The sequence below is a fragment of the Coffea arabica genome, chromosome 5c, assembly GCF_036785885.1.
Source record: "Coffea arabica cultivar ET-39 chromosome 5c, Coffea Arabica ET-39 HiFi, whole genome shotgun sequence".
Lineage (NCBI taxonomy): Eukaryota > Viridiplantae > Streptophyta > Magnoliopsida > Gentianales > Rubiaceae > Coffea > Coffea arabica.
Genome location: NC_092319.1, coordinates 12,723,642 through 12,795,730, shown reverse-complemented (window position 1 = coordinate 12,795,730; position 72,089 = coordinate 12,723,642).

The window sequence follows — 72,089 nt, the reverse complement described above, 5'->3', positions numbered from 1 at the left end:
ATCATATTAAACCAGAAAAAATCCCAATAAAATAAAAACTTCACCAAAACTCTTCAAATCAAGAAATAAATCACATTTTCACACACTCATGCCACTTCTAAGCATCATATAACCATCATTAAAGGTAGTAGGGTGTTTCAAGCTTCACTTACCAAGAAACAAGAGAGAGGAAGATGTGGAGCACCTTAGTCCTTCAAACAAATCTCACCAAACTACTTACTAACACTAGAAGGAAAGTTTTTATGGAGTGAAATCAACTCTAGGCTTTGGTTTGTGGTAGATTGGACCAAGTGGAAGCTTGCAAAATGGAGAAGTTCCCTTCCTTCTTGAGCTAAGGAGAGCCGGCCAACAAGAGAAGAAAATGATGATTTTTGGTGAATTTTTGGATATTTACTTAGTTGGGTCAAAAGTCAAAAAAATGTCAAAAGGTGAATAGTGATTCATAAAAGGTATCCAATAAGAAAGTGACATGTGTCACCCTATTAAATGCAATCTTATCATTCTTTTCTCTCTCACATCAATCACTTCACACACACTACTTATCACTTAACACCCGATAAATTTTACACAGTATCCGAAACTTAACCTTATTGGCCGAATTTTTCCGAACTTATCGCACTAGTGGGTCCCACGTCCACTATTTACTCTTAATTTTCAAAAATCTCTCCAATGCTAGAAAAATCATCTTAAAACTATAACTGCTCATAAAATCCTCTCAAAAAAATATTTCTAAGCCAGAAAATGCAAAATTATGCAATTAAAGGGGAAATAACCCTAGGAAAAAATATTAGGGTTTTACGGGCTCTCACACTTCTGCTTTAAGCTTTGGGTTGATAGCCTTTAGTTTTTAGTCAAAAGTTGAGGATTTTTTATAGATTCACTCAGACATGTAGCCGTAACACGACGTGTGCGTAGCAATGTCTGGGGAATCGCTCGAGCAACCGACAAGGAACCTTGGGAGTGATGACCTTTGGTTTCCAAGTCTGAAAGCTCGGGAACCTGAGCTTATCAAGTCTAGATGCATTAGTGAACCCAATCCTCATGCATCCATAATAGTTCACCTAGGACAGAGTCTGCCTCACCCTATTAGGGACATCATTCACGAGGGGAGGGATCCAACCCTCAATTACTTTTATTGCTTTACCTCTTTGTATTGCTTTGCTACAAATTTGTTATATGTATTTATCTGATTGAACTAACTTTTCTTGGTTTTTTGTCTCCATTGCATTCATAAGCCCTAGAAAAATAAGAATCCTGGCATGGTACTCTCTAGGAGCCTACCTTATTTGATGTGACACGTTTAAATTCAATACTTCACATTTTCAGCATAAATACATGTCATTTTAGGCTCACCCCGGCATACAAAAGGGGTCCCTTTAGGTCACGTTTTCATTTGTATACTACATGTTTACGCGCTTTAATAAACTGGCATCATGCATCCACCTTAGAAGGGAATCTCGTGTTAGGAACAAACGGCCCTATGTCTCGGATATATAATCCAATGAGACTTGCACGTTTATATTTCCTGTACTGTCCGATGGGGTAGTGCACGAGGTAAGGTAGGATCCGATCTTTTCAAAGACGACAAAGCAATTTTTGCACATTGGAATATGGGCATCTAACAATCATTTTTTGGCCATTTTAAACAAAATTGGTAAGAAATTCCCTTGTGTAAAGGACATTAACTTGAAAAAATTCACAAATGATTCCTCACTGTTGAGACGATAAATGTAGAGGCCAAATCTTGATTTTAGGAGGCTCATAGACTAATGCATTGCAATGATTTTTTTGAAACTACCAATAGGTAGATAATTCAATCGATTTTTGAATAAACCATCAATTTCATCCAATCCATTTTGTCAATTCATTCAATTTTAGAACAATCTAATCATTTTCGAATAAATCATCAAATCCATTTCATTCATTTGGCCAATTTATCCATTTTTAGGGCAATCGAGTCGATTTTGAAGAGATCATCAATTTCATTCAATTCATTTGACCAGTTTATTCTTTTTAGGGTGATCTAGTCAATTTTGAATAAACCATCAATTTCATTTGATCAATTTATCCCTTTTAGGGTAATCCGATCAATTTTGGATAAGTCAATTTTCATTCAATGCATTTGACTATTTTACCCTTTTGAAGGTAATTTAGTCAATTTTGAATAAATCATCAATTTCATCCTATCCTTTTTACCCGCTTATTCCCCTTTAGGGTTTAAGTCTAAGGTTCACTGAATAAATTAGGCGAGACATTGCAATCCTTTCAAGAGTAGGTTTTTTTACACATCATTTTATGTGTTGACCAAAGCAAGCAATCCATTCGGACTTTGTCCTCATTTTTAAGACAAATGTCTCTTCTCACTCCAATTGGTCAAACTTTTTCAAATTATTTTTCACTCAATCAGTTGATCGGATTCATCAGGTATTGTATGGTGCCTACCCTAGAGGATTGCATTTTCATGCTAGACCTACCCTTGGCATAAAAAGGTTCCCCCATAGGACATGCATACCGATTTTGAAGTCTTGCCTACTAACTCGGGGTATTTTTCTTTTGTTTTCCCCCTCCCCTGCATTCATAAAAATGTTTCAATAAGGTAAAGAATATTTTTCTATATCTGATAACAATTCTGATCTAATAAAGTGTGAAAATTACAAGTATTATTTGATTTTTGGGCAAATCCTACAATGAAAACATGAAAGATCCATCGGAAAGCTCTGGGCTAAAGTTTCTGCAAGATTTTATAATTGTTTTTCAAAGGAAAATTCTGTTTATTTGACTTGTTAATACATTTTTTCCAAAAAGAAAAGGAGACAAAAAGTATATGTGTGGAGCTCTTTAGAAGTTTTCTCTTCTCATTTGTATTATAATTGAACGCGAAATTTTGTTTTAAATTTTTTCAGCAATAAAATTTTTAGACAATTATTGTTTTGTATATATTCATGTACATTTTATTCCTTTGCTCATTGGAGATTTCATGATGAATTTTAAGAAATAAAACTAAATTGAGATTTCCTCAACCTCCAGCCTAAAAATTCACAAGTGTATGTTTTCTAAAATCCTTACGTACACTAGAGTGGTGATCCGAGCTATACAATAAGAGCTCTCAGAGTAAAAAAAAGGTGAACGGTCACTCAAAAGGCCCAATGAGATACCTTTTCTCCTTCGCTTAACCCCAAAATAAAACCAGTCACATTGACTGATAAAGTGCAAATTGGGGCAATCTTTGCTTGAAAAATGTCCACTGTGTCTAATTATATTCAATTCACATCTAAGTGAAAGCAAAAATATGCATTATTCTTGTTTGTTTTGAAAATTTAGGAATGATACTTTGAGCGTTCGTTTCTCTACCCATACAGATTTTATCATTTGCTCTCCCATTTGAGCTTTTGAAAGAATAATTTCATTTCAAATAAGAGCCTTAATGATCACTACCCTACATTGAAAAATTTTTAGATATCAAAAAGGGAGTGGATTTTCAATGACCATTTCATTACTTTGGTTGTCATGAGGTGTAAAAATGATACTTCGGCCATCATTTCTACAACCTAAATACTATTTATCCCTTACATCCTCATTTGAGTTAAAATGGGTGGTTCTTTTCAAAAGCACTTACGATTGCACCCCACATTGGGAAGGAGATTGGAGAATTTTCTAAAAGGGGGAAAAAGCAAAAATGCTAGAATTAAAAGAAAAGAGGGAATCACAAATTGGAGAAATTTGATTCTACCTGGGCTTCAGTTTTGAAAAAGAAGAAAAGAAAAGAGAGAAAGAGAACAGAAGAAGAAAGAGTGTTCGGCAAATCACCTATGCTTCACAGATATGGATGAACGGGAGTCATTCTCAGTTAATTAATTCAGGTACATGCAAGAAATTTCGCATTAATGAAAGTTTCCTTTCAGAGTTAATGTAAGGAACGGAATGAAAAGTCAGGCCTTCTTCTTTTTCAATCAAACATTCTATCCCTAGTTATTCCTTTTGAACCTTCAGAACAAAATATTTCGTTTAGCAACCCCTGAGGATCGCAAACCCCACACTGGAGCAAGTTTGAGTTGAAAAGAAAAGAAAAGTCTCAAGAGTTGAAAAGTGATAAAGCAACAAAATCAAAAGACAAAAGAAGAAAAGAAAACCTTGGTTAAGTATAAACTGGGACAAATTTTGAAAATTTCAAAGGAATGGCAAAAAGCCAAAAAGAAAAAGAGAGAAGAAAATGAAAGAGAAAAGAGCCTCAGTTGAGAATAAATTGGGGCGGGTTTTGATTTAACCCTAAAAATAGAGTTGACACAACAAAGCGATCTCAGATCATTTAAATCACTTTCGAAATCCGCTCTCAAGCCTTAACTTTTTTAAGCACCCCACCAAACCCTATTACAAAAGCCGAAAGTCCTGACTTCTGTTCTTTGCAATATCTCTATCAAGAAACTTTCTAATTAATTGGCAAGTGATGCTCATATATTGATGCCAGGAAATTTTAGATGTATTTCTGAATTGATTAGGTGTGAGGTTGATACTACTCATCATGTGAAAACCCGCAAGGACACCTTTGAAAAGAAAAGGCAAAAAATAAATGCAAAATGAAAAATGCAAAAAGATTTGATGCTGAAAGTCCCTGTTGAGTGATAATAAGAGTCAAACAAAGTTCAAGGTCTTGGAGTCCAAAATTAGGGCAATTTTTGGAAAGAAATGCGATCTTCGGTACAATGTCCTTGAAAATCTTATCTCTTTAACTATCGTCTTCAAGCCGCATTACAAGCTCATAAAGTCCATCGTTGACTTATCCTTCATGACAATTCAAAGTGAGGATTATGCTTCTGAGGAATCCCTCAATCATTTGGGATCATAAGGCTATAATCTGTTTTTACATGTTCAACTATCGTTTCTACCCATATGTTGCAAGTTTAAAACTTATATGTTAACTAAGTTTTCTTAAGAAATAAAGGTGACAAACTCTTTGCTTTCACTAAGATGTGATATTGAATGAATTACATACAATTTTGGGCACAAGAACAAGACAAATCTTGACTTCTCACTTTCCTTAACCACCTCAAAATCAGAAATAAGATCACTTGATTGGTCTTGAAAGACGAGCTAACAAGAAATGGCGACCCATTACTCTAAGCATCGATGCTAAGGTGAGAAAAATCTTCTGTAATTTGGTATTATTTTGAGAGATTCCTTATGAAATTTTCTATTAGGAAACATAGTTTCTTACATTGTTCAAATAAATGGAGAGTCATCCAAATAAATTTTTGCAATAAAATGGGCCCACACTGGGGCAAATTTTCATTTGAGAGATTTTGCAAAATGGGTCCATACTGGGGCAAAATTTTGTTTAGGAGATCTCACAAAAGAAGCCCACACTGAGGCAAATTTTTATAACACATTTGAGGATTTCGTCCAAGAGTCAAATAATATACTTTCAAGTTAATCACGCTGCTCTCTTCATGAGTAATAGTTGCATTAATTTTCAAAAAATAAGGAATTTAAGTGCATGATGTACTTTGTTAAACCCCCTGTGCAGGTATTTATGGTTGAAATCGACGAAAAAGCATTTGGTGATATGGAAGGCCGATACCGAAGAAAGAGAAGAAAAAAGGAAAAGGGCCCTACACTGGGGCATATTATTCTCTTGAATAAAAAAAAAATCTCCAAAAAGATCAAAAATCAAAATCTCAAAAAACAAAAAACAAAAATCTCAAAAAAAAATTCAAAAAATCAAAAAAACAAAAAAAACAAAAAATAAAAAAAAAAATCAAATTTAATTTCTTGTGGGCGAAGTTTCAGCGTATGCCACGCACCCTTCTATCCCCCCTTTCTTGACAATCACACTTAATTTCTTGATCAATTGGATGGCAGGATTGGATCTTATCTCACTGACCATTCATAAAGATCACGTTGGGTCTGGATTTTGTGCCGCCAACACAACAAAAATCACGTTGGGCCTGGACATTGTGCCACCAACATCCCGTTGGGTCTGGATTTTGTGCAACCAAGGCAGGCTTGGGTGTTATCCCACTGATCAATTATCATGGCAGGCTCGGGTTTAATCCCACTGAACGATTCTCAAGGCAGGTTCGGGTGTTATCCCACTGACCGATTTTCATGGCAGGCTCGGGTTTAATCCCACCGACCAATTCATCATACTGAGACAAATTATTTTTGGAAAGTTTCTCGAAAGTCAAAAAAAATCAAGAAAAAAAAATCAAAAAATCAAAAATCAAAAAATCAAAAATCAAATCAAGTTTCATCACGGCAGGCTCGGGTTTAATCCTACTGACCGATTGTCAGAGCATTTTTCATTTGCACTGCCACTAGCTGTGGGTCAGTCCCACTAGTGAGCATTTTTATTTGCACCGTCACTAGCCGTGGGTCAATCCCACTAGTGAGCATTTCATTTACACTGCCACTAGCCGTGGGTCAGTCCCACTAGTGAGCATTTCATTTTGCATCGCCACTAGCCGTGGGTCAGTCCCACTAGTGCGCGTTTTGTTTTACATCGCCACAAGCTGTAGGTCAGTCCCACTAGCGTGCATTTCATCTTTATTGCCGCTAAACATGGGTCAGTCCCACTAGTGTGCATTCCATTTAAATTTCCTGTTCGGGTTAGTCCCAATTTTAAATTTTTGTTTTGGGTCAGTCCCGATTTTAAATTTCCTGTTTTGGGTCAGTCCCGACTTTCAATTTCTGTTCGGGTTAGTCCCGATTTTAAATTTCCTGTTTCGGGTCAGTCCTGATTTTAAATTTTCTGTCCGGGTCAGTCCCGTTTAAATTTCCTATTTCGGGCTAGTCCCGATTTTAAATTTCCTATTTCGGGTCAGTCCCGATTTTAAATTTCCTGTTCGGGTCAGTCATGATTTTAAATTTCCTGTTTTGGGTCAGTTTCGATTTTAAATTTCCTGTCCGGGTCAGTCCCGTTTAAATTTCCTGTTTCGGGTCAGTCCCCATTTCTAAAGCATCAGTCGTGCGAGTAGTTTGCAGTCGAATAACACATGTATGTATTTGGTGTCTACGTCTTTATCTCAAGTTTCTTCGAAACTCAGACAAAGAGGGGCAAACTGTAGACACCAAAATTTTTATTTTCAAACTTTATTTGATTTTAGCTTTATTTGTTTCAATTTTAGGTTATTTTATTTTATTTTATTATTTATTTTGCCTTCATTTCAGGAAAAAAGGAAAAAAGAAGAAAAGAGAAAAAGAAAAAAGAAGAAAGAAGAAAAAGAAAATTAGTAAAAAAATGGCAAGTGGGAGGCATGCATTGGGACAAGTGTCCCTTTGTATTTTGGACAATACAACACCTAAGGGATTAGGTGTCTTGACACTTAGGGGCTTAAGGAATTTTGAAAAGAAAAAACAAGAATGAGGATGACCGGCTAGTGGGAAAAAGGAAAAAGAGGGAGCAAAAGAAAAGGAAAAAAAAACCAAAGGAAAAAAAAAGAACCAGAACAGGGGCGGCGGAGCAGGGAAATAGGATACGACGGCTGGGGAGCTGAGGAAAACCAGAGGGAGGAAAAAATAGGTGGCGGACGGTGGGTGTAGCTGAAAAAGGAAAACAGAGTAGGAGGAAAAGGATCAGAGTTTTCGTTTGGGGAGCTAGGCGGCTGAGAAAGAGAAAACAGAAACAGAAGAGAAAAATGAGGGCGGAAGAGGGGCTAGTGAAAAGGGGAAGAAGAAAAAAACAGAGGAAGAAAATAGATGGGAGTTATGGCGGCTAGGGTTTCGATCGGCAACAAAAGCAACGAAAGAAAAGAAAACAAAAAGAAAAGGAGGGCTTCGGTGAACTGGGGAAGAAAGGAAAAGAACAATTGACGGGGAGAGGTTCGGGGGCTGAGCAAAACAGAGGATAAGGAAAGGAGACGGCGGACAAGCAAAAGGGAAGCCGTCGGGTTTGAGGCGGAGCAAAGTGGTGATGGCCGTACCAAGGCCGTCGATGTCACAAGCCCAGATGGGGAACCTATTCAGGGAGGAAGCCGCGGCGGCAGAGAAGAGCGGAGGAGCAAGGCTATAAAAAGCTTCAGAGCAAAGGAAAGACCAAGCATTGTCTAATCAGCAAGGAGTTGCTGTCGCCGCTGCTGCTACCGGAATTCACCACCGCCACCGCAACTTGCCATTGCCGCCTGCGAATTTCACCAAGAAAGCATTGTAAGCTGTCTTCCCTCTTTGAATTTCAGTTCCATTTTAGTATAAACATTGGAAAATCTCAAAACATGTCTGTCGTGCAATTATGTTGATTGCTCACAATTTTGGATTGTATGTGCCTTATATGCTGAATTGGACCGAAATCTCTTGTTGATTGAACAATTTTGGGCCAACCGAGACCTCATTTGAGTAGGGAATTGCTGAAATTTTCATGCCCATTTAGTGTTTGATAAAATGCCTAAACAAAGTCTTGAATAAAAAAAATGTGATTTCATGCATCTTTCTGTATACGTGTGAGGTGGATTCTGGCTAGCTTGTGTTTGTTAGTTGGAGTGAGGAAAAGAAACAAGGATTTTTGGAGTCGGTTCTTGCTGTTTTTTGCATTAGATAATGGTTTAGTAGGTATTTGATGAGCAAAATTGCTGATATGGTTTGCTGTGGAACTATGTTTCTTAAAGACAATTAAAGACAGCAAAAATTTGCTGGTTTGTATTTCCATTGGCTGATGTATTTCCCCCATTGCTCCTTTGATTACTTGCATGTCCACATTGCGGTCCTTCTTCTTTTCCTTGTTTGCATTCTACTAGCGACTTCCTAAGTCTCTTAAGTCTATTAAGGGCTTTATTCTCTTTTGCTGCATGAAACCGCGAGTTCCATGTTAGTTGGGACCATTTTTCATTTTTGCTGCATCACGGTTTACAGCTCATGAAATCCGCAGCTTATAAAGCTGTTACAGAGCAATTCAAAAGCTCCACACTCATTTGCATTTGTTAGCATTGAAGCTTGCCATTTGGTTTGTAATTGCTTCATCATATTAGTTTCCATTTCTCCAAGTATATGAAGAAAATGTTGCTGTTTGTTATTATTTTGCTCACCTGCTGTTTTCATTATGCTGGTTCCATAAGCTGCTAAGAGGTTTGCATTTCTGTGATTGCATTCTGTTGCTTGTTGGGATGTTAAAATTCTGTGTTGTTACTTGTGACAGCCCTACCTCCCCCTAAGGCGAACCAAAGGGTTTAGCGGACTGCCTACCCGGCCCTCGCCGGGACTCAGTGGTTCCTTAATCAAATCCAGAATAAATCACAAGAATAAATAGGGCAGCAATCCAAATTTAAAGCGAAACTTATATACATTGCTATCTCAAAAGGAAGTACAACCATCAAATGTACAAAGGTTCTCACTTCACCATACAACCAGCCCGTGCCAAGCACTAGGGCGAGAACCATTACAAAAGAAACAAAAGACCTAGACTAGGCTAGTCTATGCTCTCATCCTGCTCACCGTCCCCTGTTAAGGAAAACAAAACTAAAGGGGTGAGCTAAAAGCTCAGTGAGGTTCCGAACAGCTAATCAAACAATCAATTCAACACATTAAACATGTAGTATCAATAATTCAAGAAACATTTACAATGGAAAGCAATAGTAACATTCATTAAAAGGATACGGGCTCACATGGAGCTATTCGTTCTTTCGTTCGTTCCCCTGACATTTCCCCTTATTCCTCCAATTATTTGAAATTTCCTTTTTGAGAAATAAAACCCTCGTGCCTTCGTTCGTTCATTCATCTCTTTCCGGACATTGACCGGACTCCACCCATCCGGACGTAGCCGGACTACTCGAGTATACCAAATTCACCCAGGGTCACCATATCGCCCGACCGAGTCCGCTTCTGGCTCGAGTCGATCGGTAACGAAGGGCAGGACCCAATTCAGCCAAAAGGCTTACATCATGCGCAACTAATGTTTCCATCATTAAATCATTGAAAATTTCACGTTTCATTAAGGTCGAGCGCGATAAAGTACACGCTCGCCTAGAAAACTCGTTTTAGAAATCCTTGAAAGCACTTAACACATTATCAAACAACAACAACAAGTCATGAAGTCAGGGAGAATATAACAAACAAGGAACACTCACCTAGTTATGCAAAATAACGTGCAAAATATCCTTCCGGATATTACCCTTAGTCACCAATGAAACCTAAGGTTGAACAAGAGAACATATTACAGTTTATCGAGCAAAACATTTAAGGGAAACAAAGAAACCCGACTAATTAGGAGTAAAACGTGTAAAGATGACTTTCAAGTAAGAAGAGGGTTGTTTGAGCCCAAGGATGAAAAATCATGTTTTAAAATGGAAAGCCGGTCATGGTATTGGCCAAATAGAAATCTAGCCCTCGAGCGAAAATTTGGGCAGCACGCCCTTTGTGTTTACCTAATTTTCCAGCCATTTTAGCTTCATTATTTTTCCTCAGCCAATCCCAAAGTCATACATATCATAAATTCAAGTCAATAGCCATTCCATAGGCTCATAACATCATAAGAACAAGAATCAAAGTAATAACAAGTGCGGAAATACAATCTAGCAAAAGACAGATTTGACGTGTGGATGCGGAAATAACATATCCGAGGCTACGCTTATCGGATTGAGGCACAAATTATACCATTTCGAAGGTAAGACACAGGGCTACAATGTTCATGAAGATCACTTAGTCCAGTTTCCAATGCAACCTAGCCAAATCCTCAATTTACAGAACCAAAATCTCACTCGTCGGCTATTTAACCGCTTTGCACTGGAATGGTCATATCTTAGGTTACCAAGGTCCATTTAGGGTGTCCTTGTAGGCGTTGGAAAGCTTAAACAGAGTACTAAAACTTTTATGTTTTAGGAAAAAGCTAAAACAGCATGGATCCTAGTGAACAAACATGATAAACTGGATGAACTGACGAAAACGGAACACTGGAAATTTCCTAAAATAGTGAGGGTATTTTGGTCTTTTCACGGGCTACGTTGCTCCGATTGAGCTGAAATTTTGTAGGCACCTCTAAAATATCATTCCCTACAACTTTCATGTTTTAAGCCAAGGCCAATTCGGCCTCTAACATAGGGAAATAAAAACGGGCAGAATAGGATGAAAATTTCCAGAAATCTGAAATCTTTTGGTTTTGTAGACACCAAATTTTTGGTGTAATTTCATTCACTTTTTATTTTTTAGTTTTTTATTTGTCGTATTAATTTTATTCGTTTCTTAGTTTTTAGTTTATGGTTTTATTTTTAAGTTTTAGCATAGAATTTCTCGAAAAGGAAAGAAAAAGCATTCAAAAATATGTTTTAATTGTTTTGATTCAAATTCACTGTTTTCTTGAAAAAATGGAAAATGAGGAAAATGGAAAATGAAAAAGGAAAAATGAAAATTTGCATTTTTATTGTTTCTAGTTTATTTACTTTTCATCCAATGATTAATTATTTTTTTTCTTTGTTATTTATTTTTATTTTTATCATTTTAGTCTTATTTTTAAAAAAAAAAAAAAAAAAAAGAGAGTGTCGCGCATGCAAGCTGCATATTTCGCAGCTTGCCAGAAAGGGGCTTCGGGCAGCCCTTGGCAGCAAATATGAAAGAAAGGACAAGGGTTTTAGGGATTTAAAAGTTCCATATAAATAGAAGAGGAAGGAGGTAGCCGCTAGAGAGGAGGGACGGCGAAAAAACTGATTGAATCTTAAGGGAGTGGAGAGATAGAAAACAACAGAAAGGGGGAGGAGGGGATCAAAGACGAAAAGGAAAAAATCTAGAGCAAGATAGGAGAGAGGGAGAGGAACGGCAAAAGGAAAAAAACCAGAGAGAAGTGACGACCGAGAGCAGGGAGGGTTGGTGGTAATAATTGTTGAGAGAAAAGAGGAAGCTGGGAGAGTGGGTCGGAGATAGGAGAAAACGAGAGTATGAGAAAGGAAATCAGCAAAGGAAGGTGAAAGCGAAAAGCAAAAGGAGAATTTTGAGAGGTCCTGGCGGCTGGAATTTGAGAGAGAATCAGAAAAGGGAGGTTTGCGGCAAGGAACGAAGCAGAAGAAGAAAGTGATAGGGGCTGGGGTTGTAACGGGGTTTGAGAACAGAAAAGGAGCAGCGGCTAGGGTCGAAAGGAGGAAGACAACCAGAAAAGGAATAGATCTTCGGCTAGCATCCTTTGCATCAGAGCCGGAATTTGTCGCAACCTCAGTCGGTGGATTTGCTTGCCTGACCATTCGACTTAGCAACCTAAGTGCTCTCAGGTAACCACAGTTTCTCCCTTTTGATAGTCTTAACACTATTTTCCTTTTCATGAGAGTTCAAGTTCACAAGGCATGAATATTGTGTTATTTGCTGCTGTCCGTGTTTTATGATCACGATTGAGATTTTATGGTTTAGATCTTCATGAACATTAGTTAGGTGCTGGTCTTTTCAATCATCTGATGCGTTTTCATTAGTCTCTGATGGGTTTTAACCTGTTTTGTTTTACCTTCCGTGGTGATAAAGTGACAAAAAGGATTGGTTTTTGTTGGAGTTCATACATGTAAATGGTTGTTGTATTTGTTCAGTGTTGGAAATTTAAAAACAGCTAGAAATGTTGTAATGAACATTTTTGTGGATTGCATGATACTGCCGCAGAAAATCCTTGTACATATGTTCAAAATCTTGGTTGTTTTATGGTCCGGGTTTAGCATGTTTTGTTGAATTTTCTGGTTTGATATTTGGAGCCGAGGTTAAGGACCTTTTTTGTTTCTTTCCCTGTTTTCTTGTTTGGCTCCTCTCTGTTGGGATTCTTAAGGGTAGACAACCATGCTTGGGCCGGGTTAGATTTGGTGATTTGGGTTTTAGGTGAGTTTGATTGATAAATTTTGGAGCTTTATGCAATCTTTTGGTATGAAATCTACGTGGGTAAGAGCTGCAAGTTTGCAGCAAAAATTTGCAGAAGGCCTGCGTTTGTTCATGTTTATTTGCACGATGTCTTCCTGTGTTTTTATTGGATTGGATGTCCAAGTTATGTTTTGTGTTGTTTAGTGTAAAGGTTTGGATGTTAGACCAAGGAAGCTTTGGTTAAAGCATGTGATTAAATCTGAAGTTGGTGTTTGCCAATGAATAAAAAATGCAGCAGTCTTGTTTCATTGTTTCCCTCTCTTGTTCCAAGTTGCATGTTGAAATCTGGTTTAAGAGCAAGGAATGGAATGTTTTGATGTTGAGTTTGGGTGTTTGGGTCTAAAAATGCTTAAGCTGTGATTGAATGTTTGCTGGCCAAATAAAAATCAGGTTGCTAAGCCATCTTTGCATGAATGTTTTGTCCAGATATTTGCATCAGTTCATCCTACGTTCCTTGCTGGTTTTGAGGTTGAAATTATATTGTTTTGTTGTTCAGTTACAAATCATGATTTTGGCTGAAAAATCTTCGAGCAAAGTTTTTTTTTGGGTCCGAAATCTGAGTTTGAAACTCAATCTATAACAAGTTTTCACTTTGGTGGCAAAATCTGGTTCCTTGGTTGCATTGCAGAAATATAAGCTTCGTACATTTGCATGGGTTGCATGAAAAAGTTCCTAAAACTTGTGCTTTGACCCCTCAATTTGTGTTTAACACTACAAAGGCCCAATTACATTCCAATTGCTTGCAATCAAGTCCTAGAATAATTGCACTTTGACCTCCCAAGCCTCCCTTTGTTGCTTAGTGGCCCAATTATGTGCAGATTCCTTGCAATTAAGTCCTAGAATAATTGTCTTTTGGCCCCTCAAGTCTCCCCTTGCTCCACTATGACCCAACCAATTGAATGATTTCCTCAATTTGGTCCTTGGCATTTCTAATTTTCCAACTTTTCATTGTTTGTTTGTTTCAATTGCACTTAAGTCATGATTTTAGGGGCTTTATGATCAAGTGAGCTTTGTTTTGCGCATTTCTTTTAATTTTTCTTAATTAAATTGGTACCTTGACTATTTCTTTTATTTTTGAGGATAAATAAGTGACTTCACCCCCACTATAGCTCCATTTCAAGGGAGGTATAATTTCTTTATCTTTTTTTGTCTCTCCTATGTGAACCAACGTGCTACGTGAGAAATACATGTCTACTTTGCTTTCCTAGCCTTTCTTTAATTTCTTTTATTTATGTCATTTACTTTTGCTTTTTATTTAAGTTATTCTTTATGGGGTATGTGTACACCTCTTGGCTTGTAATAGATAGGGCTTGGAGGAGCATTCGATGAAAACCTGTTGAAGACATGTGCCTAGCTAGCAAATGTAATAGTTAGGGCCTTAATTGCTTTGTGAGACTTGCATGCTTAAGTGCTACGTGTTAACTTGCTTTATTAGGCCCTTGCATCTAGTCGAGCATGCTAAATGTTATGTGCTACGTGTTTATAAGTGATTCGCATGTCTGGTTTCAATGATAGTTTTCTTAATTTCTTGCTACACTTGCTACCAAAACCCCCTATATAACCTTATATACAACATATACTAACTATACAACAAGTTTAGGCAGAATTTAATCAAACTCTAACTTACATATTTCATCCAAAAATCACCACAACAACTTGCATCACTTGTAATCAAACCCAAAACATGGACTATTTAACATCTTAAACAAGAATAAAAGGATCAAAGCCATAGATCAGATTTTATACCTCAAAAAGAATGCTTGCAAGAGTGATCCTCCACTATTTCTTGAAGTTTTTGGTTCCCTTAGCTTCCCAAGCTTCCAAACTTACAATCAATCGGTTTAGAATTCGATTTTAGCACTTGGTTGGTGTAAATCAAGAAGGAATTTGTTTTCTCTTGCTCTCCCTTTCTCTCTCTCTTGCTTGGCCAAGACCAGAAAAAATGAAGAAGAAAGATGGCTGAAGTGAAGGATAAAAAGGCAAGAAAAAAAAATTAATTAAGGAGCCATGAGGTGGTGACACTTGGCGCCACCAAAGCCTTGCAAATTTTTCTCTCTCTCCCTTACATTTTTGGCCACAAATTTCGGTCAAAGGCAGCTGGAAATGAAGGGATATTTTGCTCAAATATCAATAAGCTCATGTGGTAAGAAAGTGGTGGTCCAGTGGTGTGTTCAATCGGTAGTGTGCGGTACACGTCGGTTCACACCGTTTTTCTTTAAAACACCCGTACTAGGGTTTTTACTTCATATTCACTAACCTTATATCATTGCTCCTAATCACATATTATTTCTCACTTAAAAATCACTTTTAATCACCAAATTTGATCCTTGCTCCGTACCGAAAAATCATCCGGCGAAAATCGCGAAAACCCTAATTTGCTCCAATTTTGAAAACGAAGAGTGAAACCCTACTTTCTAGGTTCATTTACACTTATTGGAGAATGATTGGGTAGTAGGGCTATAATAAAGGAATAATTTCTAAATAAAAAGGCATTTTTGAGAAAAATATAAGAAATTTAGGAGTCCTCACACTCTCTCCCCCTTAAAAGAATTTCGACCTCGAAATCATACCTTCCGTCGCCTCGGAGGACCCCAGAACTTGTTGCTGATCTAAGGCATAAACTTGTGTCGATACTTTTGTTCGATTTCCTCTTTCATGTGGTTGTTTCAGTTTGGTTCCTTCCACTTGTTGAGTACTACCCTCTCGTGGCTGTTTCTTCGGGCAATTGCTAAGTTGATGATTGCTACTCCCACAAATCAAACATTTTCCCCTTTTCCGCCAGCAATCATTCTCAGTGTGATTTGCCTTTCCACAGTATCCACAGGCCAATCGAGGAGCTACTGTTGGATCTTCTCGAGAAATGTCCTTTGATCCGATCTGACTTCCTTTCATAGACCTTTCATCTAATACTCTTAATGTCCAAGGTGGGCGAGGTGAATGGTTCACTTTTTGCACTTTGGAGAGCATGGTCTTTTCTCTGGATTCCTCAGGTGTGCTGTTGGATGTATCTCTTTTTCGCGTTTGACAGGCTTTTACTTGGGCTTTCACATTCTCAATTCTTTGGGTCTTCTCAAGAGCCTCTGTAAACGTATTAACTTGAACTGCCGCTAATGCCTCCTGGATTTCCAAATTTAGTCCTTGTATAAATCGTCTTATTCTCCGTCGCTCCGTAACCACCAATTCGGAAGAGAATTTAGACAGTCTAGTAAATTTGGTCTCATATTCGGCCACACTTAGGGTTCCCTGACGCAACCCAATAAATTCGTCCTCTCTCCTTTCTTGGACTAAAGGTGGGAGATACTTTTCGTTAAATTCCCTTACAAAGTTCGCCCATGTCCATACCGTCTGTTCTCTTTCCCACTTGGCTTTAATTACATTCCACCACGCGCGGGCTGGTCCTTCGAATTGAAATACAGCAAAATTTACTTGTCTTTGCTCCGTGTAATTCAAAGCCGCGAAGATATTAATCATTGCCTCCAACCACTGCTCAGCTATATCCGGATCAGGCCCTCCTTGAAATTTCGGAGGTAGAAACTTTTGGAATCTCTCAAGAGCCTTATCCTCTCTGATCTCAGGATTTCGGAGTTGATTCACTGGCATTTGACCCTGTTGATCTACCAGTCGTGCCAGGATATTTGTCATTTGTTGCATCGCCATTGCCATTTGATCTCCAGCCTCAACCCTCGGTCCCTGTTCTTGCTCGGCCACTGTTTCTCTTTCTTCTCTCGGTTCTTGAGCTTGCCTAGCTCTACGGCCACGACTAGTTCCACGTCCACGACTACGTCTCCCGTCCATATATATGTTTTCCCTCTCTCTTTTCTTTTCTTTTCCCCAAAAAGGTAATTTAGTAAATAAACACAGTAAATTGACTACAGTAACAAATTCCAGCATTCCAAATACACCAATAAACATATACGCACATAACATGCCATATCAAGAAGACGAATAAGCAAATACACAATACATATCAAGTTGGATAGATAACCATGTACACACATGTATACTAACGTCATGTAGTAACAATATACAGGTAAATCAAAAGGAAAAGGCGAAGTCGTCCCAGTATCAACCCGTCCAGTCCCTCACATCACTTACTATCCAAACTAGATGTCCCTCACGTCACTTACTAACGTCTTGTGCTCATTCTAGTCAGACAAAGCCTGTTCATGTTCCCAAAATGCAAGTCTCAAGTAACTCTGGAGTACTCAGGCACAAGAATCCGAAATAAGATAATCCACATCTCGAGCTGCAGTCCCAAGAGTAAACTATCTACAATCGGAATTCCTACCTGACATACCTATCTATGATCCTCAGATACCATGAGAAAGATTTAAGGCCTATAACATTCGCAATTCATAGCTTCACTTAGTCCCTCATACTTATTCACCACTTAGTCCAGGGTCACTCCGCGCCGAGACCACGCGAAGCAGCTGTAGGTTTTATCTCTCAATCGCTTAACTCTCAAGTCAAATCAAATCAAATCAAATCCCACAGTCCGGCATCCTAAACTTCAAGCCCAGGATACACTACAGGAATCTGAAGCCTAAGCTCTGATACCACCTGTGACAGCCCTACCTCCCCCTAAGGCGAACCAAAGGGTTTAGCGGACTGCCTACCCGGCTCTCGCCGGGACTCAGTCGTTCCTTAATCAAATCCAGAATAAATCACAAGAATAAATAGGGCAGCAATCCAAATTTAAAGCGAAACTTATATACATTGCTATCTCAAAAGGAAGTACAGCCATCAAATGTACAAAGGTTCTCACTTCACCATACAACCAGCCCGTGCCAAGCACTAGGGCGAGAACCATTACAAAAGAAACAAAAGACCTAGACTAGGCTAGTCTATGCTCTCATCCTGCTCACCGTCCCCTGTTAAGGAAAACAAAACTAAAGGGGTGAGCTAAAAGCTCAGTGAGGTTCCGAACAGCTAATCAAACAATCAATTCAACACATTAAACATGTAGTATCAATAATTCAAGAAACATTTACAATGGAAAGCAATAGTAACATTCATTAAAAGGATACGGGCTCACATGGAGCTATTCGTTCTTTCGTTCGTTCCCCTGACATTTCCCCTTATTCCTCCAATTATTTGAAATTTCCTTTTTGAGAAATAAAACCCTCGTGCCTTCGTTCGTTCATTCATCTCTTTCCGGACATTGACCGGACTCCACCCATCCGGACGTTGACCGGACTCCACCCATCCGGACGTAGCCGGACTACTCGAGTATACCAAATTCACCCAGGGTCACCATATCGCCCGACCGAGTCCGCTTCTGGCTCGAGTCGATCGGTAACGAAGGGCAGGGCCCAATTCAGCCAAAAGGCTTACATCATGCGCAACTAATGTTTCCATCATTAAATCATTGAAAATTTCACGTTTCATTAAGGTCGAGCGCGATAAAGTACACGCTCGCCTAGAAAACTCGTTTTAGAAATCCTTGAAAGCACTTAACACATTATCAAACAACAACAACAAGTCATGAAGTCAGGGAGAATATAACAAACAAGGAACACTCACCTAGTTATGCAAAATAACGTGCAAAATATCCTTCCGGATATTGCCCTTAGTCACCAATGAAACCTAAGGTTGAACAAGAGAACATATTACAGTTTATCGAGCAAAACATTTAAGGGAAACAAAGAAACCCGACTAATTAGGAGTAAAACGTGTAAAGATGACTTTCAAGTAAGAAGAGGGTTGTTTGAGCCCAAGGATGAAAAATCATGTTTTAAAATGGAAAGCCGGTCATGGTATTGGCCAAATAGAAATCTAGCCCTCGAGCGAAAATTTGGGCAGCACGCCCTTTGTGTTTACCTAATTTTCCAGACATTTTGGCTTCATTATTTTTCCTCAGCCAATCCCAAAGTCATACATATCATAAATTCAAGTCAATAGCCATTCCATAGGCTCATAACATCATAAGAACAAGAATCAAAGTAATAACAAGTGCGGAAATACAATCTAGCAAAAGACAGATTTGACGTGTGGATGCGGAAATAACATGTCCGAGGCTACGCTTATCGTATTGAGGCACAAATTATACCATTTCGAAGGTAAGACACAGGGCTACAATGTTCATGAAGATCACTTAGTCCAGTTTCCAATGCAACCTAGCCAAATCCTCAATTTACAGAACCAAAATCTCACTCGTCGGCTATTTAACCGCTCTGCACTGGAATGGTCATATCTTAGGTTACCAAGGTCCATTTAGGGTGTCCTTGTAGGCGTTGGAAAGCTTAAACAGAGTACTAAAACTTTTATGTTTTGGGAAAAAGCTAAAACAGCATGGATCCTAGTGAACAAACATGATAAACTGGATGAACTGACGAAAACGGAACACTGGAAATTTCCTAAAATAGTGAGGGTAGTTTGGTCTTTTCACGGGCTACGTTGCTCCGATTGAGCTGATATTTTGCAGGCACCTCTAAAATATCATTCCCTACAACTTTCATGTTTTAAGCCAAGGCCAATTCGGCCTCTAATATAGGGCAATAAAAACGGACAGAATAGGATGAAAATTTCCAGAAATCTGAAATCTTTTGGTTTCAATGATAGTTTTCTTAATTTCTTGCTACACTTGCTACCAAAACCCCCTATATAACCTTATATACAACATATACTAACTATACAACAAGTTTAGGCAGAAATTAATCAAACTCTAACTTACATATTTCATCCAAAAATCACCACAACAACTTGCATCACTTGTAATCAAACCCAAAACATGGACTATTTAACATCTTAAACAAGAATAAAAGGATCAAAGCCATAGATCAGATTTTATACCTCAAAAAGAAGGCTTGCAAGAGTGATCCTCCACTATTTCTTGAAGTTTTTGGTTCCCTTAGCTTCCCAAGCTTCCAAACTTACAATCAATCGGTTTAGAATTCGATTTTAGCACTTGGTTGGTGTAAATCAAGAAGGAATTTGTTTTCTCTTGCTCTCCCTTTCTCTCTCTCTTGCTTGGCCAAGACCAGAAAAAATGAAGAAGAAAGATGGCTGAAGTGAAGGATAAAAAGGCAAGAAAAAAAAATTAATTAAGGAGCCATGAGGTGGTGACACTTGGCGCCACCAAAGCCATGCAAATTTTTCTCTCTCTCCCTTACATTTTTGGCCACAAATTTCGGTCAAAGGCAGCTGGAAATGAAGGGATATTTTGCTCAAATATCAATAAGCTCATGTGGTAAGAAAGTGGTGGTCCAGTGGTGTGTTCAATCGGTAGTGTGCGGTACACGTCGGTTCACACCGTTTTTCTTTAAAACACCCGTACTAGGGTTTTTACTTCATATTCACTAACCTTATATCATTGCTCCTAATCACATATTATTTCTCACTTAAAAATCACTTTTAATCACCAAATTTGATCCTTGCTCCGTACCGAAAAATCATCCGGCGAAAATCGCGAAAACCCTAATTTGCTCCAATTTTGAAAACGAAGAGTGAAACCCTACTTTCTAGGTTCATTTACACTTATTGGAGAATGATTGGGTAGTAGGGCTATAATAAAGGAATAATTTCTAAATAAAAAGGCATTTTTGAGAAAAATATAAGAAATTTGCGAGTCCTCACACTCTCTCCCCCTTAAAAGAATTTCGACCTCGAAATTCATACCTTCCGTCGCCTCGGAGGACCCCAGAACTTGTTGCTGATCTAAGGCATAAACTTGTGTCGATACTTTTGTTCGATTTCCTCTTTCATGTGGTTGTTTCAGTTTGGTTCCTTCCACTTGTTGAGTACTACCCTCTCGTGGCTGTTTCTTCGGGCAATTGCTAAGTTGATGATTGCTACTCCCACAAATCAAACATTTTCCCCTTTTCCGCCAGCAATCATTCTCAGTGTGATTTGCCTTTCCACAGTATCCACAGGCCAATCGAGGAGCTACTGTTGGATCTTCTCGAGAAATGTCCTTTGATCCGATCTGACTTCCTTTCATAGACCTTTCATAGACCTTTCATCTAATACTCTTAATGTCCAAGGTGGGCGAGGTGAATGGTTCACTTTTTGCACTTTGGAGAGCATGGTCTTTTCTCTGGATTCCTCAGGTGTGCTGTTGGATGTATCTCTTTTTCGCGTTTGACAGGCTTTTACTTGGGCTTTCACATTCTCAATTCTTTGGGTCTTCTCAAGAGCCTCTGTAAACGTATTAACTTGAACTGCCGCTAATGCCTCCTGGATTTCCAAATTTAGTCCTTGTATAAATCGTCTTATTCTCCGTCGCTCCGTAACCACCAATTCGGAAGAGAATTTAGACAGTCTAGTAAATTTGGTCTCATATTCGGCCACACTTAGGGTTCCCTGACGCAACCCAATAAATTCGTCCTCTCTCCTTTCTTGGACTAAAGGTGGGAGATACTTTTCGTTAAATTCCCTTACAAAGTTCGCCCATGTCCATACCGTCTGTTCTCTTTCCCACTTGGCTTTAATTACATTCCACCACGCGCGGGCTGGTCCTTCGAATTGAAATACAGCAAAATTTACTTGTCTTTGCTCCGTGTAATTCAAAGCCGCGAAGATATTAATCATTGCCTCCAACCACTGCTCAGCTATATCCGGATCAGGCCCTCCTTGAAATTTCGGAGGTAGAAACTTTTGGAATCTCTCAAGAGCCTTATCCTCTCTGATCTCAGGATTTCGGAGTTGATTCACTGGCATTTGACCCTGTTGATCTACCAGTCGTGCCAGGATATTTGTCATTTGTTGCATCGCCATTGCCATTTGATCTCCAGCCTCAACCCTCGGTCCCTGTTCTTGCTCGGCCACTGTTTCTCTTTCTTCTCTCGGTTCTTGAGCTTGCCTAGCTCTACGGCCACGACTAGTTCCACGTCCACGACTACGTCTCCCGTCCATATATATGTTTTCCCTCTCTCTTTTCTTTTCTTTTCCCCAAAAAGGTAATTTAGTAAATAAACACAGTAAATTGACTACAGTAACAAATTCCAGCATTCCAAATACACCAATAAACATATACGCACATAACATGCCATATCAAGAAGACGAATAAGCAAATACACAATACATATCAAGTTGGATAGATAACCATGTACACACATGTATACTAACGTCATGTAGTAACAATATACAGGTAAATCAAAAGGAAAAGGCGAAGTCGTCCCAGTATCAACCCGTCCAGTCCCTCACATCACTTACTATCCAAACTAGATGTCCCTCACGTCACTTACTAACGTCTTGTGCTCATTCTAGTCAGACAAAGCCTGTTCATGTTCCCAAAATGCAAGTCTCAAGTAACTCTGGAGTACTCAGGCACAAGAATCCGAAATAAGATAATCCACATCTCGAGCTGCAGTCCCAAGAGTAAACTATCTACAATCGGAATTCCTACCTGACATACCTATCTATGATCCTCAGATACCATGAGAAAGATTTAAGGCCTATAACATTCGCAATTCATAGCTTCACTTAGTCCCTCATACTTATTCACCACTTAGTCCAGGGTCACTCCGCGCCGAGACCACGCGAAGCAGCTGTAGGTTTTATCTCTCAATCGCTTAACTCTCAAGTCAAATCAAATCAAATCAAATCCCACAGTCCGGCATCCTAAACTTCAAGCCCAGGATACACTACAGGAATCTGAAGCCTAAGCTCTGATACCACCTGTGACAGCCCTACCTCCCCCTAAGGCGAACCAAAGGGTTTAGCGGACTGCCTACCCGGCTCTCGCCGGGACTCAGTCGTTCCTTAATCAAATCCAGAATAAATCACAAGAATAAATAGGGCAGCAATCCAAATTTAAAGCGAAACTTATATACATTGCTATCTCAAAAGGAAGTACAGCCATCAAATGTACAAAGGTTCTCACTTCACCATACAACCAGCCCGTGCCAAGCACTAGGGCGAGAACCATTGCAAAAGAAACAAAAGACCTAGACTAGGCTAGTCTATGCTCTCATCCTGCTCACCGTCCCCTGTTAAGGAAAACAAAACTAAAGGGGTGAGCTAAAAGCTCAGTGAGGTTCCGAACAGCTAATCAAACAATCAATTCAACACATTAAACATGTAGTATCAATAATTCAAGAAACATTTACAATGGAAAGCAATAGTAACATTCATTAAAAGGATACGGGCTCACATGGAGCTATTCGTTCTTTCGTTCGTTCCCCTGACATTTCCCCTTATTCCTCCAATTATTTGAAATTTCCTTTTTGAGAAATAAAACCCTCGTGCCTTCGTTCGTTCATTCATCTCTTTCCGGACATTGACCGGACTCCACCCATCCGGACGTTGACCGGACTCCACCCATCCGGACGTAGCCGGACTACTCGAGTATACCAAATTCACCCAGGGTCACCATATCGCCCGACCGAGTCCGCTTCTGGCTCGAGTCGATCGGTAACGAAGGGCAGGGCCCAATTCAGCCAAAAGGCTTACATCATGCGCAACTAATGTTTCCATCATTAAATCATTGAAAATTTCACGTTTCATTAAGGTCGAGCGCGATAAAGTACACGCTCGCCTAGAAAACTCGTTTTAGAAATCCTTGAAAGCACTTAACACATTATCAAACAACAACAACAAGTCATGAAGTCAGGGAGAATATAACAAACAAGGAACACTCACCTAGTTATGCAAAATAACGTGCAAAATATCCTTCCGGATATTGCCCTTAGTCACCAATGAAACCTAAGGTTGAACAAGAGAACATATTACAGTTTATCGAGCAAAACATTTAAGGGAAACAAAGAAACCCGACTAATTAGGAGTAAAACGTGTAAAGATGACTTTCAAGTAAGAAGAGGGTTGTTTGAGCCCAAGGATGAAAAATCATGTTTTAAAATGGAAAGCCGGTCATGGTATTGGCCAAATAGAAATCTAGCCCTCGAGCGAAAATTTGGGCAGCACGCCCTTTGTGTTTACCTAATTTTCCAGACATTTTGGCTTCATTATTTTTCCTCAGCCAATCCCAAAGTCATACATATCATAAATTCAAGTCAATAGCCATTCCATAGGCTCATAACATCATAAGAACAAGAATCAAAGTAATAACAAGTGCGGAAATACAATCTAGCAAAAGACAGATTTGACGTGTGGATGCGGAAATAACATGTCCGAGGCTACGCTTATCGTATTGAGGCACAAATTATACCATTTCGAAGGTAAGACACAGGGCTACAATGTTCATGAAGATCACTTAGTCCAGTTTCCAATGCAACCTAGCCAAATCCTCAATTTACAGAACCAAAATCTCACTCGTCGGCTATTTAACCGCTCTGCACTGGAATGGTCATATCTTAGGTTACCAAGGTCCATTTAGGGTGTCCTTGTAGGCGTTGGAAAGCTTAAACAGAGTACTAAAACTTTTATGTTTTGGGAAAAAGCTAAAACAGCATGGATCCTAGTGAACAAACATGATAAACTGGATGAACTGACGAAAACGGAACACTGGAAATTTCCTAAAATAGTGAGGGTAGTTTGGTCTTTTCACGGGCTACGTTGCTCCGATTGAGCTGATATTTTGCAGGCACCTCTAAAATATCATTCCCTACAACTTTCATGTTTTAAGCCAAGGCCAATTCGGCCTCTAATATAGGGCAATAAAAACGGACAGAATAGGATGAAAATTTCCAGAAATCTGAAATCTTTTGGTTTCAATGATAGTTTTCTTAATTTCTTGCTACACTTGCTACCAAAACCCCCTATATAACCTTATATACAACATATACTAACTATACAACAAGTTTAGGCAGAAATTAATCAAACTCTAACTTACATATTTCATCCAAAAATCACCACAACAACTTGCATCACTTGTAATCAAACCCAAAACATGGACTATTTAACATCTTAAACAAGAATAAAAGGATCAAAGCCATAGATCAGATTTTATACCTCAAAAAGAAGGCTTGCAAGAGTGATCCTCCACTATTTCTTGAAGTTTTTGGTTCCCTTAGCTTCCCAAGCTTCCAAACTTACAATCAATCGGTTTAGAATTCGATTTTAGCACTTGGTTGGTGTAAATCAAGAAGGAATTTGTTTTCTCTTGCTCTCCCTTTCTCTCTCTCTTGCTTGGCCAAGACCAGAAAAAATGAAGAAGAAAGATGGCTGAAGTGAAGGATAAAAAGGCAAGAAAAAAAAATTAATTAAGGAGCCATGAGGTGGTGACACTTGGCGCCACCAAAGCCATGCAAATTTTTCTCTCTCTCCCTTACATTTTTGGCCACAAATTTCGGTCAAAGGCAGCTGGAAATGAAGGGATATTTTGCTCAAATATCAATAAGCTCATGTGGTAAGAAAGTGGTGGTCCAGTGGTGTGTTCAATCGGTAGTGTGCGGTACACGTCGGTTCACACCGTTTTTCTTTAAAACACCCGTACTAGGGTTTTTACTTCATATTCACTAACCTTATATCATTGCTCCTAATCACATATTATTTCTCACTTAAAAATCACTTTTAATCACCAAATTTGATCCTTGCTCCGTACCGAAAAATCATCCGGCGAAAATCGCGAAAACCCTAATTTGCTCCAATTTTGAAAACGAAGAGTGAAACCCTACTTTCTAGGTTCATTTACACTTATTGGAGAATGATTGGGTAGTAGGGCTATAATAAAGGAATAATTTCTAAATAAAAAGGCATTTTTGAGAAAAATATAAGAAATTTGCGAGTCCTCACACTCTCTCCCCCTTAAAAGAATTTCGACCTCGAAATTCATACCTTCCGTCGCCTCGGAGGACCCCAGAACTTGTTGCTGATCTAAGGCATAAACTTGTGTCGATACTTTTGTTCGATTTCCTCTTTCATGTGGTTGTTTCAGTTTGGTTCCTTCCACTTGTTGAGTACTACCCTCTCGTGGCTGTTTCTTCGGGCAATTGCTAAGTTGATGATTGCTACTCCCACAAATCAAACATTTTCCCCTTTTCCGCCAGCAATCATTCTCAGTGTGATTTGCCTTTCCACAGTATCCACAGGCCAATCGAGGAGCTACTGTTGGATCTTCTCGAGAAATGTCCTTTGATCCGATCTGACTTCCTTTCATAGACCTTTCATAGACCTTTCATCTAATACTCTTAATGTCCAAGGTGGGCGAGGTGAATGGTTCACTTTTTGCACTTTGGAGAGCATGGTCTTTTCTCTGGATTCCTCAGGTGTGCTGTTGGATGTATCTCTTTTTCGCGTTTGACAGGCTTTTACTTGGGCTTTCACATTCTCAATTCTTTGGGTCTTCTCAAGAGCCTCTGTAAACGTATTAACTTGAACTGCCGCTAATGCCTCCTGGATTTCCAAATTTAGTCCTTGTATAAATCGTCTTATTCTCCGTCGCTCCGTAACCACCAATTCGGAAGAGAATTTAGACAGTCTAGTAAATTTGGTCTCATATTCGGCCACACTTAGGGTTCCCTGACGCAACCCAATAAATTCGTCCTCTCTCCTTTCTTGGACTAAAGGTGGGAGATACTTTTCGTTAAATTCCCTTACAAAGTTCGCCCATGTCCATACCGTCTGTTCTCTTTCCCACTTGGCTTTAATTACATTCCACCACGCGCGGGCTGGTCCTTCGAATTGAAATACAGCAAAATTTACTTGTCTTTGCTCCGTGTAATTCAAAGCCGCGAAGATATTAATCATTGCCTCCAACCACTGCTCAGCTATATCCGGATCAGGCCCTCCTTGAAATTTCGGAGGTAGAAACTTTTGGAATCTCTCAAGAGCCTTATCCTCTCTGATCTCAGGATTTCGGAGTTGATTCACTGGCATTTGACCCTGTTGATCTACCAGTCGTGCCAGGATATTTGTCATTTGTTGCATCGCCATTGCCATTTGATCTCCAGCCTCAACCCTCGGTCCCTGTTCTTGCTCGGCCACTGTTTCTCTTTCTTCTCTCGGTTCTTGAGCTTGCCTAGCTCTACGGCCACGACTAGTTCCACGTCCACGACTACGTCTCCCGTCCATATATATGTTTTCCCTCTCTCTTTTCTTTTCTTTTCCCCAAAAAGGTAATTTAGTAAATAAACACAGTAAATTGACTACAGTAACAAATTCCAGCATTCCAAATACACCAATAAACATATACGCACATAACATGCCATATCAAGAAGACGAATAAGCAAATACACAATACATATCAAGTTGGATAGATAACCATGTACACACATGTATACTAACGTCATGTAGTAACAATATACAGGTAAATCAAAAGGAAAAGGCGAAGTCGTCCCAGTATCAACCCGTCCAGTCCCTCACATCACTTACTATCCAAACTAGATGTCCCTCACGTCACTTACTAACGTCTTGTGCTCATTCTAGTCAGACAAAGCCTGTTCATGTTCCCAAAATGCAAGTCTCAAGTAACTCTGGAGTACTCAGGCACAAGAATCCGAAATAAGATAATCCACATCTCGAGCTGCAGTCCCAAGAGTAAACTATCTACAATCGGAATTCCTACCTGACATACCTATCTATGATCCTCAGATACCATGAGAAAGATTTAAGGCCTATAACATTCGCAATTCATAGCTTCACTTAGTCCCTCATACTTATTCACCACTTAGTCCAGGGTCACTCCGCGCCGAGACCACGCGAAGCAGCTGTAGGTTTTATCTCTCAATCGCTTAACTCTCAAGTCAAATCAAATCAAATCAAATCCCACAGTCCGGCATCCTAAACTTCAAGCCCAGGATACACTACAGGAATCTGAAGCCTAAGCTCTGATACCACCTGTGACAGCCCTACCTCCCCCTAAGGCGAACCAAAGGGTTTAGCGGACTGCCTACCCGGCTCTCGCCGGGACTCAGTCGTTCCTTAATCAAATCCAGAATAAATCACAAGAATAAATAGGGCAGCAATCCAAATTTAAAGCGAAACTTATATACATTGCTATCTCAAAAGGAAGTACAGCCATCAAATGTACAAAGGTTCTCACTTCACCATACAACCAGCCCGTGCCAAGCACTAGGGCGAGAACCATTGCAAAAGAAACAAAAGACCTAGACTAGGCTAGTCTATGCTCTCATCCTGCTCACCGTCCCCTGTTAAGGAAAACAAAACTAAAGGGGTGAGCTAAAAGCTCAGTGAGGTTCCGAACAGCTAATCAAACAATCAATTCAACACATTAAACATGTAGTATCAATAATTCAAGAAACATTTACAATGGAAAGCAATAGTAACATTCATTAAAAGGATACGGGCTCACATGGAGCTATTCGTTCTTTCGTTCGTTCCCCTGACATTTCCCCTTATTCCTCCAATTATTTGAAATTTCCTTTTTGAGAAATAAAACCCTCGTGCCTTCGTTCGTTCATTCATCTCTTTCCGGACATTGACCGGACTCCACCCATCCGGACGTTGACCGGACTCCACCCATCCGGACGTAGCCGGACTACTCGAGTATACCAAATTCACCCAGGGTCACCATATCGCCCGACCGAGTCCGCTTCTGGCTCGAGTCGATCGGTAACGAAGGGCAGGGCCCAATTCAGCCAAAAGGCTTACATCATGCGCAACTAATGTTTCCATCATTAAATCATTGAAAATTTCACGTTTCATTAAGGTCGAGCGCGATAAAGTACACGCTCGCCTAGAAAACTCGTTTTAGAAATCCTTGAAAGCACTTAACACATTATCAAACAACAACAACAAGTCATGAAGTCAGGGAGAATATAACAAACAAGGAACACTCACCTAGTTATGCAAAATAACGTGCAAAATATCCTTCCGGATATTGCCCTTAGTCACCAATGAAACCTAAGGTTGAACAAGAGAACATATTACAGTTTATCGAGCAAAACATTTAAGGGAAACAAAGAAACCCGACTAATTAGGAGTAAAACGTGTAAAGATGACTTTCAAGTAAGAAGAGGGTTGTTTGAGCCCAAGGATGAAAAATCATGTTTTAAAATGGAAAGCCGGTCATGGTATTGGCCAAATAGAAATCTAGCCCTCGAGCGAAAATTTGGGCAGCACGCCCTTTGTGTTTACCTAATTTTCCAGACATTTTGGCTTCATTATTTTTCCTCAGCCAATCCCAAAGTCATACATATCATAAATTCAAGTCAATAGCCATTCCATAGGCTCATAACATCATAAGAACAAGAATCAAAGTAATAACAAGTGCGGAAATACAATCTAGCAAAAGACAGATTTGACGTGTGGATGCGGAAATAACATGTCCGAGGCTACGCTTATCGTATTGAGGCACAAATTATACCATTTCGAAGGTAAGACACAGGGCTACAATGTTCATGAAGATCACTTAGTCCAGTTTCCAATGCAACCTAGCCAAATCCTCAATTTACAGAACCAAAATCTCACTCGTCGGCTATTTAACCGCTCTGCACTGGAATGGTCATATCTTAGGTTACCAAGGTCCATTTAGGGTGTCCTTGTAGGCGTTGGAAAGCTTAAACAGAGTACTAAAACTTTTATGTTTTGGGAAAAAGCTAAAACAGCATGGATCCTAGTGAACAAACATGATAAACTGGATGAACTGACGAAAACGGAACACTGGAAATTTCCTAAAATAGTGAGGGTAGTTTGGTCTTTTCACGGGCTACGTTGCTCCGATTGAGCTGATATTTTGCAGGCACCTCTAAAATATCATTCCCTACAACTTTCATGTTTTAAGCCAAGGCCAATTCGGCCTCTAATATAGGGCAATAAAAACGGACAGAATAGGATGAAAATTTCCAGAAATCTGAAATCTTTTGGTTTCAATGATAGTTTTCTTAATTTCTTGCTACACTTGCTACCAAAACCCCCTATATAACCTTATATACAACATATACTAACTATACAACAAGTTTAGGCAGAAATTAATCAAACTCTAACTTACATATTTCATCCAAAAATCACCACAACAACTTGCATCACTTGTAATCAAACCCAAAACATGGACTATTTAACATCTTAAACAAGAATAAAAGGATCAAAGCCATAGATCAGATTTTATACCTCAAAAAGAAGGCTTGCAAGAGTGATCCTCCACTATTTCTTGAAGTTTTTGGTTCCCTTAGCTTCCCAAGCTTCCAAACTTACAATCAATCGGTTTAGAATTCGATTTTAGCACTTGGTTGGTGTAAATCAAGAAGGAATTTGTTTTCTCTTGCTCTCCCTTTCTCTCTCTCTTGCTTGGCCAAGACCAGAAAAAATGAAGAAGAAAGATGGCTGAAGTGAAGGATAAAAAGGCAAGAAAAAAAAATTAATTAAGGAGCCATGAGGTGGTGACACTTGGCGCCACCAAAGCCATGCAAATTTTTCTCTCTCTCCCTTACATTTTTGGCCACAAATTTCGGTCAAAGGCAGCTGGAAATGAAGGGATATTTTGCTCAAATATCAATAAGCTCATGTGGTAAGAAAGTGGTGGTCCAGTGGTGTGTTCAATCGGTAGTGTGCGGTACACGTCGGTTCACACCGTTTTTCTTTAAAACACCCGTACTAGGGTTTTTACTTCATATTCACTAACCTTATATCATTGCTCCTAATCACATATTATTTCTCACTTAAAAATCACTTTTAATCACCAAATTTGATCCTTGCTCCGTACCGAAAAATCATCCGGCGAAAATCGCGAAAACCCTAATTTGCTCCAATTTTGAAAACGAAGAGTGAAACCCTACTTTCTAGGTTCATTTACACTTATTGGAGAATGATTGGGTAGTAGGGCTATAATAAAGGAATAATTTCTAAATAAAAAGGCATTTTTGAGAAAAATATAAGAAATTTGCGAGTCCTCACACTCTCTCCCCCTTAAAAGAATTTCGACCTCGAAATTCATACCTTCCGTCGCCTCGGAGGACCCCAGAACTTGTTGCTGATCTAAGGCATAAACTTGTGTCGATACTTTTGTTCGATTTCCTCTTTCATGTGGTTGTTTCAGTTTGGTTCCTTCCACTTGTTGAGTACTACCCTCTCGTGGCTGTTTCTTCGGGCAATTGCTAAGTTGATGATTGCTACTCCCACAAATCAAACATTTTCCCCTTTTCCGCCAGCAATCATTCTCAGTGTGATTTGCCTTTCCACAGTATCCACAGGCCAATCGAGGAGCTACTGTTGGATCTTCTCGAGAAATGTCCTTTGATCCGATCTGACTTCCTTTCATAGACCTTTCATAGACCTTTCATCTAATACTCTTAATGTCCAAGGTGGGCGAGGTGAATGGTTCACTTTTTGCACTTTGGAGAGCATGGTCTTTTCTCTGGATTCCTCAGGTGTGCTGTTGGATGTATCTCTTTTTCGCGTTTGACAGGCTTTTACTTGGGCTTTCACATTCTCAATTCTTTGGGTCTTCTCAAGAGCCTCTGTAAACGTATTAACTTGAACTGCCGCTAATGCCTCCTGGATTTCCAAATTTAGTCCTTGTATAAATCGTCTTATTCTCCGTCGCTCCGTAACCACCAATTCGGAAGAGAATTTAGACAGTCTAGTAAATTTGGTCTCATATTCGGCCACACTTAGGGTTCCCTGACGCAACCCAATAAATTCGTCCTCTCTCCTTTCTTGGACTAAAGGTGGGAGATACTTTTCGTTAAATTCCCTTACAAAGTTCGCCCATGTCCATACCGTCTGTTCTCTTTCCCACTTGGCTTTAATTACATTCCACCACGCGCGGGCTGGTCCTTCGAATTGAAATACAGCAAAATTTACTTGTCTTTGCTCCGTGTAATTCAAAGCCGCGAAGATATTAATCATTGCCTCCAACCACTGCTCAGCTATATCCGGATCAGGCCCTCCTTGAAATTTCGGAGGTAGAAACTTTTGGAATCTCTCAAGAGCCTTATCCTCTCTGATCTCAGGATTTCGGAGTTGATTCACTGGCATTTGACCCTGTTGATCTACCAGTCGTGCCAGGATATTTGTCATTTGTTGCATCGCCATTGCCATTTGATCTCCAGCCTCAACCCTCGGTCCCTGTTCTTGCTCGGCCACTGTTTCTCTTTCTTCTCTCGGTTCTTGAGCTTGCCTAGCTCTACGGCCACGACTAGTTCCACGTCCACGACTACGTCTCCCGTCCATATATATGTTTTCCCTCTCTCTTTTCTTTTCTTTTCCCCAAAAAGGTAATTTAGTAAATAAACACAGTAAATTGACTACAGTAACAAATTCCAGCATTCCAAATACACCAATAAACATATACGCACATAACATGCCATATCAAGAAGACGAATAAGCAAATACACAATACATATCAAGTTGGATAGATAACCATGTACACACATGTATACTAACGTCATGTAGTAACAATATACAGGTAAATCAAAAGGAAAAGGCGAAGTCGTCCCAGTATCAACCCGTCCAGTCCCTCACATCACTTACTATCCAAACTAGATGTCCCTCACGTCACTTACTAACGTCTTGTGCTCATTCTAGTCAGACAAAGCCTGTTCATGTTCCCAAAATGCAAGTCTCAAGTAACTCTGGAGTACTCAGGCACAAGAATCCGAAATAAGATAATCCACATCTCGAGCTGCAGTCCCAAGAGTAAACTATCTACAATCGGAATTCCTACCTGACATACCTATCTATGATCCTCAGATACCATGAGAAAGATTTAAGGCCTATAACATTCGCAATTCATAGCTTCACTTAGTCCCTCATACTTATTCACCACTTAGTCCAGGGTCACTCCGCGCCGAGACCACGCGAAGCAGCTGTAGGTTTTATCTCTCAATCGCTTAACTCTCAAGTCAAATCAAATCAAATCAAATCCCACAGTCCGGCATCCTAAACTTCAAGCCCAGGATACACTACAGGAATCTGAAGCCTAAGCTCTGATACCACCTGTGACAGCCCTACCTCCCCCTAAGGCGAACCAAAGGGTTTAGCGGACTGCCTACCCGGCTCTCGCCGGGACTCAGTCGTTCCTTAATCAAATCCAGAATAAATCACAAGAATAAATAGGGCAGCAATCCAAATTTAAAGCGAAACTTATATACATTGCTATCTCAAAAGGAAGTACAGCCATCAAATGTACAAAGGTTCTCACTTCACCATACAACCAGCCCGTGCCAAGCACTAGGGCGAGAACCATTGCAAAAGAAACAAAAGACCTAGACTAGGCTAGTCTATGCTCTCATCCTGCTCACCGTCCCCTGTTAAGGAAAACAAAACTAAAGGGGTGAGCTAAAAGCTCAGTGAGGTTCCGAACAGCTAATCAAACAATCAATTCAACACATTAAACATGTAGTATCAATAATTCAAGAAACATTTACAATGGAAAGCAATAGTAACATTCATTAAAAGGATACGGGCTCACATGGAGCTATTCGTTCTTTCGTTCGTTCCCCTGACATTTCCCCTTATTCCTCCAATTATTTGAAATTTCCTTTTTGAGAAATAAAACCCTCGTGCCTTCGTTCGTTCATTCATCTCTTTCCGGACATTGACCGGACTCCACCCATCCGGACGTTGACCGGACTCCACCCATCCGGACGTAGCCGGACTACTCGAGTATACCAAATTCACCCAGGGTCACCATATCGCCCGACCGAGTCCGCTTCTGGCTCGAGTCGATCGGTAACGAAGGGCAGGGCCCAATTCAGCCAAAAGGCTTACATCATGCGCAACTAATGTTTCCATCATTAAATCATTGAAAATTTCACGTTTCATTAAGGTCGAGCGCGATAAAGTACACGCTCGCCTAGAAAACTCGTTTTAGAAATCCTTGAAAGCACTTAACACATTATCAAACAACAACAACAAGTCATGAAGTCAGGGAGAATATAACAAACAAGGAACACTCACCTAGTTATGCAAAATAACGTGCAAAATATCCTTCCGGATATTGCCCTTAGTCACCAATGAAACCTAAGGTTGAACAAGAGAACATATTACAGTTTATCGAGCAAAACATTTAAGGGAAACAAAGAAACCCGACTAATTAGGAGTAAAACGTGTAAAGATGACTTTCAAGTAAGAAGAGGGTTGTTTGAGCCCAAGGATGAAAAATCATGTTTTAAAATGGAAAGCCGGTCATGGTATTGGCCAAATAGAAATCTAGCCCTCGAGCGAAAATTTGGGCAGCACGCCCTTTGTGTTTACCTAATTTTCCAGACATTTTGGCTTCATTATTTTTCCTCAGCCAATCCCAAAGTCATACATATCATAAATTCAAGTCAATAGCCATTCCATAGGCTCATAACATCATAAGAACAAGAATCAAAGTAATAACAAGTGCGGAAATACAATCTAGCAAAAGACAGATTTGACGTGTGGATGCGGAAATAACATGTCCGAGGCTACGCTTATCGTATTGAGGCACAAATTATACCATTTCGAAGGTAAGACACAGGGCTACAATGTTCATGAAGATCACTTAGTCCAGTTTCCAATGCAACCTAGCCAAATCCTCAATTTACAGAACCAAAATCTCACTCGTCGGCTATTTAACCGCTCTGCACTGGAATGGTCATATCTTAGGTTACCAAGGTCCATTTAGGGTGTCCTTGTAGGCGTTGGAAAGCTTAAACAGAGTACTAAAACTTTTATGTTTTGGGAAAAAGCTAAAACAGCATGGATCCTAGTGAACAAACATGATAAACTGGATGAACTGACGAAAACGGAACACTGGAAATTTCCTAAAATAGTGAGGGTAGTTTGGTCTTTTCACGGGCTACGTTGCTCCGATTGAGCTGATATTTTGCAGGCACCTCTAAAATATCATTCCCTACAACTTTCATGTTTTAAGCCAAGGCCAATTCGGCCTCTAATATAGGGCAATAAAAACGGACAGAATAGGATGAAAATTTCCAGAAATCTGAAATCTTTTGGTTTCAATGATAGTTTTCTTAATTTCTTGCTACACTTGCTACCAAAACCCCCTATATAACCTTATATACAACATATACTAACTATACAACAAGTTTAGGCAGAAATTAATCAAACTCTAACTTACATATTTCATCCAAAAATCACCACAACAACTTGCATCACTTGTAATCAAACCCAAAACATGGACTATTTAACATCTTAAACAAGAATAAAAGGATCAAAGCCATAGATCAGATTTTATACCTCAAAAAGAAGGCTTGCAAGAGTGATCCTCCACTATTTCTTGAAGTTTTTGGTTCCCTTAGCTTCCCAAGCTTCCAAACTTACAATCAATCGGTTTAGAATTCGATTTTAGCACTTGGTTGGTGTAAATCAAGAAGGAATTTGTTTTCTCTTGCTCTCCCTTTCTCTCTCTCTTGCTTGGCCAAGACCAGAAAAAATGAAGAAGAAAGATGGCTGAAGTGAAGGATAAAAAGGCAAGAAAAAAAAATTAATTAAGGAGCCATGAGGTGGTGACACTTGGCGCCACCAAAGCCATGCAAATTTTTCTCTCTCTCCCTTACATTTTTGGCCACAAATTTCGGTCAAAGGCAGCTGGAAATGAAGGGATATTTTGCTCAAATATCAATAAGCTCATGTGGTAAGAAAGTGGTGGTCCAGTGGTGTGTTCAATCGGTAGTGTGCGGTACACGTCGGTTCACACCGTTTTTCTTTAAAACACCCGTACTAGGGTTTTTACTTCATATTCACTAACCTTATATCATTGCTCCTAATCACATATTATTTCTCACTTAAAAATCACTTTTAATCACCAAATTTGATCCTTGCTCCGTACCGAAAAATCATCCGGCGAAAATCGCGAAAACCCTAATTTGCTCCAATTTTGAAAACGAAGAGTGAAACCCTACTTTCTAGGTTCATTTACACTTATTGGAGAATGATTGGGTAGTAGGGCTATAATAAAGGAATAATTTCTAAATAAAAAGGCATTTTTGAGAAAAATATAAGAAATTTGCGAGTCCTCACACTCTCTCCCCCTTAAAAGAATTTCGACCTCGAAATTCATACCTTCCGTCGCCTCGGAGGACCCCAGAACTTGTTGCTGATCTAAGGCATAAACTTGTGTCGATACTTTTGTTCGATTTCCTCTTTCATGTGGTTGTTTCAGTTTGGTTCCTTCCACTTGTTGAGTACTACCCTCTCGTGGCTGTTTCTTCGGGCAATTGCTAAGTTGATGATTGCTACTCCCACAAATCAAACATTTTCCCCTTTTCCGCCAGCAATCATTCTCAGTGTGATTTGCCTTTCCACAGTATCCACAGGCCAATCGAGGAGCTACTGTTGGATCTTCTCGAGAAATGTCCTTTGATCCGATCTGACTTCCTTTCATAGACCTTTCATAGACCTTTCATCTAATACTCTTAATGTCCAAGGTGGGCGAGGTGAATGGTTCACTTTTTGCACTTTGGAGAGCATGGTCTTTTCTCTGGATTCCTCAGGTGTGCTGTTGGATGTATCTCTTTTTCGCGTTTGACAGGCTTTTACTTGGGCTTTCACATTCTCAATTCTTTGGGTCTTCTCAAGAGCCTCTGTAAACGTATTAACTTGAACTGCCGCTAATGCCTCCTGGATTTCCAAATTTAGTCCTTGTATAAATCGTCTTATTCTCCGTCGCTCCGTAACCACCAATTCGGAAGAGAATTTAGACAGTCTAGTAAATTTGGTCTCATATTCGGCCACACTTAGGGTTCCCTGACGCAACCCAATAAATTCGTCCTCTCTCCTTTCTTGGACTAAAGGTGGGAGATACTTTTCGTTAAATTCCCTTACAAAGTTCGCCCATGTCCATACCGTCTGTTCTCTTTCCCACTTGGCTTTAATTACATTCCACCACGCGCGGGCTGGTCCTTCGAATTGAAATACAGCAAAATTTACTTGTCTTTGCTCCGTGTAATTCAAAGCCGCGAAGATATTAATCATTGCCTCCAACCACTGCTCAGCTATATCCGGATCAGGCCCTCCTTGAAATTTCGGAGGTAGAAACTTTTGGAATCTCTCAAGAGCCTTATCCTCTCTGATCTCAGGATTTCGGAGTTGATTCACTGGCATTTGACCCTGTTGATCTACCAGTCGTGCCAGGATATTTGTCATTTGTTGCATCGCCATTGCCATTTGATCTCCAGCCTCAACCCTCGGTCCCTGTTCTTGCTCGGCCACTGTTTCTCTTTCTTCTCTCGGTTCTTGAGCTTGCCTAGCTCTACGGCCACGACTAGTTCCACGTCCACGACTACGTCTCCCGTCCATATATATGTTTTCCCTCTCTCTTTTCTTTTCTTTTCCCCAAAAAGGTAATTTAGTAAATAAACACAGTAAATTGACTACAGTAACAAATTCCAGCATTCCAAATACACCAATAAACATATACGCACATAACATGCCATATCAAGAAGACGAATAAGCAAATACACAATACATATCAAGTTGGATAGATAACCATGTACACACATGTATACTAACGTCATGTAGTAACAATATACAGGTAAATCAAAAGGAAAAGGCGAAGTCGTCCCAGTATCAACCCGTCCAGTCCCTCACATCACTTACTATCCAAACTAGATGTCCCTCACGTCACTTACTAACGTCTTGTGCTCATTCTAGTCAGACAAAGCCTGTTCATGTTCCCAAAATGCAAGTCTCAAGTAACTCTGGAGTACTCAGGCACAAGAATCCGAAATAAGATAATCCACATCTCGAGCTGCAGTCCCAAGAGTAAACTATCTACAATCGGAATTCCTACCTGACATACCTATCTATGATCCTCAGATACCATGAGAAAGATTTAAGGCCTATAACATTCGCAATTCATAGCTTCACTTAGTCCCTCATACTTATTCACCACTTAGTCCAGGGTCACTCCGCGCCGAGACCACGCGAAGCAGCTGTAGGTTTTATCTCTCAATCGCTTAACTCTCAAGTCAAATCAAATCAAATCAAATCCCACAGTCCGGCATCCTAAACTTCAAGCCCAGGATACACTACAGGAATCTGAAGCCTAAGCTCTGATACCACCTGTGACAGCCCTACCTCCCCCTAAGGCGAACCAAAGGGTTTAGCGGACTGCCTACCCGGCTCTCGCCGGGACTCAGTCGTTCCTTAATCAAATCCAGAATAAATCACAAGAATAAATAGGGCAGCAATCCAAATTTAAAGCGAAACTTATATACATTGCTATCTCAAAAGGAAGTACAGCCATCAAATGTACAAAGGTTCTCACTTCACCATACAACCAGCCCGTGCCAAGCACTAGGGCGAGAACCATTGCAAAAGAAACAAAAGACCTAGACTAGGCTAGTCTATGCTCTCATCCTGCTCACCGTCCCCTGTTAAGGAAAACAAAACTAAAGGGGTGAGCTAAAAGCTCAGTGAGGTTCCGAACAGCTAATCAAACAATCAATTCAACACATTAAACATGTAGTATCAATAATTCAAGAAACATTTACAATGGAAAGCAATAGTAACATTCATTAAAAGGATACGGGCTCACATGGAGCTATTCGTTCTTTCGTTCGTTCCCCTGACATTTCCCCTTATTCCTCCAATTATTTGAAATTTCCTTTTTGAGAAATAAAACCCTCGTGCCTTCGTTCGTTCATTCATCTCTTTCCGGACATTGACCGGACTCCACCCATCCGGACGTTGACCGGACTCCACCCATCCGGACGTAGCCGGACTACTCGAGTATACCAAATTCACCCAGGGTCACCATATCGCCCGACCGAGTCCGCTTCTGGCTCGAGTCGATCGGTAACGAAGGGCAGGGCCCAATTCAGCCAAAAGGCTTACATCATGCGCAACTAATGTTTCCATCATTAAATCATTGAAAATTTCACGTTTCATTAAGGTCGAGCGCGATAAAGTACACGCTCGCCTAGAAAACTCGTTTTAGAAATCCTTGAAAGCACTTAACACATTATCAAACAACAACAACAAGTCATGAAGTCAGGGAGAATATAACAAACAAGGAACACTCACCTAGTTATGCAAAATAACGTGCAAAATATCCTTCCGGATATTGCCCTTAGTCACCAATGAAACCTAAGGTTGAACAAGAGAACATATTACAGTTTATCGAGCAAAACATTTAAGGGAAACAAAGAAACCCGACTAATTAGGAGTAAAACGTGTAAAGATGACTTTCAAGTAAGAAGAGGGTTGTTTGAGCCCAAGGATGAAAAATCATGTTTTAAAATGGAAAGCCGGTCATGGTATTGGCCAAATAGAAATCTAGCCCTCGAGCGAAAATTTGGGCAGCACGCCCTTTGTGTTTACCTAATTTTCCAGACATTTTGGCTTCATTATTTTTCCTCAGCCAATCCCAAAGTCATACATATCATAAATTCAAGTCAATAGCCATTCCATAGGCTCATAACATCATAAGAACAAGAATCAAAGTAATAACAAGTGCGGAAATACAATCTAGCAAAAGACAGATTTGACGTGTGGATGCGGAAATAACATGTCCGAGGCTACGCTTATCGTATTGAGGCACAAATTATACCATTTCGAAGGTAAGACACAGGGCTACAATGTTCATGAAGATCACTTAGTCCAGTTTCCAATGCAACCTAGCCAAATCCTCAATTTACAGAACCAAAATCTCACTCGTCGGCTATTTAACCGCTCTGCACTGGAATGGTCATATCTTAGGTTACCAAGGTCCATTTAGGGTGTCCTTGTAGGCGTTGGAAAGCTTAAACAGAGTACTAAAACTTTTATGTTTTGGGAAAAAGCTAAAACAGCATGGATCCTAGTGAACAAACATGATAAACTGGATGAACTGACCAAAACGGAACACTGGAAATTTCCTAAAATAGTGAGGGTAGTTTGGTCTTTTCACGGGCTACGTTGCTCCGATTGAGCTGATATTTTGCAGGCACCTCTAAAATATCATTCCCTACAACTTTCATGTTTTAAGCCAAGGCCAATTCGGCCTCTAATATAGGGCAATAAAAACGGACAGAATAGGATGAAAATTTCCAGAAATCTGAAATCTTTTGGTTTCAATGATAGTTTTCTTAATTTCTTGCTACACTTGCTACCAAAACCCCCTATATAACCTTATATACAACATATACTAACTATACAACAAGTTTAGGCAGAAATTAATCAAACTCTAACTTACATATTTCATCCAAAAATCACCACAACAACTTGCATCACTTGTAATCAAACCCAAAACATGGACTATTTAACATCTTAAACAAGAATAAAAGGATCAAAGCCATAGATCAGATTTTATACCTCAAAAAGAAGGCTTGCAAGAGTGATCCTCCACTATTTCTTGAAGTTTTTGGTTCCCTTAGCTTCCCAAGCTTCCAAACTTACAATCAATCGGTTTAGAATTCGATTTTAGCACTTGGTTGGTGTAAATCAAGAAGGAATTTGTTTTCTCTTGCTCTCCCTTTCTCTCTCTCTTGCTTGGCCAAGACCAGAAAAAATGAAGAAGAAAGATGGCTGAAGTGAAGGATAAAAAGGCAAGAAAAAAAAATTAATTAAGGAGCCATGAGGTGGTGACACTTGGCGCCACCAAAGCCATGCAAATTTTTCTCTCTCTCCCTTACATTTTTGGCCACAAATTTCGGTCAAAGGCAGCTGGAAATGAAGGGATATTTTGCTCAAATATCAATAAGCTCATGTGGTAAGAAAGTGGTGGTCCAGTGGTGTGTTCAATCGGTAGTGTGCGGTACACGTCGGTTCACACCGTTTTTCTTTAAAACACCCGTACTAGGGTTTTTACTTCATATTCACTAACCTTATATCATTGCTCCTAATCACATATTATTTCTCACTTAAAAATCACTTTTAATCACCAAATTTGATCCTTGCTCCGTACCGAAAAATCATCCGGCGAAAATCGCGAAAACCCTAATTTGCTCCAATTTTGAAAACGAAGAGTGAAACCCTACTTTCTAGGTTCATTTACACTTATTGGAGAATGATTGGGTAGTAGGGCTATAATAAAGGAATAATTTCTAAATAAAAAGGCATTTTTGAGAAAAATATAAGAAATTTGCGAGTCCTCACACTCTCTCCCCCTTAAAAGAATTTCGACCTCGAAATTCATACCTTCCGTCGCCTCGGAGGACCCCAGAACTTGTTGCTGATCTAAGGCATAAACTTGTGTCGATACTTTTGTTCGATTTCCTCTTTCATGTGGTTGTTTCAGTTTGGTTCCTTCCACTTGTTGAGTACTACCCTCTCGTGGCTGTTTCTTCGGGCAATTGCTAAGTTGATGATTGCTACTCCCACAAATCAAACATTTTCCCCTTTTCCGCCAGCAATCATTCTCAGTGTGATTTGCCTTTCCACAGTATCCACAGGCCAATCGAGGAGCTACTGTTGGATCTTCTCGAGAAATGTCCTTTGATCCGATCTGACTTCCTTTCATAGACCTTTCATAGACCTTTCATCTAATACTCTTAATGTCCAAGGTGGGCGAGGTGAATGGTTCACTTTTTGCACTTTGGAGAGCATGGTCTTTTCTCTGGATTCCTCAGGTGTGCTGTTGGATGTATCTCTTTTTCGCGTTTGACAGGCTTTTACTTGGGCTTTCACATTCTCAATTCTTTGGGTCTTCTCAAGAGCCTCTGTAAACGTATTAACTTGAACTGCCGCTAATGCCTCCTGGATTTCCAAATTTAGTCCTTGTATAAATCGTCTTATTCTCCGTCGCTCCGTAACCACCAATTCGGAAGAGAATTTAGACAGTCTAGTAAATTTGGTCTCATATTCGGCCACACTTAGGGTTCCCTGACGCAACCCAATAAATTCGTCCTCTCTCCTTTCTTGGACTAAAGGTGGGAGATACTTTTCGTTAAATTCCCTTACAAAGTTCGCCCATGTCCATACCGTCTGTTCTCTTTCCCACTTGGCTTTAATTACATTCCACCACGCGCGGGCTGGTCCTTCGAATTGAAATACAGCAAAATTTACTTGTCTTTGCTCCGTGTAATTCAAAGCCGCGAAGATATTAATCATTGCCTCCAACCACTGCTCAGCTATATCCGGATCAGGCCCTCCTTGAAATTTCGGAGGTAGAAATTTTTGGAATCTCTCAAGAGCCTTATCCTCTCTGATCTCAGGATTTCGGAGTTGATTCACTGGCATTTGACCCTGTTGATCTACCAGTCGTGCCAGGATATTTGTCATTTGTTGCATCGCCATTGCCATTTGATCTCCAGCCTCAACCCTCGGTCCCTGTTCTTGCTCGGCCACTGTTTCTCTTTCTTCTCTCGGTTCTTGAGCTTGCCTAGCTCTACGGCCACGACTAGTTCCACGTCCACGACTACGTCTCCCGTCCATATATATGTTTTCCCTCTCTCTTTTCTTTTCTTTTCCCCAAAAAGGTAATTTAGTAAATAAACACAGTAAATTGACTACAGTAACAAATTCCAGCATTCCAAATACACCAATAAACATATACGCACATAACATGCCATATCAAGAAGACGAATAAGCAAATACACAATACATATCAAGTTGGATAGATAACCATGTACACACATGTATACTAACGTCATGTAGTAACAATATACAGGTAAATCAAAAGGAAAAGGCGAAGTCGTCCCAGTATCAACCCGTCCAGTCCCTCACATCACTTACTATCCAAACTAGATGTCCCTCACGTCACTTACTAACGTCTTGTGCTCATTCTAGTCAGACAAAGCCTGTTCATGTTCCCAAAATGCAAGTCTCAAGTAACTCTGGAGTACTCAGGCACAAGAATCCGAAATAAGATAATCCACATCTCGAGCTGCAGTCCCAAGAGTAAACTATCTACAATCGGAATTCCTACCTGACATACCTATCTATGATCCTCAGATACCATGAGAAAGATTTAAGGCCTATAACATTCGCAATTCATAGCTTCACTTAGTCCCTCATACTTATTCACCACTTAGTCCAGGGTCACTCCGCGCCGAGACCACGCGAAGCAGCTGTAGGTTTTATCTCTCAATCGCTTAACTCTCAAGTCAAATCAAATCAAATCAAATCCCACAGTCCGGCATCCTAAACTTCAAGCCCAGGATACACTACAGGAATCTGAAGCCTAAGCTCTGATACCACCTGTGACAGCCCTACCTCCCCCTAAGGCGAACCAAAGGGTTTAGCGGACTGCCTACCCGGCTCTCGCCGGGACTCAGTCGTTCCTTAATCAAATCCAGAATAAATCACAAGAATAAATAGGGCAGCAATCCAAATTTAAAGCGAAACTTATATACATTGCTATCTCAAAAGGAAGTACAGCCATCAAATGTACAAAGGTTCTCACTTCACCATACAACCAGCCCGTGCCAAGCACTAGGGCGAGAACCATTACAAAAGAAACAAAAGACCTAGACTAGGCTAGTCTATGCTCTCATCCTGCTCACCGTCCCCTGTTAAGGAAAACAAAACTAAAGGGGTGAGCTAAAAGCTCAGTGAGGTTCCGAACAGCTAATCAAACAATCAATTCAACACATTAAACATGTAGTATCAATAATTCAAGAAACATTTACAATGGAAAGCAATAGTAACATTCATTAAAAGGATACGGGCTCACATGGAGCTATTCGTTCTTTCGTTCGTTCCCCTGACATTTCCCCTTATTCCTCCAATTATTTGAAATTTCCTTTTTGAGAAATAAAACCCTCGTGCCTTCGTTCGTTCATTCATCTCTTTCCGGACATTGACCGGACTCCACCCATCCGGACGTTGACCGGACTCCACCCATCCGGACGTAGCCGGACTACTCGAGTATACCAAATTCACCCAGGGTCACCATATCGCCCGACCGAGTCCGCTTCTGGCTCGAGTCGATCGGTAACGAAGGGCAGGGCCCAATTCAGCCAAAAGGCTTACATCATGCGCAACTAATGTTTCCATCATTAAATCATTGAAAATTTCACGTTTCATTAAGGTCGAGCGCGATAAAGTACACGCTCGCCTAGAAAACTCGTTTTAGAAATCCTTGAAAGCACTTAACACATTATCAAACAACAACAACAAGTCATGAAGTCAGGGAGAATATAACAAACAAGGAACACTCACCTAGTTATGCAAAATAACGTGCAAAATATCCTTCCGGATATTGCCCTTAGTCACCAATGAAACCTAAGGTTGAACAAGAGAACATATTACAGTTTATCGAGCAAAACATTTAAGGGAAACAAAGAAACCCGACTAATTAGGAGTAAAACGTGTAAAGATGACTTTCAAGTAAGAAGAGGGTTGTTTGAGCCCAAGGATGAAAAATCATGTTTTAAAATGGAAAGCCGGTCATGGTATTGGCCAAATAGAAATCTAGCCCTCGAGCGAAAATTTGGGCAGCACGCCCTTTGTGTTTACCTAATTTTCCAGACATTTTGGCTTCATTATTTTTCCTCAGCCAATCCCAAAGTCATACATATCATAAATTCAAGTCAATAGCCATTCCATAGGCTCATAACATCATAAGAACAAGAATCAAAGTAATAACAAGTGCGGAAATACAATCTAGCAAAAGACAGATTTGACGTGTGGATGCGGAAATAACATGTCCGAGGCTACGCTTATCGTATTGAGGCACAAATTATACCATTTCGAAGGTAAGACATAGGGCTACAATGTTCATGAAGATCACTTAGTCCAGTTTCCAATGCAACCTAGCCAAATCCTCAATTTACAGAACCAAAATCTCACTCGTCGGCTATTTAACCGCTCTGCACTGGAATGGTCATATCTTAGGTTACCAAGGTCCATTTAGGGTGTCCTTGTAGGCGTTGGAAAGCTTAAACAGAGTACTAAAACTTTTATGTTTTGGGAAAAAGCTAAAACAGCATGGATCCTAGTGAACAAACATGATAAACTGGATGAACTGACCAAAACGGAACACTGGAAATTTCCTAAAATAGTGAGGGTAGTTTGGTCTTTTCACGGGCTACGTTGCTCCGATTGAGCTGATATTTTGCAGGCACCTCTAAAATATCATTCCCTACAACTTTCATGTTTTAAGCCAAGGCCAATTCGGCCTCTAATATAGGGCAATAAAAACGGACAGAATAGGATGAAAATTTCCAGAAATCTGAAATCTTTTGGTTTCAATGATAGTTTTCTTAATTTCTTGCTACACTTGCTACCAAAACCCCCTATATAACCTTATATACAACATATACTAACTATACAACAAGTTTAGGCAGAAATTAATCAAACTCTAACTTACATATTTCATCCAAAAATCACCACAACAACTTGCATCACTTGTAATCAAACCCAAAACATGGACTATTTAACATCTTAAACAAGAATAAAAGGATCAAAGCCATAGATCAGATTTTATACCTCAAAAAGAAGGCTTGCAAGAGTGATCCTCCACTATTTCTTGAAGTTTTTGGTTCCCTTAGCTTCCCAAGCTTCCAAACTTACAATCAATCGGTTTAGAATTCGATTTTAGCACTTGGTTGGTGTAAATCAAGAAGGAATTTGTTTTCTCTTGCTCTCCCTTTCTCTCTCTCTTGCTTGGCCAAGACCAGAAAAAATGAAGAAGAAAGATGGCTGAAGTGAAGGATAAAAAGGCAAGAAAAAAAAATTAATTAAGGAGCCATGAGGTGGTGACACTTGGCGCCACCAAAGCCATGCAAATTTTTCTCTCTCTCCCTTACATTTTTGGCCACAAATTTCGGTCAAAGGCAGCTGGAAATGAAGGGATATTTTGCTCAAATATCAATAAGCTCATGTGGTAAGAAAGTGGTGGTCCAGTGGTGTGTTCAATCGGTAGTGTGCGGTACACGTCGGTTCACACCGTTTTTCTTTAAAACACCCGTACTAGGGTTTTTACTTCATAATCACTAACCTTATATCATTGCTCCTAATCACATATTATTTCTCACTTAAAAATCACTTTTAATCACCAAATTTGATCCTTGCTCCGTACCGAAAAATCATCCGGCGAAAATCGCGAAAACCCTAATTTGCTCCAATTTTGAAAACGAAGAGTGAAACCCTACTTTCTAGGTTCATTTACACTTATTGGAGAATGATTGGGTAGTAGGGCTGTAATAAAGGAATAATTTCTAAATAAAAAGGCATTTTTGAGAAAAATATAAGAAATTTGCGAGTCCTCACATTGAATGTGGGTTGTTTATATGATTTAATTGATTCAATTTCACGATTCATTTGTATCTTTTGTGATTATTCGTTAATTAAAATGATGCCTTGGCCTTTTCTTTGTATTTTGGAGCGCAAATAAGTGGTTTCATTTCATTAGGCCTCCAATTCAAGGGAGGTACACCCTATCCCTTATTTCTCACTTTATTTGACCCTACTTGCCCTACGTGATTTATGTGCTTAATTGCATGCCTTTTGAATGTTTTCATTTTATTTATTTATTTATTTATCCACTTTATTTGTTTTATTCTTGTGTATTTATTTTTTAATTTTGATCATTCGAAAGGCACTTGAATGCCAAAGTTGTAATAGTTAGGGATTTAATTATTTTATTTTGTTTTATTTTATCCTTTTCCCCTTAGATTGTAGTCGGGACTCCCCAAGTGTAATATATAGTTAGGGGTTCATTTGCTTCATTTTGTTTTGTGTGGTTTGCATGCCTATGTGCTATGTGTTACCGCTTTCCCTAGGCTTCTGCATCTAGATAAGCATGCCTATGTGTTACGTGAAAATATGTGCCTTGCATGTCTACTTGCTTTTAGTACTATATCTGATTATGTGGATGGAATGCACGTTACCATGGCTAGTCCAATGCTAGTCATGGTCTGCCCCTCGAGCTCTCACAAGTCCAATGTTTGTGAGAGAGCGTTAGTAAAGGGTTAGTCCAACACTAGACCCAATAGGGCCGTCCTTCTTTTTCGCTAGTGTCAGATCTGCATGCTTTCACTACATTTCATTCATTCTTCCTTTTAGTATTTCTCATTTTGCATGCTCCCCTACACATTTAGGGCTGCATTCTCATTTTAGACTAACTCATTTGCTTGCATAGGTTAGGGAGTTACCCCTTGGATATGGGATATGCACGAGTTTGGCTTTTTTAGCCTTAGCACGCTCATATTCTCTCTATTAAAGGAAACATTGAAAGTCACGAGTATAAGTCCCCCGCACCCATTATGATGCATTCCTTTAGGTCATACACATTTGTATATTATTATTATTTTCTTTACTTTTTCTTTCTTTCGAGTCTCATGACTTGCATTATTCGTGATTTCTTTGAAGAGTCTTTATTGGGCGTCACAATTAATGTGATTGGTACCAAGTAAGTTTTGAAGATACATTTCGACCCCCGACACCCTCTTAGGTCTAGGGTATGCATTCATATAGTACATCCAAATGTGATAAATCTTAAGGGTAAAATAAGAAAATCTTTGACTAAATCGCGCAACTAGCTTGACTAGGTCGAAAGGGTGCATTGGATTCTTATCCTTGCCTTCCCTTTCTTCAAATGTGACTCCCGAATCTTTTTCTCTGATTTTCGTAGACTTGGAGTCGTTTAAAAAGGGTTTTCTATTTTTTCTTTAAAAATTCATTTTTTGGTGACTTGGTACACCTTAACTCTATACCAAGTGACGACTCCATTTTCATTCAAAAAACCCTTTTTAAACTATATTTTGGGTCAAATCGTCGCATTTTCAAGTCCCATTTAGACCCATATTTTTCATTTTCTTTTTAAATCAAAAATTCATTTTTAATAAAAAATTGAATCAAAAGCCATTTTGCTAAACTCGTCTTTTATTTTTCTTATAAAAAATGGGGGGCGACACACACCATTTTTCCTTAAATCGCGCGTACTAAGGTTTTAAGTTATGATTCACTAACTTATTATTATTACTTCTAGTCACACACTTAATATCATCTGAAACTCACTCTTAATCACTAAATTTAATACACACTCCGTACCAAATAATCGCACTTCCAAAATACGTAAAAACCCTAGTTTACCTTAACGATAGAAGTAAAGGGAAAACTCTTGGTTCTGTGATTAATTGTAACTATTGAGGAAGTGAATGAATAGTAAAGCTATTGTACAATAATGGATTCCAAATAAAAGGAAATTCTTAAGAAAATATGAGAGATTTTGGAAGTTCTCACAATCACACTTCCAAAATGCACACAAAAACACACACCAAAACCTTAGTATGCACAAAAACCCTAACTTATGCCCTTCCTTTAGAAAAATTGTAACTTGAGTTATAAATATCAAAAATATATATAACTTGGCTTGTTAAAAACTAGACTTCAAATACCTCTAATCTTTAGAAGACACCTCAAAGAGATTTAGTTCATAAGTTGGTCCAAATTGAGTTATAAACTACTACAATATTTCTATGTTTACTTGTGCATGGCAGAATTTTTTAGTCAAGTTTGCCAATTTCCTAGAATTTATGGACATTGAATCTATAAGAATCGATGACAACCTAAGAGGGGGGTGAATTAGGTTATCTAAAAACTAGTCAAAATATGAGTCACTTTTTCTAGAACTATCTTTCTTTTTCTAAAGGATCTCACACAGAAACAATTAATGGACTAGCACAAGTAATTTGTGAATAGAAGAGATAAGCAATGTATATTGCAAGACAGTAAGTAAATGGATAGAATGGTAAACCAAGTTTCAAACTTGACTTAAGTTTGAATACCACTTTATATACCAAATTTCTTCAAGTTGAACAACTTACAACCAATCTCTTGTGTACAAAGGAAGGATCACTTCCTTCTTGCCTCAAGTCTTACTTGATCAAGTAAGGAAGTTTTACAATCACTCGAATAACCCTCACAAAGCTACACTATTGAAGAAATTGAATCACACTTGAAAAGCTAAATGAAGATTACACAACTAAGAGTACAAATCTTCTTTTTGGAGTATTCTAACAGTTGAATCACTCAAGATCTGATGTAGACTTAATGTGTAAAGATGCTTTGAGGTAGTTGACTATTCTTTATTTATAAGAGACCAAAAAATTCTTCAATAAATGCTGTCAACGGATAGAAGGCAGTTGAAGAGTCAACTAGCCGTTGGTGGTGTCGGACGTCCGGTACTCTGATTTTCTGCGTCTAAACGAAGACAGTGAGCTCAAGACATCTTCTTGAGATTCTTAGGACATCCAGTCCTTCCACAATATGCGTCCGAATGTAAACTTGCAAGTTCTTCATTTCTTTCGGATGTCCGGTGCTCTCAGTGTATTGCGTCCGAAGTACCGCAACGTTTGTCGGACGTTCGGTACTGAGGTGTTGTGTGTCCGATCGAAGTCAGTAATCATAGAAGACTAGGCTTGTTATTTTCAAACGTCCGAATGTAAGTTCTTTATGCGTCCGAAGTTACTCAAAGGTTGTCGGCCGTCCGATATGGACCTTTTGTGTGTCCGACTGCTATTTCAGCAATTTGTCTGTCTTTGATCCTGTTTTGGCTTCAAGTCTTTGACCTTGTTTTTGTTCCAATTCCTAAAACAATCTCTTCAAAGAATATTAGTAACATCCAATTGTTTTGTAATTATCAAAAGTTATGGACTGAGATATACAATCTCCCGTTTTTTGATGATGACAAAATATTGGATGAGAGTTTTGATTGCGGCTCCCCCTTGCATAACTCCCCCTCAAACCGACTCCCCCTTACTTATAGTTTCAATGATGAGAGTATTCGCAACTCCCCCTCACTTATAAGTTTCATATCCATTTTCTCCCTCTTTTTGTCATCATAAAACAGCCATATGATCCAACAATATCAATCAGACGAATAGGAATTATCAACATTCAATAGGAGTTATCAATAAGAAATATATCCATCAGCCATAAAATCAGCAATAGTATTAGTATCCATCCAGAATTAACAAAATCCAAACAGGCAGTACTTAGCAAAAAAGAACAACCAGAATCATTCACAGCAAAGGATAAAGACATCCTTTCATAGACAAAACATCAGTTAACAGAATAGCACCAGTTTTACAGACCAAAAGATGATTATGATCCTTAATACATAATATACTAAAGGTTTTTCAGTGCAAAAGATGAACTATTGTCCTAATGATGAAGTGCAGTGTCATAGCAGTGCCTAGATGTGATTTTAGACGATCCAGGCCTTCTCCTGGTTAGACGAAACTGCTCAGGATCCACTTGGTCTTCTTCCTCAGTCTCTTCATCATCATCTTCAGTTGCCTTCTCAATTACTGGAGCCTTGCCTTTATCTTTGAGCTGAGAGCTGAAAGCATGTGCTTCTGGAGTGGCTTCAGTATCAGGAGTATGCTCTGTGGGCTGAGGTCTTGGCTCTTTTCGATGAGCGTTTTCATTGAATTCTGGGATCGGAGGCACAGGGAGATTCCTTTTTCCAATAAAAATAGACTACTGGGCAGGGGACATGGTTATCATGAGACCATCTTCAATGAGCAGAACATGCTGTTTGAGGTCTTCAAGCAAGGAGATGACCTCAGAATTGGAAGAGAGTGACTTGCTGGCTGACTTTCTAGGGTGAATGGTGAATGTAGAAACATACATGGACTGATCACGAGGAGTCCTAGGAGAGACAGGGGTTTCGTGAAGATTCTTTCTCCTAGTCTCTGCAACTGTCTCCTTATAACACCAATGGCTCTCGAAAATTTTGAGATTTTTTCTTTCAAAATATGCTTGTGAGAAAACTGTTGAGGCACTGTTTTTGGGTGATTTTCCAATAAAAGGGATTTTAAAATGGGCAAAGATAGGAGTTAGAAATTTTTCATAAGAGATAATATTGAGCAAAAATTTGCACATTACAAACCCAAAGTCAATTCTAACTTTTTCAACAAAACAGTAAAATAGATAAAGCTCTATTTTGTTCGCATCAGTTCTATGACCATCAGTGGGCACCAACAGATTTGAAATCATGGTGAAAGTGATCAAATTCTGAGGGCTAAGATCTTCTAATCTTGTCTCAGTAGGAATGTTGAAGTGCGATCGAAAATAGGTCATGAGTTTAGCAATGTGAAAATGATGATAAGCAGAAGGATATTCCTCATATGAAAAGAAATTTACAACTTTTCCTTTAAAACCGGATTCAATATTTGTTTTCAAAATAGAATACACAATGTCAAGAATTAATGTGATGTCTACAGAGTTGACCCTAGAGATGAGTTCTATGTGTGAACTACCCTTTCTGTGATTTGCAAAGAGTTGATAAAGCATATCAAGGTAAAAAGTATTGGGGATGGACAAAAGATGAACCCATTTCTGAAACTTAAAAAGTTTAATGATAGGTTCGAGGTCAAACTTACGAAATTCAAAAGGAGAAATGGTTCTTTGAGTTATGAATTCCTTTTGTGAGACCAACTCAAATCTGTCTCTAGCCTCATCATCAATGAATTTTGGCAGAGGAGTAGGTTCCTTGGCAGGCTGAGTCTCTGATTCCTTTGCAGAATGTTTCCTTGTTTCCTTTTTGCAGTTTGCTTAGCAGACGACTCAGTATTCTGAACCTCAGGCCTTTTCCGTGGAGATTTTCTGGTAGATGGTTCAGGGGAGTGCTGATCCTCAACATTTTCCTCTGCATTTGGTTGAGCAATGCTTCTCTTTTGGGCAGATCTTTTTCTTCCCCCAGGTGATTTCATAACAGTTACTTCAGCATGGGTGGGCTCTATCAATTCTTTTGCATTCCTACTAACTAGATTTTCTTCAGAGTGATGCTCTTCCATCTGCTCATCAGATGGCTCAACAGATGGAGTATCTCGCTTCCTTTGAACAGTTTGCTTTACCTTTCCACCTCGATTTACAGTTTTCTTTTTGGATGTTTTGATGGAGAGTTCCATGATTTCAACATCATCATCCCTAAGTTTGAAAGAGCGTCTGACCCCCGCAGAACCACCTCTAATTCTAACCATGATGCAATGTAGTTGGATGTTGATGTAGGGAGAGGTGCAGAGTGTATGAGATAGATGAAGAATACAATATGAACTAATGTTGATGCACGAACCAACCACAAGGAGTAGGTTTTGAGAGTTTAGGGTTCCGGATGCAAATTGGAAATTATGAGGCAGTTGGAAGTTGGGAGAGGTTATTATGACCAGATAACGGGCAATATGAGTGTAATGGTGTCGATTGAATCAATTTCTTGGAATTTGATTAGAGGAGAGAATAATTTGAAATTTGAATTTTGAGAGAGAACTGAAGGGTTACGTCCGAGACAAAGAAAGTAAATGAACTTAATGAGGTAGGTGGCTTCCTTATATGAAGCAATTTTTGAGTGTCGGACGGCCGAACGAAATGACACGTCTGACGAAACCGTCCAAACCAGAATCTTTCTGAAAAATGAATGAAGAACACTGTCGGACGTTCGTTCTAATCTATTGGACGTCCGATAAAGAGTGACCAAAGAGAAACTTAGAGAATTTTTTCTAAAACGCCCAATTTTGTTCTCAAATACACAAATTGATCTAGTGGAAGGGCTTTGGTAAGGATATCAGCAATTTGATCTTTAGAACAAACATATTGAACACAAATTTCACCCTTGTAGACAAGATCACGAATGAAGTGATGCTTAATGTCTATGTGCTTGGTCCTAGAATGTTGAATTGGATTTTTTGTCAAATTGATAGCACTAGTGTTGTCACAAAACATAGACACACAATTATACACTAAACCAAAATCATTCAATGTGTTTTTCATCTACAACAATTGAGCATAGTAAGCACCAGCAGCAACATATTCTGCTTCAGTTGTAGACAATGAAATAGCATTCTGTTTCTTGCTGAACCAGGATACTAAGCAATTTCCAAGGAAATTACATATACCAGTTGTACTTTTTCTATCTACTCTACAGCCACCAAAATCAGCATCAGAAAATCCACACAAAGGAAGTTCATGACACTTAGGATACCAAAGGCCAAATTTCACAGTTCCTTTTAAGTATCTAAAAATTCGTTTTACCGCATTTAAATGTGATTCCTTTGGACAAGACTGAAAACGAGCATACAAGCACACTGCAAATATGATATCAGGCCTACTAGCTGTTAAATAAAGCAAACTACCAATCATACCTCTATATTTCTTTTCATCAACTTTTGTACCTTCTTCATCTTTGTCAAACTTGGTAGATGTGCACATGGGTGTTCCAACTTGTTTTAAATCCTCCATTCCAAATCTTTTTAGCAGTTCCTTGGTGTATTTGATTTGATTGATGAATATTCATTCTCGGGTTTGTGTCACTTGAAGTCCAAGGAAGAAATTTAATTCTCCCATCATGCTCATTTCAAACTCTTTTTGCATGATTTTTGAAAAATCCTTGCACAAGCTCTCATTAGTAGCACCAAATATAATATCATCTACATATATTTGTACAATTAGAAGATCACGCGAACTTTGTTTAGTGAAAAGAGTAGTGTCTACTATGCCTCTTTTGAAGCCATTTTCAATCAAAAAACCACTCAAACGTTCATACCATGCTCTTGGAGCTTGTTTTAAACCATATAAAGCTTTTGAGAGTTTAAAAACATGATTTGGATAATTTTCATATTCAAAACCAGGAGGTTGGTCAACATAAATTTCTTGATCCATAAAACCATTTAAGAAAGCACTTTTAACATCCATTTGAAATAATTTAAAATTCTTGAAACATGCAAAAGCCAAAAACATTCTAATAGATTCTAACCTTGCTACAAGTGCAAATGATTCATCAAAATCTATTCTTTCTTCTTGAGTATATCCCTTAACTACCAATCTGACCTTATTTCTTACTACCTCACCTTTGTCATTCATTTTGTTTCTAAAAACCCACTTAGTGCCAATTATAGGATGATCTTGTGGTCTTGCAACTAATGTCCAAACCTTGTTTCTTTCAAATTGATTTAACTCCTCTTCCATGGCTAAAATTCAGCTTTCATCTTTCAATGCATCAACAACATTTTTGGGCTCAAAATGTGAGACCAATGCAAAGTTATCTATTAGTTGTCTAGAAGAGAAACGTGTTCTGACCTTTTCAGATGGATCACCAATGATAAGTTCCTTAGGATGGTTTTGGGCAAATTTCTAAGCTCTTGGAAGATCATTAGGAATGGTAGTGTCTCTGTCATTGTCTTCCCTAGCAGGACTGTCTTGATTTTCATTTTCCTTTGAATCATTCTCTGATGAAGCTGTGCCTTGGTTACTGATAGTTAGCTTCTTTAGTTCTTCTAGAGCACCTGCATCATCATCTTCACCACAACTCATGGAAATGTTACCATTAGATTCATCAAAAGTGATATGTATAACTTCCTCTATAACCAAAGTTCTACGATTATAAATTCTAAAGCGTCTCTTATTTTCACAATATCCTAAGAAGATCTCCTCATTAGATTTTTTATCAAACTTACCAAGATAATCCTTGATATTTAGAATGAAGCATTTGCAACCAAAGACTTTAAAATAACCAACAACAGGTTTTTTATCAAACAATAGCTCATACGAAATTTTGTTCAAGATTGATCTTAAAAGAACTCTGTTCATGGTATAGCAGGCAGTGTTTATTGCTTTAGGTCAAAAGTACTTTGGTAAATTGCATTCACTAAGCATGGTTCTAGCAGCTTCTTGAAGAATTCTATTTTTCCTTTCAACCACTCCATTTTGCTGGAAAACTCTAGCAATAGAAAACTCATGTCTAATGTCATTATTGTCACAAAATTCTGGAAAGCCACAAAAATGAAATTCTGTGCCGTTGTCATTTTGGATTTTTATGATTTTCAAACTAATCAGATTCTGAACCTGATACGAATCTCGTTGGTAAGAAGATTCGCGACCCAAGATCACTTATTGGATTTGACTTCGAACGCAAGCAACGGTAGCAGCGGAAACCCTACGACCCCTCTAATCCCCGTGACTACGAACTTGTTGATATTATCTCAACCCGTAATCAAACGAATTAGCGAACCTCAGGCAAGTGTAGAAGGCCCCACAATTCAAGTGTGGTTCTTGAATTGATAAGCCAAACAAGAACACTAGAGTAAAACTCTAAGTTGTTCAAGGGTTGCTCGAAAGCTATGGAGAAAATTCTCTCAAGTATTTTTTTTGATAAAAGTGTCTACCCTTAAATTATCAAAGCTTGGCTATTTATAGCCTTACAAAGAAGCAAACCTAATCTAAGTTGGAAACAATGCAAGTTTCCTTATTTGATTTGACAACTAAACTAATGACTCACTAATCATAGTTAGGGCTAACTAATGAACAGCTTATAATCGATCCAATGAAGGCTTTAAGCTGGCCCAACATAACCCAATAAAAGCTAATTAACCAACTTAAGTAATAGTGAGTCTAGACTCTATAAATCGGATCCAACTCAACATGAGGTCTTGGACCGAACTTATTCCTACCAAATAAAATAGAAATCTGAAAAATAAACTACTAAATTATTACTAAAAGATTCATTCTCTTGCAGCCCGAAACGCGGCCCATATTTCGTATCAGAACCTTAGCAAACAGAGAGACAAAATTTTTGAAAGCATCATCTTTATGTGCAAGAAACATCACCCAAGTGTATCTAGAATAGTCATCAACAACAACAAAATAGAATCTTTTGCCACCAAGACTTGTGGTTTGAGTAGGACCAAAAAGATCAAGATGTAAGAGTTCTAAAGGCTTTGTAGTAGAAACACATTTCTTGAGTTTGAAAGATACCTTGACTTGTTTTCCAAATTGGCAGGCATCACAGATACGGTGTTTACTAAAGTTGAGCTTTGGAAAGCCTCTAACCAGTTCCTTTTTGGAAATCTCTTTTAGCAAATACATATTGAAATAACAAAGCCTTCTGTGCCACAACCAGGGATCCTTATTTGCTACTTTGAGACAACTAAGGCTGGAAGAATTAACTTTTTCAAGAATAACTACATAAATATTATTAACTCTTTTTTCTTTGAAAACAATGTTGAACTTTGAGTCAAGAACAAGGCATTCATATTTTTTAAATAACACAAATAGGTTCCTATCACATAATTGACTAATACTTAACAAGTTATAGTTCAGATTGTCAACTAAAAGGACATTATGAATAAAGGTTTGACCATTCTTACCAACATCACCAATTTCAACAGTTTTGACCTTATTATCATCTCCAAAAGTTACCTTTCCAGTTGCTTTTGGCTTGAGTTTGATGAACTGTGATGTATCACCGGTCATATGTCTTGAGCATCCACTATCTATGAACCACTTTGATTCTTTAACAATGGTTACCAAGTTCACCTACACAAAAGCCCACAAGATAATATTTGGTACCTATTATTTTTTGGATTCTTGAGAGTTAGCATTATGTCTAATCATCCACATGCATCTCATATCATTTCTCATGTTTTTCTTAACATAACAGTTGCTACTCATGTGACCAAATTGACAACAAAAGATGCACATAGTTGATGGATCATTCAAACGAACAGGTTTAACAAAACTGACTTGACATCTCCTATAGATAGTAAAATCATTTGCATGATAATTTAACTTATTCTGATGGGTGCTAAAGTGAGATTTTTTAACATTTCTTTGGAAGTAATTCTGTTTCTGATGTTGAAGCCATTGGCCAAAATCATTCATTCTTCTTTTCAAACAATTTTGTTCATTTTTGAATAGGTCATAGAAATTTGTTTTTCTGTCGAGTTTAGCATGCAAATCTAATTCAATCCTTTTCAGTTTCTCATTTTCATTTTTCAAGTGTTTGTTTTGTCGATAAAGATTTGCATTGTCTTGAATTAAAAAGTTGATCTTCTGTTTTAGTTCCTTGTTTCTGACATAGGATTCTTTCAAACTGTTGTGCATTTTTTCTAAAAACGAATTAACATCATCATCAGATTCACTGTCACTATCAGTTAGAGAATTACAAGTAGTTACCTCTTCATCACCAATGGCCATGAAGGCCACTTGGGCAGATTCCTCTTCTTCTTCGACTTCACCTTCTGCATTGCAGTCATTCTAGGTGATCTGAACATTCTTGAACCTTGGTTTTTGTTCAACCTTGCTCTCCTTCTTCCTTTTTATTGGACATTCATTTGCATAGTGTCCAAGTTGGCCGCATTCAAAACACTTATCAGTTTATATTTTGTTAAACTCTAGTTTCCCTTTATTTCTCAAGTTGTTGGACTGATTCGGGAAGGAATTGCTTGGACCACCTTTTTTAAATTTCCTCTTGTTAAGTATTCTTTTGAAGTCTCTTGTGATGAGTGCAATGTCATTGTCATCACTTTCCATGTCTTCTCCATCTAAGGAGGCTGTATCCTCTTCATCTTGTGAAGCTTTCAAAGCAATACTTCTCCTCATCTTTGTGTCTTCTTCTTCCTGCACCTTAGATTTAAGTTTCAGCTCATAAGAGGTTAAAGAGTTAATAAGAGATTCAATAGGTATGATATTTAGATCTTTGATTTCCTCTATGGCAGTCACTTTACTCTCCCAATCCTTTGATAAGACATTCAGAATTTTTCTGTTTTTCTCACCGAGAGAGTAGTTTTTCTCAAGCACTTCTAAATCCTTGATAAGATCATTGAATCTGCAGTACATCTTATCAATGTTTTCATGAGGTTCCATATAAAGGATTCATACTTAGTGACCAGGATGGACTTCTTTTACTCTCTCACATTCTCGCTTCCTTCATGGATTTCTCTAAATTTATCCCAAATTTCTTTTGCAGATCTGCAGCCTTTGACTCTTATGGACTTATTTGAATTTAGAGCACTATATAATACATTCATAGCCTTGGCATTTAGAGTAAGATGAGTTTCATTTTCAGCAGTCAACTCACTTCTTATTTTTGGTTTCGGCCTATGAGTATCATCATCAATAATAGAAGTATCATATGGACCCTCATTAACAATAAACCATAACTCAATATCGATAGATTGTAAGAAAATGATCATCCTCTCCTTCCAACTCACATAGTTTGACCAATTGAACATTGGAGGTTTAGTGGCAGATTGTCCCTCAAAGAACATGGCATTATTGGTTGTCATTTTTCCTCCCAAGCCGATTGAGCTTAATTTCTAGGAGACCAAACTTTGATACCAATTGTAAGGATCTGTGAGAACTTGCAAATTCCTTATATATTTCTTGAAAATTTCCTTTTATTTGAAAATTATTTGAAAAATATTATTCCATACCATCTTACTAATCAATCACCCTAGAAAAATGTCAATGATCATAGGAAATTAGGGTTTTCCTTTTCGATTTCAAATCGAAGTGAAATAGGGTTTTTCGTGTATCCGTAGTGTAATTATCCGGTACAGAGCGAGGATCAAATTTGGTGCTTAAGAGTGACTTTTAGGTGAAAAATAATATGTGATTAGAAGCAATGATATAAAGTTAGTGAATAGGAAGAAAAAAACCCTAGTACGTGTGATTTAAGAAAAATCGGCCCGAACCGACGGGTACCGTTTGTTACCGAGTGAGTACACCACTTGACCACCACTTTATTACCTTAATTTCCTTGTTTTAGTTGAGCTAATTAGCTCTTAATTAACCCTTAAGCCAGCCACCATTATTGACTAAGGAAAAGAGAGATATTTTGGTGGACATATTTGGGATTAAGCCATGTGTCACAAATTTGACCAAGACCTTTGACCAAGACATTTTCCTTCCTTTTTATCTTCTTCTTGGCTCCATTTTCTTCCATTTTTCTTGAGCTTGGCCGAAATTTTAGGGGAGGGAAAAAACAAGAGAGAAACCTTCAACTCCAACTTCAACTTGTGCTTGAATCTTGAGTTCCAATCAAAGTTTGTACCAACTACTCCATATAACTTGCTCACTAAGGAGATTTAAAGGCTTTGGTGGAGTTGTTTTGGAAGCAAGAGACCTAAGCTACTACCTTTTGTGAGTTATCAAGGTATGGTGTGTAAATATCCATTGTTTGTTTTCAATAATGGTGAATTCATGACTTGTGATGGCTAAAGAGATGTTTTAGTGGAAGATTTTATGATTTTTGGTGGAGATTGATGAATTGTTATTTGATGCTTGATTTTTCTGATTTCATATGTTTGGTTTTGGTTAGTCATGGATTTTTGGTTAGTTATAGTGTAAATGAAGTTGATATATGTTGGATGTGATAGATTGTACAAAAAATTCTGGTTTGGGGCAAGATTCCAGATTAGGGTTTCACTAACCCCTGTTCTGCCCGTTTCTGTTCGACCAGGTTAGAGGCCGAATTGGCCTTAGCACAAAACATGAAAGTTGTAGAAAATGATGTTTTCTAGTTGACTGTAAATTTTAGCACAATCCAAGCTTTGTAGCCTGAGGTAAGACGGAAATACTCAGACTGGTCTAGGTAGGAGTTCAGCGAACAGGGTTGTCTTTTCACCCAACCTGACCGTGACTTTTCACCATGATCCTTACTGAATTAGATTTTGGCCAAAACATGAAAGTTGTAGCCAATAGTATAAAATAGTTTCCTGAAAAATTTAAACTTGTTCCGACCACTGTAGCATGTGAAATGACTGAAATACCCTTGACTGTCCATGAAACCTGTTACGCACCCAGAATTCTATTTTCGTGTAGTTTTCCATTTTTGATCATGAAAATACAAGATTTGGCCTTGGAGGTCTTCATAAGAAATGTAGGGTTGTGTTTTAGCTTCGAAACACCATAAGATATACTTCAATCGGACTTCGTTAGCCTGAGTTATTGCTGTTTAACAATTGTGCGGTTAGCCAACCTGTTTGGGAGATTCTGGTTTCATATATGTCAATTTTGACCTAGCTACACTATGATCTGGACTGAGTGGCCTTCTTCAACCTTGTAGCCCCCTGTCTTAGCTTCGAAATGGTATATGTTGCACCTCAATCCGATAAGCGTAGCCTCGGATGTTCCCATTCCGCAAAACCCGTCAAAACTGTCTTTTGTAAACTTCGTTTCCACACTTGTTGTTAGCTTAAATTTTTGTCCTTGTATTGTCATGAGCATATTGAGTGGCTGTTTATGTTGTGTGTAATGTTGGGATTGATTGAGGTAAATAATGAGGTCATAAATGGCTGGAAAATAGGTAAATACAAAGGGCGTGCCGCCCAAATTTTCGCTCGAGGACTAATTTTCTATTTGAACTTGTATATTTCGTTTGGCAAATACTATGATCATTTTTCCACCTTAAAACATGGTCCTTCTTCAATTGGAAACTCCAAATGTTTGCTTAATCTTACCAAATAAAGAAAAGTGGTTTAGGGTTTTCCTGGGTACCTTGTTCTCCTTTTTACATGAATTTCATTAAGACCTTTAGTTTATAAAATCTACTTGAATATGAGATGATTTTGAACCATATAAACGATTCCGAAAATAGCATTTCTTAGCCTATCTAGTTGGATTCCGACTTGTCTTTGGTTCAAGTGTTTTCATTGGAAAACATTACAATCCTTTTGAGTTTGGTTTTACATTTGGTCTACGAAACCCTAATTATTTTGTCTACGGGTCTAAATGTCCTCGTTTCACTTTAAATACTTAATTGTTTGTGCTAGATGAGTTGTAATATTCTGTCTCGTTAACTTTAGGTTTTCTCGGTGACTAAGGATAATATCCGGAAGGATATTTTGCAAGGTGCTTTGCGTACATAGGTGAGTGTTCCTTGTTTGTTATGTTTCATGATTATATGGCTTGTATGAATGATTGATAACATGTTAAATGCTTTCAATGATTTCCAAAACGAGTTTTTGAGGCGAGTGTGTACTTTATCGCACTCAGCCTAAATGGTTGTGAAATTTTAATGATTGAACGATTGAAATGTTAGTTGTGCATGAATGTAAGCCTTTTGGCTGAACTGGCCACTGCCCCTTGTTACCGGTCGTCTCGAACCAGAAGCCAACTCGGTCGGGCGATTAGGGACCTGGGTGAACATTTTGGTATACTCGAGTATTACCTTGTAGGTTGGTGGAGCCTGGACAATGTCCGGGATGGGGTGAATGAATGAATGAACGCATGAATGAACGAGGGGCTTTACTTATACAAAAATGCATTTTCAAATAATTGAAGGTATAAGGGAATGAAAGGGGAATGAATGAATGAACGAACAAAAGCATGGCTCCCTGTGAGCCCGTATCCTTTTAATGAAGGTGTTTATCGCTTTATCTGATATTTGTATCTTGAATTATTGATTATATGTACCGAATGTATTGAACTTCTTGTTTGCCTATGTGTGCGGAACCTCACTGAACTTTTAGCTCATCCCTTTAGTTCTGTTTTCCTTAACAGGGGAAGGTGAGCAAGGACGAGAGCCTATGTAGACTAGCCTGCTCTAGTTTTGTTTTTTTTTTGTAATGGTTCTCGCCCTAGTGCTTGGCACGGGCTGGTTGTATGGTGAATTGAGAACTTCTGTATATTTGACGGTTGTACTTCCTTTTGAGATATCTATGTATATGAGTTTTGTTTAAGTTGGATTGTTGTTATGTTATTCTTATGGTTGTTCCGATAGTTGCTTGGATGTGATCGACTGAGTCCCGGCGAGAGTTGGGCAGGCGGTCCGCCGAACCCTTTGTTTCGCATTAGGGGGAGGTGGGGCTGTCACAGGATCGATGACAACCTAAGAGGGGGTGAATTAGGTTATCTAAAAACTAGCCAAAATATGAGTCACTTTTTCTAGAACCAGCTTTCTTTTTCTAAAGGACCTCACACAGAAACAATTAATGGACTAGCACAAGTAATTTGTGAGTAGAAAAGATAAGCAATGTATATTGCAAGACAGTAAGTAAATGGATAGAATGGCAAACCAAGTTTCAAACTTGACTTAAGTTTGAATACCACTTTATATACCAAGTTTCTTCAAGTTGAACAACTTACAACCAATCTCTTGTGTACAAAGGAAGGATCACTTCCTCCTTGTCTCAAGTCTCACTCGATCAAGCAAGGAAGTTTTACAATCACTCGGATAACCCTCATAAAGCTACACTATTGAAGAAATTGAATCACACTTGAAAAGCTAAATGAAAATTACACAACTAAGAGTACAAATCTTCTTTTTGGAGTATTCTAATATTTGAATCCCTCAAGATCTGATGTAAACTTGATGTGTAAAGATGCTTTGAGGTAGTTGACTATTCTCTATTTATAGAAGACCAAAAAATTCTTCAATAAATGCTGTCAACGGATAGAAGGCAGCTAAAAAGTCAACTAGCCGTTGTTTGTGTCGGACGTCCGGTACTCTGATTTTCTACATCCGAACGAAGACAGTGAGTTCAAGACCTTTTCTTGAGATTCTTAGGACGTTCAGTCTTCCACAATATACATCCAAATGTAAACTTGCAAGTTCTTCATTTCTTTCGGACGTCTGGTGCTCTCAGTGTATTGCGTCCGAAGTACCGCAACGTTTGTCGGACGTCCGGTACTGAGGTGTTGTGTGTCCGATCGAAGTCAGTGATCATAGAAAACTAGGCTTGTTATCTTCGGACATCCGAGTGTAAGTTCTTCATGCGTCCGAAGCTACTCAAAGGTTGTTGGCCATCCGATATGGTTCTTTTGTGCGCCCGACAGCTATTTCAGCAATTTGTTTGTCTTTGATCCTGTTTTGGCTTCAATCATTGACCTTGTTTTTGTTCCAATTCCTGAAACAATCTCTTCAAAAAGTATTAGTAATATCCAATTATTTTGTAATCATCAAAAGTTATGGACTGAGATATAGAGAATCAAACTCTAAATTTTACACCGTAGGAAACCCTCTAAGTCTAGTTTCAAACGCAACAAACAGAACTCAATCCCGACTTTCCTATACAAAGTTATAGCCAATTTCCCAAAGTTGCGCAGAGTCTCCTGCGAAAATTCTAGATTTTCTAACAACTTGAGATTATGAAAACTTTCTTAACAAAATTCACTCCCTTGACTCAAATCAACCATTAAAGCAACCAATAATCAAATGTAAGTGAGTTCACATAAAGGTTGTAAAGAAAAGTAAAATTTCGGGGTCTCATACTCTCTCCCCCTTAAAAGAATTTTGTTCTCGAAATTTTAACCTTTGCTCGCACAAAACTAGATGCTACAAGATTTTTCTCCAATTTTCAAGTGGCTTTTTCTCACTTATAGCGCTACCACAAACTTACTTCAAGTGCAATCAAGATACAGACCCTTATTCTACTGCTCTCCACTATTTGGTACTCAAATACAAGAATCCATAATAAGATAATTCATATCTCAAGCCCGCCGATCCCAAGAGTAAATCACTCCTACTAGAGATTCGTACCGGATGTACATATCTATCCATGATAAGGGATTTCCACTTATAAAAGGCAGGATTCATATCTTAAGTCCAAGAAGAGCACCTAGTCCTTTACACTTATTCACATAATCGGGACCATATCACCACTTGACCCAAGCTCACTCCGCGCAGAGACCATGTGAAACAGCTCTGATACCACTTGTGATACCCCACCTCCCCCTAGGGCGTACCCCAGGGTTCGGCGGGTCGCCTGCTCAACTCTCGTCAGGACTCACTCACTCATAACTCAAAAAAAATAACGTATATCCATAAAAGTAAATAACACATCCACTTCAACTTAATATATACATTGATGCTCAAATCCAGATACAAAGCTTCTACACACTAAAATACTTCAAAGTGTTTACAATTCGAGTACAATCAACCCTAGTTAAGTGCTAGCGCGAGTACTATTTCAAAACTTCAAAACTAAACTACTCTGTACCAGTCTCACGCCTCGCTCGTACCTCCTGTAATGAAAACAAATGGCGTGGAATGAGCTAAAACCCCAGTGAGGTTCTAAATACCAAGTTGACCATTACTGAAAAGTACAAATATCACTTAGCAAAATAGCGAGCATAACAAGTTCATGAAAGTGAGCAATAACACTTTAAATAGCAAATGTCAAAATGAGCGAGTGAAAACTCTTTTTGTTTTCCAAAAGAGCAATAACAATCAATGTATAAGGATACAGATGGCTCTCAGGAGCCAAATTCCCATTTTTTCACCAAAGCTTGATCAAGTATTAGTTGACACTCCGTCAACTTTCAAGTAAAGTAACCAATCCAGTAGTACTTCGCTTAACTCCAATCCGTCCACTATTCAACCCCCTTACTGGATCCGAACACCAACAAAATAATGGTGGTAATACTCGAGTATACCGATTAGTCGAAAAGATAACACTCCACTCGACAACACTAGATACCCATGGTTCGTTATCTAATTGATCAAACCCTTGCCGGCTCCCCAACAAGTGGGATTTGGGATTTGGGTCCCCAACAAGTCGATGAGATATCATTTCCAATAGATTGAATCAAAATAAAAGTATTGAGATGGGAATGAGAGGCACCTCCCACTCACATTGAGTGTGGTACATGCTACCGCTCAACACTTATGAGTCAAGTACAAGTATATCAAGTCAATTGCAACAATAAACAAGTTTATATCATATTAGGGCAAGTGCGATAAAGTACACTCTTACCCGATCAAACAAATTATATATCATTAAATCACATTGATCAAGTATTGAAAACAAGTGTCCAGTTCAATCAGGTATTTGGAAGTACTCACCAAATGTCTAGTGCCTCTGAAAAGTCACGTTCAGGTCCAACTCCTTGGTTGGAGTCCAAATCTGTGATAAAATATCATTTACGAATGTAAAACTCTCTAGAGTTCGAAACATAAGAGTTTCGCTTCAAGAAAATCAGGTAAATGTAACTCGTTTAAGTAGTATTCAAGATACTTATCAAAGTCTGAAAAATTCATGCTCGCTCGCTTAGTTATGATCAAGAAGTGGTTTTGACTTTAGAAGTTACACTTGGTATCAAAGACCGAGAAAAATCATTTTTTGATAGGGTTGCTACTTTCACTTTTCAAGGGTACGATTCCGACAAAATTTTAGCTTATATACCCTGCCTAAAGAAAACTCGAATACCATAGGCGATCCAAGTCCAAGTTCACCTCAAATCCTTACTCAAGTCGCAACTATATCTACCTAACCCTTAAATGAAAATTTGGACAGTACGCCCTTTGTGTTTAGCTATTTTCCAACAATTTATGCCTTCATTGTTTTTCTTAATTTAGCCCCAAAACACATACAAATAATCAATCTCATCACAATAGCCGTTCAATGGCTCAAAATCATCCAATTACAACACAAGTATAATAATCCAATCGGAAATCAAGTTTTGAAGGCAAAAAGGCTAAATGGCAGATTCGACATCTTATAACATTTTAGTCACAACTAGAGTTACGTTTATTGAATTGATATGAACTTTATACCATTTCGAAGCTAAGACAAAGGGCTACAACTTTCATGAAGACCACTCAATCCAGTTTGCAATTGATCAAGGTTGAATTTAAAGATTTCGGAACCAGAATGTCCTTGTCAGTATGGTTGTCAGTATTGAATTTACATGACAATAACTCAAGCTACACAGTTCCATTTGAGGTGTTTTTGGATGCGTTGAAAATCTGAAACATAGGGCTAAAAGTTTTGTGTTTTGTCCAAAGGCTAATTTGATACGGATCAAGGTGAAAAAACTCAGCCAGAATAATGAAATGTCAAAACTGTCCGCAAAATTATACCTATGGCAGTCAAGGGTATTTTTGTCATTTCACATGCTACAATTCTCGGATTGAGCTGAAATTTTACAGGAAACTATAAGACATCATTTTGTACAATGTATAAACTGGTCAGAACAGAGCATTTGAAATCCTTAAATCTGGAATTTAATGCATTCAAGGTATAAATTTCACATTTCTAGCTTGAATCACTACTTCAACTTCCTATACAAGATTATAGAACCATCCAAACCCTAACTTAAAATCCACCAAAAATCATCAAAACTACTTAGATAACTAGCATTAGCCAAGAATTTAATTTGTTATACAAACTTAAACAAGCTTAAGGGATAGAAATAGGATGGACAGCCATAATACCTCACTAAGATGCTTGCAAGAGATATCCACCACCTCTCCTTGTAAACTTTTAGAATACCAAGCTTCCCAAGTGCTCAAAGAAAGGATTAATCTGTGAGAACCCATAAAAACCCTAATATTTTCCTAGGGTTTATTTCCCCTTTAATTGCGTAATTTTTGCATTTTCTGGCTTAAAAATATTTTCTTAGTGGATTTTATGAGCAATTATAGTTTTAAGATGATTTTTCTAGTATTGGAGAGTTTTTAGAAAATTAAGGATAAATAGTGGACGTGGGACCCACTAGTGCGATAAGTTCGGAAAAATTCGGCCAATAAGGTTAAGTTTCGGATACTGTTTAAAATTTATCGGGTGTTAAGTGATAGGTAGTGTGTGTGAAGTGATTGATGTGAGAGAGAAAAGAATGATAAGATTGCATTTAATAGAGTGACACATGTCACTTTCTTATTGGATACCTTTTATGAATCACTATTCACCTTTTGACATTTTTTTGACTTTTGACCCAACTAAGTAAATATCCAAAAATTCACCAAAAATCATCATTTTTCTTCTCTTGTTGGCCGGCTCTCCTTAGCTCAAGAAGGAAGGGAACTTCTCCATTTTTCAAGCTTCCACTTGGTCCAATCTACCACAAACCAAAGCCTAGAGTTGATTTCACTCCATAAAAACTTTCCTTCTAGTGTTAGTAAGTAGTTTGGTGAGATTTGTTTGAAGGCCTAAGGTGCTCCACATCATCCTCTCTCTTGGTTCTTGGTAAGTGAAGCTTGAAACACCCTACTATCTCTAATGATGCTTATTTGGTGCTTAATGGAGGCATGAGAGGAGTAATATGTGATTTGTTTCTTGATTTGGCTTGTTATGGTGAAGTTTTTATTTTATTGGGATTTTTTCTGGTTTAATATGATCTTGATGTTGGGGGCTTGTATGATGAATTGTAATGGTTGGAAATGACTCTAGTGAGTGTGAATTATGGTTAAATGCAATCAATTTTGGATTTGGTGTGAAATTTGAAAAGTTAGGGTTCTTGAAGCCCCAATTCTGTCCGGTTTTCGATCACTGTGTTAGAGGCCGAATTTGACTTTGCTCAAAACATGAAAGTTGTAGGTATTGATGAGGTTGATGTGCCTGTAAAATTTCAGGTCATTTGGATTAATGTAGAATGAGTTATGACGAAATTACTGTAGCTGTTCTGCTTTGAGCAGAATGCGAAAACTGCGATAGTAATTGGCCATTTTGACTGGAATTGGTTTGGATTTTGGAGTTGGTGTCTTCTGATGAAATGTAGCTGAGTGTCTTAGCTAACATATGCCTTTGGAATTTCGGAATTTGGACTTGTAAGGACTGAGATATACTGATTACAGTTTTTTGTGTTTTACGAACCTGTTTTAGGAATTCTGGGTTAGTATTTGGCATTTTCGACCTAGTTAAGCTAGGAACTGGATTGAGTGGTCTTCTACATTATTGTAGCCCTGTTCCATAGCTTCGAAACGGTGGGTCTTACACCCCCAAACGATATTTGTAGTGAGAGTTGTACCATTACCGCATAATGAGTGTAAAACAGTTTTCTATTTGGGGCCAAGACTAAGGCCATTTTCTAATTTCTGGTTTGCTATTATGCTCATTTATGCATATGAAACCCTATTGGGGTTGTGTTAAGCATTGCTATACGACTCGTTATCGAGTCTCATTGCATTTGTTGCGTGATTCTAGGGCGTGACAGTAGTTCACGGCGGATTGGTGACCACGGTGTATGAAACACCACTTTCTCGCTTGGTGAGTATACTACTCACTTACTTGCTATAATGTGGCTTTGTGCTATGTGTATTTGATGCCTTGAAGGCTTAATTGGTTATTGAAAGTGATTGAGGTGAGGGTGTACTTGACCGCTCTCACCCCTTGTGATTTTCTTCATAGCTATCTACTGTTCCACTGAAATACTGCATTTGTTATATGAGATACTGAATTCCATGCATGGAAACTGAATTGGGTTGTTTGGACGGTTGTCCTACTACTTTACTGTATCACTGAGCTCAACCCCGTTTGGTAGTCAATTGAATCGAGCCGGCGAGGGCTTGGTCGTGAAGATTGAATTGCCACGGGGACTGTACTGGGGAACCTTGTGGTAATGAGACCCTTGGTTCCGGTAAACTCGAGTATTACCAAAAATATTACTGAATGGAGTGCGGGCCCGGTTGGGGTATGTTGGGTGGAAGGAATGGAAGTAAAGAGTTGTCTACGGTTTGGTATTTTAACATTGACGGAGAGTCAATGAGGTTGGTTCAAGATTGCAAGCGTGGAAATGGGCTCTTGAGAGCCGACCGTATCCTTTTACCGTTTTGCTTCATTGCTTGTTTGTGCACTTTAAATGAAGGTTCATTCTTATATGACTTTGATTGCTTATTGGGTGGTATACCACTGGGCTTTGGCTCATTCCGTGTTATTTGTTTTCCTTACAGGGATATAATTGCTTTTGAAAATGGACTGGATAGTCAATTGCCATACTGAGCTTGTAAATGTCTTTTGTATAGCTCTTGAAGTGAAACCCTAATGTATAACGGGTTCATTTCCTTTTGATAGGCAAATCGAATGTGTACTCCTTAATGAATGGTTTTGGCATGCCATTATGGTTGTAAATGTTGATTTCCATTGTATATATATGCTTGGCTATGGTTTAGATAAATTTCGGCTTCCGGTTTTTTTTTTTTCGTTTTTTTTATTTTGTGTTTTTGACTTGTTTGCGCGCAATGGTATGTTCCGGAACGTTTTAGATTGACGTAAACCGTACCGTTAGTCCTGGCGAGAGCTGGGCAGGCAGTCCGCTAACCCCTTTGGTTCGCCTTAGGGGAAGGTGGGGCTGTCACATAATCGGTTTAGATTCTTGATTTTTCACTCAACTAAGCTAGAAATCAAGATTGAAATGAAGTGGTCTTCACTCTTTTCTTTTTCCTCTCATAAGTCACGACCAAGATGAAGGAAAATAAAGAAAAATAAGCCAAGAAGAAAGATAAGAAGAAAGGAAAATGTCTTGGCCAAAGGTCTTGGTCATGTCCTTGGTTGTATTTTTGACAAATGGCTTAATCACAAATATTTCCACCAAAATATCTCTCTATTCCTTAGTCAATAATGGTGGCAAACTTAAGGGCTAATTAAGAGCTAATTAGCTCAACTAAAACAAGGAAATTAAGGTAATAAAGTGGTGTGATCAATCGGTAGTAAATGGTACACGTCGGTTCACATCGTTTTTCCTTAAATTGCGTGTGCTAGGGTTTTAACTTATGATTCACTAACTTATTATTATCACTTCTAATCACACACTTAATATCATCTAAAACTCACTCTTAATCACTAAATTTGATAGACACTCCGTACCGAATAATCACATTTCCAAAAGACGTAAAAACCCTAGTTTACCTTAACGATGAAAGTAAAGGGAAAACCCTTCGCTCTGTGATTAATTGTAACTATTGAGGAAGTGAATGAGTAGTAAAGGTATTGTACAATAATGGATTCCAAAGAAAAGGGAATTTTTAAGAAAATATGAGAGATTTTTCAAGTCCTCACAATCACACTATCAAAATACACACAAAAACACACATCAAAACCCAAGTATGCACAAAAACCCTAACTTATACCCTTCCTTTAGAAAAATTATAACTTGAGTTATAATTATCAAAAAATTATATAACTTGGCTTCTTAAAAACTAGACTTCAAATATCTAGAATCTTTATAAGACACCTCAAAGTGATTTAGTTCATAAGTTGGTCCAAATTGAGGCATAAACTACTACAACATTCCTATGTTTACTTGTGCAGGGCAGAATTTTTTAGTCAACTTTGTCAATTTCCTAGAATTTATGGACATTGAATCAAACTCTAAATTTTACACCGTAGGAAGCCAGCCCTCTAGTTTCAAACGCAACAAACGGAACTCAATTCCGACTTTCCTATACGAAGTTATAGCCAATTTCCCAAAGCTGCGCAGAGCCTCCTGCAAAAATTCTAGATTTTCCAGCAACTTGAAATTATGACACTTTTCTTAGCAAAATTCACTCCCTTGACTCAAATCAACCATTAAAGCAACCAAGAATCAAACGTAAGTGAATTCACATAAAGGTTATAAAGAAAAGTAAAATTTCACGGTCTCACACTCTCTTCCCCTTAAAAGAATTTCGTCCTCGAAATTCTAACCTTTGGTCGCACAAAACTTGATACTACAGGATTTTTCTCCAATTTTCAAAGTGGCTTTTTCTCACTTATAGTGCTACCACAAACTTACCTCAAGTGCAATCAAGATACAGACCCTTATTCTAGTGCTCTTTACTATTTGGTACTCAAATACAAGAATCCATAATAAGATAATTCACATCTCGGCCGATCGGTCCCAAGAGTAAATCACTCCTCCTAGAGATTCTTACCTGACGTACATATCTATCCATGATAAGGGATTTCTACTTATAACAGGCACGATTCATAGCTTAAGTACACATTCACATAATCGGAACCATATCACCACTTGGCCCAAGCTCACTCCGCACAGAGACCGCTCGAAGCAGCTCTGATACCACAGAGACCGGTCGCCTGCCCAACTCTTGCCAGGACTTACTCACTCATAGCTCAAGAAAAAATAACGTACATCCATAAAAATAAATAACACATCCACCTCAACTTAATATATACATTGATGCTCAAATCCAGATCAAAGCTTCTACATACCAAAATACTTCAAAGTGTTTACAATTCAAGTACAATCAACCCTAGTCGAGTGCTAGCTCGAGTACCATTTCAAAACTTCAAAACTAGACTACTCTGTACTAGTCTCACGCTACACAATTCCGTTTGAGGTACTTTCAGATGCGTTGGAAAAGTGAAAAATAGGGCTAAAAGTTTTGTGTTTTGGCCTAATTTGATACGGATCAAGGTGAAAAAATAACGTACATCCATAAAAATAAATAACACATCCACCTCAACTTAATATATACATTGATGCTCAAATCCAGATCAAAGCTTCTACATACCAAAATACTTCAAAGTGTTTACAATTCAAGTACAATCAACCCTAGTCGAGTGCTAGCTCGAGTACCATTTCAAAACTTCAAAACTAGACTACTCTGTACTAGTCTCACGCTACACAATTCCGTTTGAGGTACTTTCAGATGCGTTGGAAAAGTGAAAAATAGGGCTAAAAGTTTTGTGTTTTGGCCTAATTTGATACGGATCAAGGTGAAAAAATGTAGCCAGAATGATGAAATGTCAAAACTTTCCATAAAACTATACCTACGGTAGTCAAGGGTATTTTTGTTATTTCACATGCTACAGTTCTCGGATTGAGCTGATATTTTGTAGGAAGCTATAAAACATTATTTTCTACAACTTTTATGTTTTAACCTAAGCCCAATTCAGCCTCCATCATACACGAATAGAACTAGTCAGAATAGAACATTTGAAATCCTTAAATCTGGAAATTATTGCATTCAAGGTATAAACTTCACATTTCTAGCTTGAACCACTACTTCAACTTCCTATACAAGATTATAGACATCGCATGCTCTCTAAACAATAAGGAATACAACTGAACCATCCAAACCCTAACTCAAAATCCACCAAAAATCATCAAAACTACGTAGATAACTAGCATTAGCCAAGAATTTAAGTTGTTATACAAACTTAAGCAAGCTTAAGGGATAGAAATAGGATGGACAACCATAATACCTCACTAAGATGCTTGCAAGAGATATCCACCACCTCTCCTTGTAAACTTTTAGCATACTAAACTTCCCAGGTGCTCAAAGAAAGGATTAATCGATTTAGATTCTTGATTTTTCACACAACAAAGCTAGGAATCAAGATTGAAATGAAGTGGTCTTCACTCTTTTCTTTTTCCACTCATAAGTGACGATCAAGATGAAGGAAAATGAAGAAAAATAAGCCAAGAAAAAAGATAAGAAGAAAGGAAAATGTCTTTGTCAAAGGTCTTGGTCAAGTCCTTGGTTGGATTTTTGACAAATGGCTTAATTACAAATATTTTCACCAAAATATATCTCTTTTCCTTAGTCAATAATGGTGGCTGACTTAAAGGCTAATTAAGAGCTAATTAGCTCAACTAAAACAAGGAGATTAAGGTAATAAAGTGGTGTGTTCAATCGGTAGTAAACGGTACACGTCAGTTCACACCGTTTTTCCTTAAATCGCGCGTACTAGAGTTTTACCTTATGATTCACTAACTTATTATTATCACTTCTAATCACACACTTAATATCATCTAAAACTCACTCTTAATCACTAAATTTGATAGACACTCCATACCGAATAATCACACTTCCAAAAGACGTAAAAACCCTAGTTTACCTTAACGATGAAAGAAATGGGAAAACCCTTGATTCTGTGATTAATTGTAACTATTGAGGAAGTGAATTAGTAGTAAAGCTATTGTACAATAATGGATTCCAAATAAAAGGGAATTTTTAAGAAAATGTGAGAGGTTTTTCAAGTCCTCACAATCACACTACCAAAATGCACACAAAAACACAAAACCCTAGTATGCACAAAAACCCTAACTTATGTCCTTCCTTTAGAAAAATTATAATTTGAGTTATAAATATAAAAAATTTATATAACTTGGCTTCTTAAAAACTAGACTTCAAATATCTAGAATCTTTATAAGACACCTCAAAGTGATTTAGTTCATAAGTTGGTCCAAATTGAGGCATAAACTACTACAACATTCCTATGTTTACTTGTGCAGGGCAGAATTTTTTAGTC